The sequence below is a fragment of the Acanthochromis polyacanthus genome, chromosome 4 (assembly GCF_021347895.1).
Source record: "Acanthochromis polyacanthus isolate Apoly-LR-REF ecotype Palm Island chromosome 4, KAUST_Apoly_ChrSc, whole genome shotgun sequence".
Classification (NCBI taxonomy): Eukaryota; Metazoa; Chordata; class Actinopteri; family Pomacentridae; genus Acanthochromis; species Acanthochromis polyacanthus.
The window spans coordinates 22,506,286-22,578,374 of record NC_067116.1 but is presented as its reverse complement, the minus strand read 5'-3'; the positions used below and the strand labels follow the sequence as shown (position 1 = coordinate 22,578,374).

The following is a 72,089-nucleotide window of genomic DNA, read 5'->3' as shown; positions in this document are numbered from 1 at the left end:
AATTCATGACCCTAGTTGACTATATAACGTCTGCCGTCAGCTAAGATTTTCAGTGTTAACCATGTAAGGAGGAAGAGCAAACAAGGTAGGTCATTTGGCAATTTAATTAATCTTACTCATGAGAATAATACATTAGGATATGCTGAAGACTCAACTATTATGTCTGTAATACTAAACATGAAGTTGGTCATACTGAAAGGCAATTTAGTTTTGTCACTGTTGCTTACTTTTGTTAATTATATTGGTATTACAATCCAATGTGATGAAGCATAAAAGTTTTAGGTTCAAGTGTATACGTTCTCTTGAATTTGCGTGATTCTCCTGTCATCATGCATCATGCATTTCCAAATTGAAAGATAAAAACACACAGAGAGAAAGAAGGAAGTGAGAAAACACAAGTCCATACCAGTCTGTCCAAGATGTTATTGTTACATATATTTACATATTACAAGATGCCCTAAGTTTATAGAGTATAAGAACTTTCTGAAGTGGCTTAAATTTTGCTTTAAAAGCTTATTAAGTACATTACAGTCTTTTCTTTTCATTGCTATTTTTTGTCTTTCTCAACAGGCACATCATGTTTTGCCCTGATTGTGGAAATCAGGTGGAAAGGTCGTATAGATTCTGTCCTGAATGTGGCTTCAAGTTATTTCTCTTGACTAAAAATAAGTCCCAAGGTGAGCTTCTTAGCAAACTGTTTCTGATTATTTCTTAGGGTTGTTGAAGAAAGTACAAAAATCCATGTGAGATTATTGTTAATTGCATAATTTCTGTGTAGATTAATCATTGACTAATTTATTAAGAACCAATCCTATGTGTGAGAGTTATATCACTTTTTACATCAACATGCTGTTTTTCTTATTGACACTGATTTTGTGCTTTTGGCTTAAACGAAGGATGACTTAGCTATATTGTATCTGAAAGACCAGTTTTGTTAGACTAAAAGCTGTAATTGCTTGTCCTCTAGTCTTATCCCATTTGTATGTTAGACTAGCACTGACATATTTACACTCATTAGGTATATGTAGCTAAGATGTCACATAACATTTGTTTTGAAACAGATGTGACCACATCAGCACATCAACCGTCAGTCACAACTGAGGAGAAGAATCAAAAGAATCAAGACCAGGTTGAAAAAGATGTTGAAGAGACTCAAGAAAACATTGCCCAAACAAAGGTGAAGCAGAATAGAAACGGTTACTGTATTGGCACGATTGCCCTGTTTATTTAATCAGTAAGATTCTATTAATTTTTCTAGTAATATTTATAATGACAAAAAATAGCAAAAGAAAAAAAGGGTTTTTGTGGTGATCTTTCAGTCACAAAGACCTTCACTTCCTGTTGCTGAAAAGCAAGTTTTCTGTGTCTAGATTATGTCAGGCAGTAACTAAGCCCATAAAAACTGGGCAACAAGTTTCCCACAAGACAATCCAAGTTCAACCTGCAGGATGACCTACCTAAGACAATATGCTAACTTTTCCCTTTTACATAGTTGTGAGTTGTGAATGACTAAAAAAAATGCCGCAATTTTGTTTCTGTGAATCTAATAATTAACCAGTTTTTCAATGAGGTAATTTCTCCTACCAGAGAAACCTTACCTCCAAGAAATATTCATGAATTTGAAAATAATACTTTCTAAACTGACTGTACTTTTTTTTTTCAGGAGCAGACAGCTAGTGATGACTCAAAGTCAGCTGAAGATGGAGATAACACAACCAGCCCAGCCACAGTGGACACCAGAACCACAGCCTCATCCCTCCAGCAGACACTGCCAGATTGTAGTTTAGCTGCTACCTCAGAAGTCACAAAAATATGTAGAGAAGAAGACAGGTTGTCTGCTACAGCTCCTGAAAACAACTCTCAAACATGCAGTGAGGCAACTCCTGAATTGAACCTGTCTGTTTCCACAACACCACCCTCTCCTACGCCTCCCAGTGGCAAAGTGACAGAGCAACAGACAGAACCACCACCAGGTCAGAGTACAGAGAGCAGCCCAGATGCACTGCAAATTCCTGCTGGCAAGTCAAGTGACAGTTGTCCTCATTCTGGGCCATTGTCTAACTCTACATCATCAATAGCATCAACTACAGAAGCGGGCTCCAGTGCACCTGAATCATCTGAAGCAACAAGTCAAGAAGGCAACACAGCAAAACAGCTTGCCTATGAACCAGTTAAAGATAAGACCATATCTCATGAAACGCACAATCTCTCTGGGAGGTCAGATGATGATGAAAATCACAAAAATGCTGAACAGCAGGCAGTCGCACAAGCCAGAGATACAAAATGTTGTTACTCAGACAATCAAGACATCAAAGAAACTGAGAATTCTGCTGATCCATGTCCAGTACAAAAGGAACCAACCAAAAACACTGAGGTAGTTATGGTTGACATATGCAGATTTAAGTATCTCAAACTGAATTTTGCACAGAAATACAGCAATGACATTTTTAAAAAAATGTTCTATTGGCAGTGGTTCTGGTGAATTTTGTTAGTCTAGAGCCATAATGGTGTGGTCACAATCATGTCTAAGATTTAAGTGTGTCATATAGGACAATAAAATGTGACTCCCTTAACCAGAACAGTAAACAAGGCAATAAAAACAGGGCAACGGGTTTCTGGAGACATTCAAGGTTGAACTTGCAGGGTGACCTTTTTTCTTGTTAAGACAAAGTACTAACTCTTCTGTTTCAAATAGCAAATAGGTCATGAATGACTGAACAAACATAGCACAGCTTTGTGTTTCTGTGAATCTACTGACTAACCAGTTTTCCAGTGAGATCATTTCTGCTACCAGAGAAAACCTTACCTCCAAGAAATATCCATGAATTTGATAAAAATATTTTCTAAGCTAACTGTAGATTTTTTGCAGGGGGAGACGGTCAATGATGAGTCCAAGTCAGCTGGAGATGGAGATAACACAACCAGCCCAGCCACAGTGGATACCAGAACCACAGCCTCATCCCTCCAGCAGACACTGCCAGATTGTAGTTTAGCTGCTGCCTCACAACTCAGAAAGATATGTAGAGAGGAAGATAGGCTGTCTGCTACAGCTCCTGAAAACAACTCTCAAACATGTAGTGAGGCAACTTCTGAATTGGACATGTCTGTTTCCACAACACCACCCTCTCCTACGCCTCCCAGTGGCAAAGTGACAGAGCAACAGACAGAACCACCTCCAACTGAGGTAGTTATGGTTCACATCTGTAGAATTTAAAACCTCAAACTGAATTTTGCACAGAAATACTACAATAACATGTAACATTTCATTTTGGCAGCCTGAAGTTCTAATGGTATGATAACAATCAAATCTACAGATTAACTGTGTATTATAGGACAATAGAATGTATGTCCCATAACAAAAAAATGAACAAAGCCATAAACATAGGGCAACGGGTTTCTGTAGGCATTCAAAGTTCAACCTGCAGTTCAACCTGCAGGGTGACCTGTCTATCTTGTTAAGGCGAAGTGTTAACTTTTCAGCTTCAGATATGAATGACTGACAAAACATTGCACACAAATACGGATATTATATTGTAATTAAAAAAAATAACAATATAATAATACAATATAAATATTATAATTTTTTAACATAAAAAGAGGTTACTTCACTGGTAACCACTCGACCAGTGAGGTAAGTTGCACTTCCAGAGACGCCTTGCACTAAGATCTCCTTCAAGAAATACTAAATAACATCAGAAATCACATTCAGCAGTTTTATACAATGATTGTATAACAGCAGTTTGAAACCATACTGTTGTGGCAGCCACTGTGTATGAATGTTAATTATAGTGTAATTTGAATTAAAAGTCAGGCACATTTCAGTTTTATAAGTAGATGGTGAGAAATCACACATGATCTATAGTACATTACATAAGACAATGTCCTTATTATCTGCCCGGGGCTTTTGTTTCTTCTCAACTTTTACATTTTGTTCTTACAAAGGCTGCTGACACTAAATCAGATGAGAAAACAAGCCCAAACCTGAATGAGAGACAGGAACAGCAGTCAGACAACAGAGGTGTAGACATCTCCAGGTCACCGACCCCCTCCTGCCCTCCCAGTCAGAGTGATGAGGACGGTGGTCGTTTAGTGGCAGCACATTTCTTGGAGACATCTGCTGAACCTCAAACACCACAATAGTAAGTCTGACTATAAGAAACATAGTTATTTATATTGGTGTGATTTACACTTAATATTGTATTTACATTATTTTGTATAAAGTTAACAATTATTGTCAATTTTGTTTCTTTCCTTCAGTTCATCAGTCAGTGAATATATGAGTGTTTACTTCCATGCCATCCTTTCCAAAGACTTCACTTTTGATCCAGAGAAGGACTTTGTTGTTCTAAAATCTGAAGCATTGTTTGGAAGTTGGGATGTTCCTTGTAAAATGTTCCCCAGGTATGACTTAATAGTTCAACACAACTGTACCAAAAGAACTGTTTTGTAAAATTTTCTCATGGAGTCAAGGAAAGAATGCAATCAGACAGTTCTGTCTTTTCCCTTACATTATCATTAATACAGTCATCTTGACTATCATTCAGTGAGTAGTTCACTTTGAATTAAGGATTTTTCACTTCTCTGCATGCCATAAAAAAGTAATCTAATAATACCTGCTTGTGTTTCACAGACCTCTGGGGGACAAGCAATATCTTGTTGAACGACAAGTTATGTTACCCAAAAACAGAATTAATGAGAACATACCATACAAATATGCAGTTTACAAGCACAGTGGAAATAAATACAAGATCATCTTTGAGACCCTCTACCAGAGAAAAGATGAAAACCATTACATCAACAGATGTCTGTCAATCAAACAGGAGCTTTTAACAAGTGAAGGTATTGTAAAAGCATTTTGTTGTATCAATTTTACTTATGTTTATCCTGATTAACTACATCACATGTAATTTTTTCCATACTGGAGATCCATAAAGTTACAGTTAGGAGTGCCAGATTAGGCATTAATGATTAGAAGCCCTTTAAGGAGTGTCCTATTTAAAATTTTGACTTTCAAGGTCAGATCTTCCCTTTGGCAATGAATTGTCAGTGTTATCACTCCAAGATCTAAAGAGCCCCTTGAGACTCTCAACATAAAAGTTATAGCCTTTGAATCTTACTGTGAAGCATGATACTATAAATGCTCATGTTTGGGGTCGCTTCTCTGCATCAGGGACTGGACAGCTTTCAGTCATTGATTCAACTACAAATGTGGTTTCACATCAAAGAGTTTATGAAGATAATGTACGGAATCCCATCTGTCAGAAAGTCGAATTGGAACCGAAAGTGACCTTTTAACATGACAATAGTACTGAAGATAGTAAATAGTTGCAGACAATCGCACATGATGCCTACAAATTGAACAATACTAGCTTCTGAATATATACTTACTTTTTCTGCTAAAGAACATTGTATCTGTTGATTGATTTGTTGAATTTACGATCGACAGAGATAGTTTTCTTTGTTGTTATTTTCAACTTTGTTACTGTTATCAGTAGGTACTGTGTCAAAGAGGATGAAATGGTACGGCATCTCAACACAGGCAATACTCTTAATGTAATAATAAATTTAAAAAATGTATTAAACTCTGTAAAATTCATGTTGTTGGACTTTTAAGGTGACTGGCACCAGTATGACGATGTGATCCATCACAAACTGAAATCCACTTGGATATGGAATTCTGACGAAGATATTGTGTTAAAGAAAAGAGAACAAGCTGGCAGGGAAATGCTAAAAATAATCTTTGATCTTCTTACAACCTGGAACTCTCAAAATGTGGAAAACTTCTTCATCCTGCTACAACAGTTCTTTTATACATACAGCCATCCTGTTCTTCATGATGGTAAGGAAAGACCGTGGGGATTACAATACGGTATAAAACAGGTAAATATCAGGGGTTCTGGCTGCAGCAATACTAATTTACATTCAGAATCTTAAAATCCAAGAGGGATTGAGGTGAGAGACATTGCTTTTCATTATCAGTCATGATCTTCTCTCTTCACCTTTTTCAGGTGGAAAACCTGCTCAGACATTTTCTGGAGGAGAACATCAATCTTAAGCCTAGTGGAAAAACAGAGTCCTTCTTACCTCCTCTGCATGCAGGACTTGTCAGTTTGCTTATCTACAACAAGTATCTGAAGGACAACATGACAGATCAGCTCTCTAGTCTCTGCAATCTTCTTCGCCTCCCGAAAAAGCCACAACACCATTTTGTCTCCTTCTGGAAAGACTTTGCAAACTCTTTGGCAGACAAAAATTGGTAATTGGTTTATGTTCAAGCACAAAAGCAGTTTTCCCTCGAGGATCAAGAAAGTATTTCTGATTCTGATTCCGATCTGAAATTAATAATGATTGTAATTTGTAAATGAGTGAGGAAACAAGGACAACTTACCTAAAGCTACAGTTAACCAAAAATGGATACAGATAAACACTTGTAAAAGAGAAATAACAAACGCAGAAGAAAGAAAATTGTAATGTCACTCGATTCTATAAGTGGAACCATAATATGACTAAACTTTTCACAGACCCACTTCCACAGTAATACAATTCCGCTTTAAAGGCACATCTTTTGTGGTGGTGGTGGTGTAGTGCTGTTGTGACACATATAATTCCTTTAGCTTATACAATATGTGAGCTTCCAGTCAGTCTAACTAACCAATCTAATCACTGACTTGCCTACTGGTATAGGGTTGCTGATGCTGTTGAGATGCTTTGCCACAAGGCTAGAGAACACCATATTGAAAAGTGGGTCTTGGTCATTCCTCTGGTTCACCTACTGAGAGGAGAAAGCAAGCCATTTGAGCCAGTTCCACCTGTGTTGAACCCACAGTTTGACTCCTGGACAGGCCTAAGGGGAAACAAAGGAGCACATTTCCACAGTGGCAGTAATCCTACGTACGTGTTTTCTCCTATAAATATCATGTTGAAATTTAGTTAAATGTACTTTACCATAATCAGCTGTATCTTTAATTTAGGAGTCTGATCGGGATCATGAAAGAACATGCATACCTCGTGGACATTGATCGTCTTGTAGTGCACTCGTGGATGTCTCTGCTGCCTGTTGAAGAAGTAATGAAGTTAATTTCCAGCGTGCAGGTGGACCTCCTTGATGTTCTCCATTATTTACAGTTTGGAATCAGATCTGAAATAACCTACTACACCTACATGGTATGCATCTTTAAAACTTAATATTTTTCATTCTAACAATATCAATATCAGAACTGTTACCTGAATCTGAAGCCTCAATTTAGAAATAGATATTAGGACTACGCTTCCTATTTAGTTGTTTGTCCTGCAACTTTACTGCTTTGTTAACTGCTTATATAACAATATTTTTGGGCTGCAGCTGATTTCAGTGGACAATCTGGTCAACAATTGGCATTTGCCAAATGGTCAGAGACTGTGTCAGTGTCATGTTCACAACTGTTGCCAGTTGGCCAAATGTTATTGCTGGTATAATGCTTTTAACTAGTTTGTTTCTTCAAATGTCGTCTGTTATTTGGATAACAGGCTTTGAAAGATCTGGCATCTCATCTTATCAGAAAAGAGCACCATCGCAGTAAAAGGTGAGGGGAAAAAACAACTATGCCTGTCAGTGGTTTTTAATACAGTATGTTTTTAGTAAAGTTTGTGAATTTTATTTTCAGAATTGATACCAGTCTTTATGAATGCACAACAATAATACAAATATTTTCGCCTCGTAGTTTTGATGACAAATATGGAGAGTGTTGCCTGAAAACGGCAGTAATGCTTCTGGGTTCTGTCTGCCGTCACACAAAAGAGCCAGGTCACTATGATGTTCCTCTTCTCTTCCTCGATCTGGTTTGTCTGATTTCCAAAGCGTATGGCCAAACTGATTCCCAGGTGAGACATGCCGGTCAGTGTGTCAGACAGTCACCCTTGAGCCACAGTCAAGACATGAAATGCTTCAAACATTTTACAGAAGGAGCTTATTTTAATTTTTTGTTTGGCCTTATCTTGATGCTTTAATGCAGCGCTTCTCAAATAGTGGGAGGCGAGCGACTGGGAGAAAAAGGTCCGTCTATGCGGAAATAATTAGCTGAACTATTGCTTTAACGACGGCCTATTTTTCGCGGTGCACAAACTGCGCTGGCTGTTGTGCAAGTCCGTGCTTTCGTACTTGTCAAATACGGACTACCAAGAACGCAAGAACACATCGTTAATATGCAATTGGAACACCTGTGTTCTTGATCACGTCACCACCCCGGTTTATTTACTCTGATTATTGTTTTTTTACCAGGGGTGTTAAACATATGGTCTGACAGATGGTCCATTTCTGCCCGCGGACTGGTTTGCAAAGTTTAAAAATAACAGAGACGACATTAACTGTAAATTGAAAATTTGTAAAATTGTAAATTTTGTATAAGTTCTAGACAATGACAAATTGTTTTAATCATAAAGTAAAATACTACATTGTTCAGTTCCAGATGGCTGTAACTGTGTGACTGAATGTTTTGTGCCTTTATAAATAGACTGTGCAACAAGCCCTCAAACTCATACGACCACACAGGTCGTATGTAACGTGCCCCTGAATACGACCCATGAGAGCGTATTTACGTTAGCGCCCCTACGGGGGAAAGGAAGGCATTACGGGATTTAATTCGCGAAACGGCTTTTCCCTCACTTTTGCAAGACGGGTTTAGGGTTAGGGTTAGGGTTGGGGTTGGGTTAGGGTTAGGTCAAAGTTTGTTCATGGTGACATTTCACCTGAGACACCGGAGTGTCGATATTTACTCAACTGCTCGAGGTCGCTTAACTTCAAAACGTAACACTCGGTCGTAATACGGGCGTACAGACGACCTATGTGGTCGTTTTTTGTTTGAGGACAGTCTCGACTGTGATGCACGTGTAAATGACCAACTGAAGCACAATACTGTGCAATATTATTCGGCCCCCTTGCATTAATACTTTGTAGCGCCACCTTTTGCTGCAATTACAGCTGCAAGTCGCTTGGGGTATGTCTATCAGTTTTGCACATCGAGACACTGAAATTCTTGCCCATTCTTCCTTGCAAAACAGCTCGAGCTCAGTGAGGTTGGATGGAGAGCGTTTGTGAACAGCAGTCTTCAGCTCTGCCCACAGATTCTCGATTGGATTCAGGTCTGGACTTTGACTTGGCCATTCTAACACCTGGATACGTTTATTTGTGAACCATTCCATTGTAGATTTGGCTTTATGTTTTGGATCACTGTCCTGTTGGAAGATAAATCTCCGTCCCAGTCTCAGGTCTTTTGCAGACTCCAACAGGTTTTCTTCCAGAATGGTCCTGTATTTGGCTCCATTCATCTTCCCATCAATTTTAACCATCTTCCCTGTCCCTGCTGAAGAAAAGCAGGCCCAAACCATGAGGCTGCCACCACCATGTTTGACAGTGGGGATGGTGTGTTCAGGGTGATGAGCTGTGTTGCTTTTTCGCCAAACATATTGTTTTGCATTGTGGCCAAAAAGTTCGGTTTTGGTTTCATCTGACCAGAGCACCTTCTTCCACATGTTTGGTGTGTCTCCCAGGTGGCTTGTGGCAAACTTCAAACGAGACTTTTTATGGATATCTTTGAGAAATGTCTTTCTTCTTGCCACTCTTCCATAAAGGCCAGATTTGTGCAGTGTACGACTGATTGTTGTCCTATGGACAGACTCTCCCACCTCAGCTGTAGATCTCTGCAGTTCATCCAGAGTGATCATGGGCCTCTTGGCTGCATCTCTGATCAGTCTTCTCCTTGTTCCAGGTGAAAGTTTAGAGGGACGGCCGGGTCTCGGTAGATTTGCAGTGGTCTGATACTTCAATATGATTGCTTGCACAGTGCTCCTTGAGATGTTTAAAGCTTGGGAAATGTTTTTGTATCCAAATCCGGCTTTAAACTTCTCCACAACAGTATCTGGGACCTGCCTGGTGTGTTCCTTGGTCTTCATGATGCTCTCTGCACTTTAAACAGAACCCTGAGACTATCACAGAGCAGGTGCATTTATACGGAGACTTGATTACACACAGGTGGATTCTATTTATCATCATCAGTCATTTAGGACAACACTGGATCATTCAGAGATCCTCACTGAACTTCTGGAGTGAGTTTGCTGCACTGAAAGTAAAGGGGCCCAATAATATTGCACACCCCACTTTTCAGTTTTTTATTTGTTAAAAAAGTATAAAATATCCAATAAATTTCATTCCACTTCACGATTGTGTCCCAATTGTTGATTCTTGACGAAAAATTAAAATTTTATATCTTTATGTTTGAAGCCTGAAATGTGGCGAAAGGTTGAAAAGTTCAAGGGAGCCGAATACTTTCACAAGGCACTGTGTGTGTATATATATATATATATATATATATAAACTTTGTATTATATAGACAAAGTTATTGGGGGGTCGCGGAAATGTTTTGTCCTCCGAAGGGGGGCCTGGCAGAAAAAAATTGAGAACCACTGCTTTAACACAAGAAGTGCTATTTTAGGTTACATTTGACAACATTAAGATTTATTTTCATTTGATTTCATAACCTTTCAAAGCCTTAGTAACTTTTAGGTGCTATTACAGACAAGAGAGGGAATTCATGAAGAATCCTTCTGGGAGGCATTGGAACCAATGAGAGACTGGCGAAGAAATACCTTCAGAAACAAACTGCTTAATCAGTGGAAAACAGAGTTTTTCTCCTCCATTGAAATTGAGGTAACGTAGTATTCTCTGTTGCGACTTGACATAAATATTGTTATTTTCCTCTTAAGTGCAGCTGCTATTTGATGTTGTATGCAGTACTTTAAATGTGATTAAATTGTGTTTTAAATCCTGTCTTTTTCAGGTATGGAGCAAGTTACTCTCAGCATCCTTCAGTCATGATAAGCACACTTCTACTTGGAGAACCACATTCAGGAATGATTTTGAAGGAAAGCTAAAAATGGTGAGAATGGATTTTTCTTGACGTGATGTTTTTCATTTTTGATATGTACACATGACAAACAAATGGAAGGATCTTTTCCTGTATACTAGGAACCACCAGTTGCTCAAATTGGAATATACTCAAACAAAATGGAAGAACTGAGAGAGACAAGTCCATTGTTATGCAGAACAATGGAGAAATGTGCATTGGGAGCAGTTGAAGGTATTTGCCAGGTATGTTTTCCAAACATGATTAAGCACAGATGAAGCAGTTCACGACTGCCTTATGACGTTTTTGTGTTTATACAAAGATAATTGCAACTCCTCCTAAGAAGCAGTGACAAATAATCTAAACAATTTAAACAGTTTTCCCCTCATAGATGTAGGGGACTCTATTTGCAGAAATAAAATGAAGTGTTCATATTTATAGGTATGTTTCATTAACACATAATTGTGTCCAACTATGAATCACTGTATTCTTCATAATTTAGAAAGAGCCTTTTATGTGTGCATAGGGAGCAGGTTTTCTTCCGATGAGCCCACCGTTTTGTACTGCTATGTTTCTATAGTAGTCCAGATGAACAAACCAAACCCTGGATTTAGAGAGGACCTTTTGTGTTTTTATGTTGGATTTTGGTCACTGTAGTTTCTGTAACATGCGTGGAAAGGGAGGAATGTTCATTTGGTTACAATTTGCAACCTCACCATTAGATGTCACTGGTCCTTTAAAGGTCCGGTGTGTAGGATTCGGTGACATCTAGTGGGGGAGGTCGCAGATTACAACCAACATAAAACCACTGGCCTCACCCTCCCTTCTCAAAGGCAAAACATTCAGTGGTGGCAAAAAATGCAAAAAGATATTAGATCCATTTCTTCACATTGGACTTTTAAGGCTTATTATCAGTTCATTACACCAGTATCAATGACAAATACTGTATGTTCAAGTTTGTCTCAGACCCATTAACATGAAGTTTTTCTTTGGCTTAAAATTTACCATAGTGTATCTTGACAGTGGGGCTCCTACATTTAATAATGGCATTACTAATTTTCATGCATGATTTTATTTTATGATATTTTTTGTCTGTTTAGGATAAATCTGGTAAAGCTCTGTCAACTCTGTTGGCAAAACATGACATCACAAAGTTTGGGAAGCTGATGTCTGTTGTTGTGCTGAAATCCTGGCCTACAGATGCCAATGGTGATTACATAGACGGGGAAGACATGACATTTCAGTTCCTTATAAACTGGAGCATGGCCAAAGTTGTCTTCCAGATGGCAGGTAAATGCTTATATGTGACACATTATAACAAGAATGAGTGTGTGTGAATCTGCTCTTTATGAATGCCTCATGTGCGATTATTCTTAAAATGAAGTGTGTGTGTGTACTTCAATTCAACATGTTGTAGGTCACATTAGGGTTCCTTTTAAAATAATAATAATTTTAAACATTTGTAATGTCATCTAAAATGATGTAAGTGGAACTGTGTGTGTGTGTGGAAAGGACAGAAAATTTAGTGAAGGAAAGTGAAGGCGGACTGGCGGTGAGTATTTTTGTTTTGTGTTAAGTTCAAGTTGGTGTGTTTCAGCATTATCATACTGACTTTTTTGTCATAAACAGTTTATTCTGTATATCTGTGGAACTATATTTCTGTACACAACCAATAGTGAAGTGTTTTGTTGTTGATGTTTGCACTCTTGTTTTACAGGTGCTAAAGGACTAATCGACAAATTGTCAGATGAAGCGCAACTCAGGATCACTTTGGCATCTTCAGCATTCAAGTCAGTGTCAGAGAAGTTTCTCAGCGGAGGAATCCAAATTGAGACTCTGAACCAAATTCTCCACAGAGAACGTGAATTTGTTGATTTGCTCAAGATTGGTAAATATTCCCAGGAATATTTGTCTACTTCTTCTGCTTTCTCCTCAGCTTCCTCTTCCTTTTATTTCTCTTTTTTCTCTTTATTCTGTTTCTTATTTCTCCAGATTTTGTATGTGCTCTTTTCAGCTGAAGTTGTTTTTCAACTTCCAGAATGCACATATTCTACAGTAGGAAAGGTTTGTTTGCTTGTTAATTTAGTTGACTCTGCCACAGTTGTAACATCAATTTTCGATTTTTGACTGGTGTGATTGATCCTTTCCAGCAGTGATTTTCAATCAGATTGTCATGAAAACAGTGTGTAGCTTTGGCCCATCATCACTTCAAAATGTCTAATTTTTTATTGTCCACCAGGAATAAGGTCCCCTGTAGACTGTAGGTTGTATTTAGATTTTTGATGTCCAAAGAAGTAAGAAGAGTAAACATAAACACAAAGGTTCGAGAAAAATGAAAAATCCATTCAAATTTAGCAGCAATTGAAACTGTGTGAGTTAATGCTTTACAGTTCCAATGGGCACAATACTGTTTTGAGCTTTAAATTGTTTCTGCTTTTATATTTATTGAAATGTTTATGTTCCTCTAGATGGCCTCTGTGATGATGGACGTTGTAAAGATGCCAAAAACATGAAAAGATTACTGGGACGAAGAAATGAGGAAGCAGAAGCGGTCCAAACTGAAAAAGAGATGGTCAAAGGTCTTCTACTAATCTGCCAGGAGCTTCCAGAACATCTCCGAGGTAGGCAGTGTGCATATGCTTAAGGTTCAAATTTTTCTAGAAACTTGCCTTAAAATGAAGATGATTTGCTGTGGGGCATGTCATCATAAGCTACATTGTAATTCCTTGTAGAAATCTAATTCTTTATATACATCACTTTACCACTTTATTGGCTTATGATCCATAGGATAAGAATCAAAACGTGAAAGACTCAAAAGGGATAATTCAAATTGTCTGATTTGGTATAAAACATTTAACCAGGTATGTACTGAAAGAGCTAAGTAAGACCTATAACACAAAATGCTTCTACAGGCTGTTGGGAAATGTTTGCATAGTTACATGTTTTGATCATTTATGAAGAATTAAATACACTGATAAAGCAAGGCTCAAGGAATCCCAATGCATTGTTCTTCTGCAACCTCAGAAGGAGTTTAGCTGGTCTTAAAGGGCTTGAGCATGCAGTTTCTAGTACTGCTTAACAATGAACAGCATCTCTGAAAGAGGGGGTCTTGGTTCATGATACTTTGGAATTGACAAACATATTTATAATAACATCTTTTCAATCCACAGTTGACTTTGAGGGCTTGGACCAAAAATATAATCAGGACATTGAGACAATGAATCTGAATGAATTTATGGAGGTTCACACTCTTGATGGACAGACCTCTCCCACTACTGGGAAGGTCACTTATTTCAACCTTTGTGATACAACTCGTCAGATGGCATCAGAACTGCATGCTGTTAAAGGCAACACCATCTTTGCAATGTGCTGGGCGAATCAAATAGAGGAGCTGTCAAAAGACCAGTCTGATAAAGATGACGCTGAACACATCAGTGCAAATGAAGAAATCTACACTCTTGACTCGGTCTACAGCAACATATTCCAGAGCTGCTATGAGAAGTACAAAGGGCTTTATGACAGTCTGAAGACTGGGGAGCTGTTACTGGAGGAAATAGACAGCCTCTTTGAAGGCTATAAAGGAAGGTATGATGACCTGAAGAAAGATTTAGACATCATGTGCAGAATAGATTCATCTGATAACAGAAGATGGATCAGCGAAAGGATTAAGCAGATTCATCAGTACCAGGATCTTCATCTAGCCCTGCAGTCTTCCAGAATCATCATGGCTATCAAGAACACCATGTGTCCAGAAGGAGACTTCAGAGTGCTGGAGAAATTACTGCAAATGGTACGTTTACCAACTGCTTATTGTTCTGTTGGAGGAGCAGATTTGGTCTTAAAAGAAGTTATTTTAAAGAAACATTGGGTCTCTCTCGTAAGATATCAACAGATATCTTACTGTTAAATCTTTATGATGAATATAGAAAAATCTGTAGTTGTATTCAGCTGTGTATGGAATATGTCCCAGTCCCAGATGCACATGATATGGAGATATACCAGTATATACCTTTCAGCAAGTAATTATTTTCCCCTATACGGGGTGACCCAAAAGTTTGGAAACAAATGAAAAGTCTATAATCCAAATAATATAATATTATTTTGGGCTGCTCAGTGGAGTAGTGGTTAGCACTTTCACCTTGCAGTAAGAAGATCCCTGGTTCGAATCCCGGGGTGGGCCTGGGATCTTTCTGCATGGAGTTTGCATGTTCTCCCTGTGCACACGTGGGTTTTCTCCGGGTACTCCGGCTTCCTCCCACAGTCCAAAAATATGCTGAGGTTAATTGATGACTCTAAATTGCCCATAGGTGTGAATGTGAGTGTGATGGTTTGTCTGTATATGTCGCCCTGCGACAGACTGGCGACCTGTCCAGGGTGTCCCCTGCCTTCGCCCGAGTCAGCTGGGATAGGCTCCAGCACCCCCCGCGACCCTAATGAGGATATAGAGGATAATGTTATTTCAATAAATCAGTACCACAGATATATTCAGAAGAGTAACAGATTACTGTAAAACAAACATATTTCGACATGTTCATGTTTGTTTCCTATACAAAGTTGTGAACGTTTCCACCAACTGGTTACACTGGTATCTTCTGGAATGTATCTTCATTCATGCTTATGAAGGTTCCTCAAACTGGCCAGTAAATTTTATCTTATAGTACTTGTTTAAAAAAATTAAAACTGTCAGATACTTTACCATCAAGAGTTTTGAAATCTGACACTGATGGCCTGCATTTTGAAGTTATGCTCCAGCATACCTGGACCTTATGGTTCTATTAATTTTCTTCTGAGTTATTGCGCTCAGCAAATACTATGCTTTTAAGTTATTTTATTATGCTATAACAAAAATGGGTAAAATAAGAGTGAATTCATGCACCCCCAACTCAAATAGACACTGCAGTTAAACTTTGTTTCCAAACTTTTGGGTCACCCTGTACATATTTAGTGTTGTAGATTAGTTTGGTCTTGATAAAATACTAAAATAATCAGAAAATTAGAATGAAATTGAAATATTTAACTTTGACAGAACATCCAACTTCAACACATTGTTTAAAAGTGTGTGTGTTTTTTCAGAATGAAGCCAACTTCAAGTCAAACAGCCTGAATTACATTGATGATTCCTTCATATGTGCGAAAAATATTCTGGAAGACATTAGAGAGGATCGCCAGAATTGCCTTCAAGCACTCAGTCAAAGTGAAGAGTTTGTCCATTGGGTTACAAAAGAACTTGAAGGTACATTACAATCTGTTTTTGTAATCTAGATTAAATACAGCATTTCACCACAGCTAAAGAAAACTTGTAATTGCAGACATCAATGAGCTGAAAGTTTTTGTTGACCTGGCATCCATCTCCGCTGGAGAAAATGACATGGATGTGGATCGAGTGGCCTGTTTTCATGATGCTGTCCTTGGTTACTCGTCCATGCTCTATGGGCTGAAGCAAGACTGTAATTTTGAGGAGTTCAAGCATGCTTTGTCTAAACTGTGGAAAGCACTTGAAAATGACAAAAAGATACCAGAGAAGCTGGTGAGATTTCCTGTCACATCACATCATACCATAACTAACATTAACTGATGTTACTACTATAATTGAATCACAATCAGACAAAATAACTCTGTTGTCATAACTGGTCTAAAACTAATTATTTGAAAGAGAAATAAAGATTAATTCACCATCTAAATATTTGTACTATATAGTTATAAATTTATTAATGTACAACTACAGAAAGAAATGTTTTATTAGATTAAAATATAGTGAAATGGCAGTATAAACATACTGTTTCCAGCATGAGATATTTTGTAAGTGACTGTTTCCAAAATACCAATATGGTTACATGGCTCATCCTCACCTTCATCACTAGTGGAAGGGGTTACATACTTTACAGTTGTGTCTGTTATTAGTTGTGTCTGTTCAGGGATTATTTTAGGAAGCACAACACACAAAAACTTTAAGCCCCCTAAAAAGGTATAATGTGGGTAACTTTTGTAAACAGTAAAACTTGAACTTCCTCTGGTTGTTATCACTGTAGCTTGCAAAATTTCCAGTCAATTCACTGTTGATTTTTTTTGTACTGGGCATGTGTGAATGCAACAAAAACATGATAATTAAGTTGACTTACATTGGATGACTAATTTCAGCGAGATACAGCACGCCATCTGGAATGGTTAAAGACTGTGAGAGAAAACCAAGGATCCGTTGAATTTTCATCTCTATCCCTGGCTACCTCCATCAATGAGAGGGGCATGTATACCATCAAGGCCCAAAACCAGACAAGGGTATGTTGAATGAGTTACATGAAGTAAATGCTTAAATTGAAAAGAATTGAAGAGCTAGTGTCACACTGATAGGAACAAGCAGCTGTTTTAGGGTCTTTGGACTCAAGCATGCAACTATGATCATCATTTTGAGATTTTCCTTTGCAGCTCAGTTTAGAGAATTCCTTGATGCTGCAAATTCATAATGGACTTGACAAAACCATGACATGTACCTATGAGGATCTGAAGGAGTTGCAAAATAAGCTAATGCTGATGTCTGGAAGACAACAAAATCATAATGAAGTAGAACGCTTCGCTGAGGTAATGTATATTTAAATCTGTTCCTGTAACATTATGAAATGTTTAATAGAGTTCATGTATATGTTTTTACATACCCTATAATCTCACATCTTTTTTATATGTAGGTGTTTGACAACGTCCAAAGACTTGCCAAAGCATTTGTAGACCTTTATGCTGCTGGGAACCCACTCTTTAGGTGTTGGGAAGCTAGGATTTTTTGCAAAACTCAGAGTGACCCATGCATCATTATGGAAATCAACTTTTGCAAGACCCTGTATCACATACCTGTACATGGAAGTCTCATTGAACAGCTGACATCACTGTCCAAGAAGTTGGAGTTTTTTCTCTGTGATTGGCAAAGGTTTATGGACAAGCAAAGATCTGATCACTACTACTTAAATTACTTCACAGCAGAACAAATATTCTATCTTTGCAGTGTTTTAACTTCAACAAATATGAATACAGAAATAGAGGACAAAGCATTGATGATGCTGTCTTTCATCAAACCAAACTGCACAACATCTGATGTCAGGAGTACATGGAGAAGGTTTCACAATCAATATCAACCTGGCAAAAGGGAAAATGAAGACAGTGATTTGTCTACAGCCAGTGTTCAGCATTTTCTACCTGATGACCCAGCAGAAGAGGCAGATCAGAGCATTGATTTGAAAAAACTGGAAGACTTGTGGAATGACTACATGAAGAATGAAGGAATATTTTTCCATGACCTTTTGGACATAAGGAGTTTAGGGGGTCTGTTAGAACTGATGACTGTCACAGAAAACCCATGTCAGAATGAATTGGAAGAACCAATGCTGTCAGAGACAAAAGACAGTTCACTGAGAAGGAAGCTCCCCAAAGGCCTTTTGTCAAAACAGCCTAATCTCCTAATCTGCCCACACAATGATGTCTTAACTTCTTGCATCTCCTTGTACATGACCAGTGACTATGAACCACTGCCAAGTTACGACGAGGTTCTCTTGTGTACCCCTGCAACGTCTTGTGAGCAAGTAGAACTTTTCCTGAGGAGATGCCTGACACCAGGTGACACTGGCAAGAAGATTTACACGATGCTTTGGGCAGACCAACTTACCTATGATGTTAGCTGTGCAATGGAGAAATGTTTTCAGAAGCTGCAGTCCCTATTGCAATGTGATTACAGGCTGGTGATCTTTTGCAGCTCAGACAGGGAGCACACTTACATTCCTACTGCATTCAGTCAGTTCAAAAGAAACTTTGTGCCACAAGAGCCATTGGAACGCATCCAGAAGTACTTGTCCAGGCATTACACTGTCACATCAGATCACAAGAATGCTGTGTTCAAAGGTGGCCATTCTGTTGGTATTGTTGCTTCCAGTCGTGCGGGAGTAGGTGAGTCCTAAATATACAGTAGATTTTCTTTACTTACTTCTAATTTACTCTCTGTGCCAATGATATATAACAGAACTGGGCTGATAGCTTGCCCACAAAACCAACTTTAACCAACTTGCATAAAAGTTTCAGTTTAGTACTAAGAATCTGAAGATCATCTGTTTATCTAATTTTATTGAACATCCAAACAGTTTTTTCATATATTTAATTAGGAGGGCTATTAGGCAGATTTCTTAAAGCACTGGTGTGCTAAAGCAATTCTTGTAGTGACTGACACTTTTTTTTACAGCTTTGGTTCATGCAGTTGTTTATGCAATTGATAGATAGTTATTCATCCATTGCAGGGAAGTCATTGTATGTCCAAAGACTGTATGAGAAGTTGGAGGGAAGTGTTGAACAAGGAACTGCATTTATGAAGTGCATCCGACTAACAGAACACGAGGTTGATGACCACAAGATTCTCCAGTCTTTGTATGACACACCAAAACAAAAAGATGTCAAGGTGTTTCACTTTGATGTCACATCCTCGGTAGGCATTATATAAGGTGTAAATGCTGAAAATGCTTTAATTTCTCTAACCATGTTTTCACAGAATCTCTAAGTTGGCCAAGATGTTTTCTAATAATACAACTTCTGGTTTCCAGGTGCAAAAAGGTTTGAATGAATTCTTATTCAAGCTTTTCTTTCTGGGGTACCTGATGGATTCAGATGGACAGATGTATCACTGCAGTCACAAACACTTGTATGTTGTTGAGTTACTGGAATCCATAAAAGATCAGACCAAATATGCTGCCAGATCGGTAAGTGGACATTTGCCGTTTTGTACACTTAAATGAAATTATGCCACACAGCTCTGTTGGTTTAATTTTTTAATTGCTGATGTTGTTGTGTTCCTGTCCAGTAAAATGTTTAGATAAAACAGATAAGCAAGTACAGCATACAACTACATCCTATTAAAATCTTAGCATTTTGTTTTAGCTGTACACAGAATAAATATAATTGACTTGGTGTGGTTTATAGCAATTGTTGAGAGGATGGGCTTGACTGAATGATTCAAAATTTGTGTGTACAGGGACGAAAGGAAAACTTTGCCTTCTCAGATGTTTTCCCAAAGGTGTTTTGTCGTCCACCAAAAGAAGTTATGGCATTGGAGATGCGGAGAGAGGAACGTTCAAACATGGAGCATGATGACCCTCTCATGGATGATGAATGTTTCAGAAGTGAAGCTTATCAAAGACCATACCAGTACCTCACACGGTTTCACAACAATGACAATCTCGACAACTTCAATTACCAAGGTGTTGAAGGAACACATGCGGAGTGTCTTCAGATATTCTTGCTCTACTGTGGCATAATGGACCCATCGTGGGCGGAGCTACGTAACTTTGTCTGGTTTCTTAATCTTCAGTTGCAAGACTGCGAGAATTCAGTCTTTTGCAACTCTGAGTTTGTTGGAGACACTCTCCATGGGTTCAAAAACTTTGTGGTTAAGTTCATGATCTTGATGTCCAAAGACTTTGCAACCCCATCACTAAGCATCACTGACCAGAGCCCAGGGAGGCAACAAATTGACATCGGTGAGCTCAACGAAAAAGACTTGGCTCCATTCCTCATTAGGAAAAGATGGGAATCGAAGCCACATCCATACATCTTTTTCAATGATGACCACACATCCATGACATTCATTGGATTTCACTTGAGGCTCAATGACCGGAATGGAGTTGATGCCATAAATCCATTGACGAAAGAAGTGATACAGGAAAACATCATGACCCAAGAGCTGTACACTGGCTTAAAGCTTCAGAGAGTCCCTTTTAATATGGACTTTGATCAGCTTCCTCGAGCTGACAAGATTGAGCATCTCTGCAGTGTGCTTGGCATCAAGTGGCCAACAGATCCTGATGAAACATATGAACTGACCACAGACAATATCCTCAAAATGATGGCAATTCATATGAGGTTTAGATGTGGCATCCCAGTTATCATAATGGGAGAAACAGGATGTGGGAAGACGAGGCTCATAAAGTTTATGTGTGAATTGAGAAGATGTGGAGCGCCGGCAGAAAACTTGAAGCTGGTCAAGGTTCATGGAGGGACTACATCAGATATGATCTATGAGAAAGTGAAGGAAGCTGAAACTCTTGCAAGAACCAATACAGAAAAACACCAATTTGACTCTGTTCTATTCTTTGATGAGGCAAACACCACAGAAGCCATTAGCAGCATTAAGGAGATCCTTTGTGATAAGTCAGTGCAGGGACAAGAGCTTGGCTCTGAAACAGGGCTACAGGTTATTGCTGCATGCAACCCTTACAGAAAACATACAGACAAAATGATTGAGAGGTTGGAAGCATCTGGACTGGGTTACCGAGTCCGGGCTCAAGACGCTGAAGACAGACTTGGCTCCATCCCTCTCCGCCAGCTTGTGTATCGTGTTCATGTGTTACCACCCAGCATGATACCTCTTGTTTGGGATTTTGGGCAACTCAATGACTCAACAGAGCAAATGTACATTGAACAAATCGTCTTAAGACAGGCAAAGAGCAGCTTGATAAACAAGCGCTATATTCCAACCATAACGCAAGTGTTATCGTCATCACAAAGGTTCATGAGGGAGAAGAAAGATGAATGCAGCTTTGTCAGCTTGAGGGATGTAGAACGCTGCATGCAAGTATTTGTGTGGTTCCACAAAAATCACCACATGTTTGCTCATGATCTCCAACACTTTCTTCAGCAGTCTCAGAGGAAAAGAAAAAAGTCACAGTTTTCACCTGCAAGTGACAGAGTGATCTGGTCACTCTTGATGGCCACTGGAGTGTGCTATCAGTCCTGCTTGGAGAGCAAAGGCCAGTATCAGAGAACTATCAGCCAATTTTTTCCTCGTGAGTACAATCCACAGAGAATACAACAGGAAATCCAACTCATGCAGGACCTTCTACTCAGTGGTGTACCCATGGGTAAGACAATAGCCAGAAACGAGGCTTTAAAAGAGAACTTTTTCATGATGGTGATCTGTATTGAGCTAAGAATCCCCCTGTTTATTGTTGGAAAACCAGGGAGCTCCAAATCGCTTTCGAAAACACTAGTTGCAGATGCAATGCAGGGCCCTACATCACATTCAGACCTCTACAAGAGGCTAAAGCAGATACATCTGGTGTCTTTCCAGTGCAGCCCTCATTCAACTTCTGAAGGAATCATTAACACATTCAAGCAATGTGCACGCTTTCAAGAAAGCAAAAACTTGGATGAATACATCTCGGTAGTTGTTCTTGATGAGATTGGACTGGCTGAGGATTCCCCAAAAATGCCACTGAAAGCGTTGCACCCATTGCTGGAAGAAGGCTGTGTTGATGATGAGCCACAACCTCATAAAAGAGTTGGGTTCATTGGAATTTCCAACTGGGCTCTAGACCCTGCCAAGATGAATCGGGGAATTTTTGTATCCCGTGGTGATCTTAATCAGCAAGAGCTCATCAAAAGTGCCAAAGGGATTTGCTCATCTGACGACAAGGTTCTTGAAAAGATCAAGGACCTCTTTGAACCCTTTGCAAATGCATATATGACAGTATGCGAAGAAGCCAAAGGATTTTTCGGTCTGCGGGATTTCTACAGTCTGATAAAAATGGTATTTTCAATTACCAAAATGTCTAACGAGTGTCCTACTGCAGATCAAATCACTGGAGCAGTCCTGAGAAACTTCAGCGGAAAAGATGATGTGAATGTGATTGACATCTTCAGCAAAGAGCTCAGAGATGTTTTTGCCAACGCCACCATCACTACCATTGATATGGTTGAGCAAAGCATCTTTCCAGCTTCCCAAACGGAGGAAAGTCGCTACCTTTTAATCCTCACCAAAAACTATGCAGCTCTTCAGATTCTCCAGCAAATTTTCTACTCTCGTGAAATCCATCCAGAGGTGATCTTTGGGTCTAGTTTTCCAAAGGATCAGGAGTACACGCAGATTTGTAGGAACATCAATCGTATCAAGGTGTGCATGGAAACTGGACAGACAGTTGTGCTTCTGAACCTTCAGAATCTGTATGAAAGTCTGTATGATGCTCTCAATCAATACTATGTGACACTAGGTGGTCAAAAGTATGTTGATCTTGGATTAGGAACACATCGTGTGAAATGCAGAGTTCACCCAGACTTCAGGCTCATCGTCATTGAAGAAAAAGAAGTGGTCTACGAGCAGTTTCCAATCCCACTGATTAACAGAATGGAGAAACACTACCTTGACATCAGCACTGTCTTAAAAAGTGAACAGAAGGACATTGCCAAACAACTCAAGGAATGGGTCAATGATTTTGTCTCTTTGAGCAGTCAAGACTCCACAAAACAGAAGTATGTTCCAAATGATGTCTTCATTGGCTACCATTCGGACACATGCTCCTCTGTGGTCCTGCAAGTAACAGAGACTCGAAGCAATGACACAGATGCGCAGGTCAAACTTGGCAAAGCCAAAGACATTCTGCTCAGCTGTGCCACTCCTGACTCAGTTGTCCGTTTGGGTAAATCCAAACTGCCAGATGAGGAAAGAGAACATTTAATCAAAGAATATGTTAAAGAGACGATGCACAGCTCACTGGGAGACTACATTGTCTATCACACACATCAGTTGGACCAGTCAAGCTTCTTCCTTACTGAGGTAATTTTTTTTACTAAGTTATCAAATATTACATTGAAAAAACATCCCCTCTAGTATTGCATCATTATTACGGCTCGATATTGGACATATGCCCTGCATTTTTGTCGCCATATATTTTTCATTCTTAGTTTAACAGAAAAAAAAGTCAACCTTCATCACTTTCAAAAATTTTTGGTTTATGGTTTTGGTGCCTGGCTTCCAGAGTTAAGGACTCATCAGTTAGCACTGACAATCCATAGTCACAGAAAGATAACAGTTTATTCAGACATAGGACATGCATTTTGTTGTACTAGGCACAACCCAACATTTTCTTATTCAACAAGCTCTTGTTCATGCCATCCCTACCAACACTTGCATGTTTAAGTTAGCCCTAGATTGTCTACTTTGTTCTTCCTAAATCTTCTTATGGGAAGTGGAAATAGCAGACTGGCATTTTTCTGGTTTTATATTAAGTCCTATTTTAAATTAATAAAGGGCTGTTTAAAATTTCATGATGAACAAGCAAATGACAAAAGCAAAACTGAGATGCAAAAAGGTAATGAAAATAATGTCTACTGTACAAAAAAATCAAGCTGTTGTGGTATACATTATAAATTACACACAATCACACATAATGCAATAATTTGTAAATGGCCTTTTTTGCAACTGATAAAACTGAGCAATGTTTTTACATTTTATTGTTATTGTTTTCCTGTTTTTAAGGTTACTACATTTTCCAGACTACTGACTTCAGCTGACACTCAACAACTGCAGAATGTGATAGAGATTGATGCTATCAAGCTGTTGTCACTGCAACAGTTTGACACTGAGTACTCATTCCTCAAGAAAATCAGGTATATAAATACAGTATAACAAGTATTACACCGCTATGCAGGTGCTCATTTCAATCCATAACTTTGTCCTTCTCTTTCATTGAATTCTTCTGAGGATAATGATATAAATGGTCATGTCAGGAATCAGACTGATTAGATATATGGGACTAAATACAGTCATGTGATCATTCTCATATATACAAATATATATATGACTGTACATGTATTCATTGTCATGATTATGTCTCTGTCTTAGGGAATTTCTTGGCTCAACACGTGCAGACAAAGTGCTCATTATCCAAACCGAGTATGATGAAGACTTCCACAGAAGGAATATTCTGTCGTCAGCCAAGTGAGTTTAAATACTTTCTTTTACATAATTTGCTGACATTATTACTGCTGCAAATGAATGCGGTGTAGGTAATGTGATGATCGTAGTTGGTTTGTCTGTCTGCCTGTACACAACATTACTCAAAAGCGGATTAATGAATTTGGATGAAATTTTTAGGGAAAGTCAGAAATGACACAAAGACCAATTGATTAGATTTTGGCAGTGATGCAGATTATATTCTGGATCCACAATTTTTTTTAAAGATTTCTGTATCATTGTGAGATAGCGGCACCGGCGTAACAGTGACGACATAGCAGGACCGGCATAATAGTAACAATGATTGTGATCCTACTACAAATCGACCTCTGCAGACTTATTGTGACTTATCTGTCGGAAATGATACAAGGAATGAACAGCCTTGGTGGAGGTCTAGGCTCTCTGAGTGCTTTTCTTGTTGCAATTGTTCTGATTTGTTCTTTTTTTCTTTTACTTGTGCCTAATGTTTGGAATTCTTAGATATTCATGCATCAACGAAATCAAGAAGTGTGACACTACTGACAATGCAAGAACATTTGTGTACTTTGTCACCAAACTTCCTCGAATGGAGGGTGGGACCTCCTATGTCGGCTTTCAAGGCGGTTAGTATTTCTGTTATTCACACAGCTACGACTTATCAACTCTGTCACAACATGCTATAAAGCACAAAATGACACAAAGTGCAACACATGGTGCTGCACTCTAAGAGTAACAGTAAAAATGAACAGTTTCAGTAAACTGCAGTAAACTGCCCAAATATGGGCCGCTGAACGATCTGCATAAGCATTTTTTCAAAATTCACAGAAGCTGCAAACGCGATTATAGAAACACTATACAACCATGGAAAGCTTAGATTCTCATGAATCCGCCGGTATAAACCACTTTCAGATGTGATTGCCACAGTGGGTAATATAAACACATTTCTCCAACAAACAACAAAACATTTAAAGGGCAGAACTCACCTTTGGACACTCTTTTACTGGTCAAAGATGAAAATAATCCACAAAAACTGGCCAGAATCCAAGCTTAGGCATCCAGACAAAACTAGCAAGTATAATATTTTTTCCAAAACATGTCTTGAAATAAGTAAATAATCCACAAATAGCTCGGCTCCGTGCGCGCGCACGCGGTGCATGGTGGCGCTGCGTATTTCATATTCACTGTATTTCTGTCCATATTTTTATACAGCATACATCCACGTTGTTTTGCAGTTAAAATGGCGGCTGAACTCTATCCTTTTGGTTTACATCGCATTTCAACCAATCAAGTGACTCTGGTTTGCCTCCCAGGCCTAAACAGCCAACCGTCGCCGAGACTGATGGATCTGGACCTACCTCATTTCGTCAGTAAATTCTGAGCAAATCACGTCGGAGGAAACGTTTGACTGACAGGGCTTGTAGCCAATGAACCTGCTGAATAGCAGGATATAAATAGAACCTCTGCCAGCAGGGTTGTGTGACTTTTCACACCTCCGCTCCCGGGCTGCAGCTGCAGCCTGTCTGTGTCCCTCCCAGTCTCTGTGTCTGATCCACACTGGAGCTGCTCTGAAGCGCTTTTTTTTTAGTTCTTTATGACTTTTGGAGTGAAAATAATGTGAAAACGGGCTGAAAAACGAACATATACCATTTTTGCCCAGGGTATGCAGAGGGTGTACAGTGGGTGTCCAGAATTGACAGCACCTGGCCATAGCAGTACAAATACATGTGTGAAACACTCATTTCTTGTAGTATTGCTCTGAAATTTTGACCTGAACTATGCAAGACACCAGGCTGTTGCCTTTTTGTGTTTTCAAGCTCTCACAGTGCTGCCACACTAATTTTCTGGTGTTTTATTAGGGAAAAAATTTAGGCGAAAATAAAATTCATCCTAATTCAGTGTTTTCCAACATAAAATACTCTGTGCCAGTAGCACCTAGAGTAATTCTGACTGCACTGAGTGAAAATTCAGGTTGTCAGCTTTCAAAGGAGACCACAACAATGCATGTACTCCAAACAGTTCAAGAACAGCATTCAATTTACTTTCCATACATCTTCAGTAGAAATTTCAGGCGAAAATTGACTACAAATTTGGGTCTTTCTTAATCTGACTTTTTCAGGTCCTTGGAGGTCTGTTCACATTGATGATGTCAGAAGATCAAAGGAATTTGTTTTTGATGTTCACTGCTTGAAAAATCAACGCATAAGTGATCTTTTTGAAGATCCACCTGAGGGTAACATATCAAATCTTTTTTTGCTACAGAATATTATCTAAATAAAGCAAATAAATTCACATGTTCTCTCTCTTTTAAAGCCATGGAGACAGAGGACTACACTGGTTTGCCACAAAATGATGACTCTGCTGTAAGTGTTATTTATTATATCCATACATTTGGAACATGGAAAAATAAGAGGATTTGGACTTCTGGCCAATCCAGATAACCAACGTACAATACACCAGTCTCTAATAAATTAATAGAAATGTAAACATTATTTCTTTTACTTTTGTTGCCTGCTTGGGCAGTATTTTTTAATTAGAGATGACAGGTATATCTAGCATATCAAGCAAACATACCTAAGAATAAATCAAACATCAAGGGCCAGTGATGACAGCGATAATAGCTAGTTTGGTCAGTGTGACAAATCATGAGACAACAGTTCACAAATTTGGGAACGACATGAGAAACCCTAACTCATAACCCTAACCTTTATGATATGTAACTTAGATAATTGATGTTAAAATGATTTCACCACATTAATCTTGATGTCTTCTATTTTTGCATATTTCTCACACTTAAATGTTCCAGATCATCAAAATAAAATTTACATCGTTTTATTAGACAAAGATAAACCACAAAACACAAAATGCAGTTTTTAAATGATGATTTCTTAAAAACCTGTATCACCACTGTGAAAAAATAATTGCCCCCCCTAAACCTAATGGCTGGTTAGGCCACACTTGTCAGCAACAACTGCAGTTAAATGTTTGCAATCATTTGTGATCAGTCTTTTACATCTCCATGGAAGAATTCTGGAGCACTCTTCTCTGCAGAATAGCCACATTAGATGGTTTTTCAATCATGAACTGCTCTTTTAAGGTCTTGCCACAGGCGCTGAATTGTATTCAGTCCAGACTTTGACTTGGCCACTCCCAGACCTTTCTTGAGCCAATCAGAGGTGGATTTGTTTATGAACTTTAGGTCATTGTTTTGCTTCGTAAACCATTAATGCTTGAGGTTTAAGTCATGAACTGATAGGTGGATATTCTCCAGGAAGATTTTCTGATAGAGAGTAGAATTCATGGCTCCATCAATTTGTCGTCGAGGTCCTGTGGAAGAAAATCAGCCCCAAACCGTGACACTACCACCACAATGTTTCACTGCTGGTATGATTTTCTTCTTGTGGAATGCAGTATTAGCTTTACACCAGATGTAACGGGATGCATGTCCGCAAATTTCCACCTCTGACTCATCAGTCCACAGGATGTTATCCCAAAAGTCTTGGGTCTCATCCAGACATTTTCATGCAAATGCCAGATGAACCTTTATGGGGGTTTTTTGGTCAGCAGTAGTTTGCACCTTGCTACTCTCCAATGGATGCCATTTTTTCCCAGTGTCTTCCTTGTTGTGGAGTCATGTAGTCGGACCTTAACTGAGGCCAGTGAAGCCTGTAATTCTTTTGATGTTGGATTGGTTTCTTTTGTGACCTCCTTCATTAGATATTGACACGCTCTTGGACAAATTTTGGTTAGCTGGTCAATCCTGGAAAGGTTCACTACTGTTCCACATTTTTCCATTTGTGCATAGTATCTCTCACTGTGGTTCTCTGGAGTCCCAGAGCCTCAGCAATGACTTTGTAACTCTTTCCACACTGATGAATGTCAGTGACTTAATTTTAATAATAATAATAATGGATCAGATTTATATAGCGCTTTTTTGGGCACTCAAAGCGCTTCACAATGGATCCATTATTCATTCACTCACATATTCTCACTCTGGTGGTGGTAAGCTACATTTGTAGCCACAGTTGCCCTGGGGCAGATTGACAGACTAATTTTGCATCTGTTCTTCACTCACTTTAAAACGTAACATCATGTGCTGCTTTTTGAGATCCCTTAGCTATGTGTCATATGAATTTGGTCATTTGGTGGATTGGTAGCTGAAGGGGCAATTATTTTTCCAATAGAACAAGGTGGAGCTGGAAAGCATTTGTCCTTCAATACATGAAGTCATCATTTAAAACTACATTTTGTTTTTTCTTGGGTTATCTCTGTCTTACATTAAAGTAGTGTGATGATCTGAAGCATTTAAATATGTGAAAGATGCAAATATAGAAGATTTCTGTAAGGAGCCAAATACTTTTTCACAGCACTGTATATGAAGTCAGTATGAGAAGGTACCCTGACTCAGACATGAAAATTAAAAAGATCTATCCACAGAGGAGACTGTTCAGTGTTTTGGGATGTAAATTGTGACTTCAGCAGCGTTTTCACTACTTGTCATTTTTTATCAAAAATGATGCCCTTTTTGTTTTCATTCTAATTTAGATCCTATTCTGAGATATGCAAATCATCAGAAATCATTGGTAAATGGTAAAATGCCTCAAAAATTTTGAATTTAATTTTAGCCTACATTTATTCATCGACTGAACAAATTCTTACATCCCACAGTGGGAGGTGCTCCTCTAAGAATATTTTCTGTATTCAAATGCTGAACTGGTGTCGATCTATTCAATATATTGTTTCAGGTTTTAGGAGAAGTGTTTGGCACGACTGATTTGGTGAGAAGCTGTGTGCAGAGTGCAGTGAGCATGCTGAGGGATGCAGAGGACAGCGGAGAGTTCAGCACGAAGAGAGTTGAGAATCTGCTTACACTTCTGGATGAAAATCAGACACAAGGTTAGAAAAGGAGTCACTGATTTGGTTTCAGGCTGTTTTTTACACACCCATAGTGTAGGTCTGTAAAACATAACTAAAGTAATCTTAATGAAAAAAATTCTAGTAAGAGAAATTTGTTTTTAAGGTGCTTTTGTGAACATTCTGAGGAAGCGTCTCCGCTGGTTGTTAGAGGACTATGAGGCCAACGTCCCCAATCCAAGAAGTTGGGTTCTAAATGAGGCATCTAATGTCAATGCACTTCAAGAAGGGGGGACATTCCTGTAAGCTTCTCCTTTTTTTTTTTTTTTGAACCACCTACTGTACTGGTCTGCATAGCAATTTCTTTGCTGTATTTGTATGTCGTTTTTATTTGACATTAATTCATCACTTATTTATACATATTTTTCTGTACTGTAAAATACACTGCATAGCTTTCAACTCAGATGACGTTTCTATCATTTTTTAATAGCTGACAGCAAATGTCAAGTTGATTGTAAGAAATTTTCATGAATATTTCGTACAGACACACACTATGGAGGAAAATCCAAGCAGTTGTTACTCCACTTCTAGCCAACTTGGTCTCGGTCATTGACCGAGATTGCAATTTGGACCTGCTGCTGGATGATTGGGATGACATCAAGAACCTGTGGCTCAAGATATTTGGGAGCAAAGAGATGCTCAGTGTGCCCTACGTGAGGATGGACAGCAAGTGAGTATCCCTTGGCTGTATGATGACGATATCTATTCAGCTCAGATGATTTCCTTCAAGATTAATTTACATCACCTCAACTGGTTGAGGCAGATGACCGCATTGCCAAGCTAGGTTCAGCTGGAAGGTTCTTCCTATGAAAGGAGTTGTTTTCTTTCTACTGTTCTGTGCTTTCTCAAAGGAAATTTCCGGATTTGTAGGGTTTCTCTCTACAATGGTGACCTTACGATCTGAACTGCAGTGTGATGACTTATGTTCAGTATATAAATGAAATAGAATTACACTGAAATGAATTTAAATTTTGAATCTGAACTTTACAAGATGGTCTTAACCAAGTATCATTAACTCTGTTTCATAAAGTTTATCAAATGGTGCATTTCAGCTGTTTTTTGTCAGCTTCTGGATCTGAATAGTTTGTTTTCAAACTCATCAAATATGGATGGAAACTAAGATCAATTATGGCATCAATTAGTTTGGACTAAAAAAATCACCTTCCTAATATTTTCATCCTGACTCTCTTGCATTTCCAGGGTATTAATGGTACAAAGCCATATGACAGCTGGTAACACAATGTGCTGCCGCATGCCCTTCAGCTGGTGGATCAAAGACTTCCTGGATGGACTCATGATGCAGACATCCAGACATGAAAGTAAATATACTGTCAAGTAACATGTCATTTTTGTGCCCCTGAATTTTGCTGTACATTTCAAGTATTAACTTTGCAACTGAAAAAACATTTGTTTTTTTACTTTACCTCTGAATGACAAGATATTGCTGTTCTCAACTATTATTTCTTTTTTTATTACAGGTCATTCACTCACTCGTATCCATGAATTGTTCTTGAACACTCCACTTGGCAGCTACATGGCACAACATGTGAATGAAAAAATGAAGAAAGAATTTTTTGAAAGGTATCTGCAGGACTTTGTTTCCATGACCATGAAAGTAGCATCGGATGAAGAACTACAGGTAAGGATGAAAGAATGACTGCATACGTTAGTACCGTACGAATGCTTTTCCTGAACACATTTGCACTACCTTTGCTTGGAGTATCTACTGTGTTTTAGTCACATACAGTAATTCAGTTCAATGTAGCCGCAAGGGGACACAAGCCAGTGTCTTATTGTGCCGGTCCCAAGCCCGGATAAACACAGAGGGTTGTGGCAGGAAGGGCATCCGATGTAAAACTTTGGCCAAATCAAACATGCGAGTCAAATGTATGACTTCCATAACGGATCAGTCGAGGCCCGGGTTAACAACGACCGCCATCGGTGCTGTCGACCTACAGGGTGGAGGTGGACAATGGACTACTGTTGGTCGAAGAAGGAGGGGAGGAAGGTGTGTTCGTAGGAAGAGAGAGAAGAGGAACACCAAGAGTCTAGGACTGAGAGTAGGGACTTTGAATGTTGGAACTATGACAGGAAAAGATAGAGAGCTGGTTGACATGATGCAGAGGAGGAAGGTGGACATACTGTGTGTCCAGGAGACCAGGTGGAAAGGTAGTAAAGCTAGAAGTTTAGGAGCAGGGTTCAAGTTGTTCTATCATGGTGTAGATAGGAAGAGAAATGGAGTAGGAGTTATCGTGAAAGAGGAGTTTGTTAGGAATGTCCTGGAGGTAAAAAGAGTGTCAGATCGAGTGATGAGCCTGAAGCTAGAAATCGAAGGTGTGATGTTCAATGTTGTTAGTGGGTATGCTCCACAAGTAGGATGTGAGCTGGAAGAGAAGGAAAAATTCTGGTTGGACCTTGATGAAGTGATGCAGAGCATCCCTAGAAGTGAGAGAGTTGTCATTGGTGCAGACTTCAATGGACACGTTGGTGCAAGAAACAGATGATGAGGAAGTCATGGGCAGGTTTGGTATCCAGGAGAGGAACACAGAAGGACAGATGGTGGTTGACTTTGCAAAAAGGATGGAAATGGCTGTAGTGAATACTTTCTTCCAGAAGAGGCAGGAACATAGGGTGACCTATAAGAGTGGAGGTAGGAGCACACAGGTAGACTACATCTTGTGTAGACGGTGTAATCTGAAGGAGATCAGTGACTGCAAAGTAGTGGTAGGTGAGAGTGTAGCCAGACAGCGTATGGTGTGCAGATGGTGGTGTGTAGGATGACCCTGGTGGTGAAGAAGATGAAGAGGGCAAAGGCAGAGCAAAGGACCAAATGGTGGAAGCTGAAAAAGGAAGAGTGTTGTACGACTTTCAGGAAAGAGTTGAGGCAGGCTTTGGATGGGCAGGAGGTGCTTCCAGATGACTGGACAACTACAGCAAATGTGATCAGGGAGACAGGTCGGAGAGTACTTGGTGTGTCATCTGGAAGGAAAGGAGATAAGGAGACTTGGTGGTGGAATGAGGAGGTGCAGGAGTGGATCCAGAGAAAGAGGTTAGCTAAGAAGAAGTGGGACACTGACAGGACTGAAGAGAGTAGACAGGAGTAGGCATGGGCCGGTATGAGATTCTGACAGTATGATAACCTTAGGCAAAAATATCACGGTTTCACGGTATCATGATTGCAGCTCTAAAATGTTAGAGAGTAAACTAGCTGTTGTTATCCATCTTAGCAATAAAGATTGATGAAAGAAAAAAGTTGTGGATAACTTTTTTTTTTTTAACTAAGGCAGATATGGTAACTAGCATGCTAAGATAAATCCTTAGCAAGCTAGTTACCATATCTGCCTCAGTTAAAATATAAAAAAAAGTTACTAAAAGATAGAGATGAAGAAAAGATATGGTAGTTACCATATCTGCCTCGGTAACAAGCTCATTTCACTAATGTCAGACGCTAATACGCTCGTTCATTTCAAGACAGCATTAACTTTACCTTTAATTTAGCATACAGCGATGGGTGGTGCTCCCATCATATTCGATGTATTGCCTTCTCGGGCTGCCACTGTCCTCAAGCACATTTTGCACGTCGGGCGACCTTCTTCCTCCAAGCCGTGGCCGTCTGGCTTTTTACGGTAGCCGAAGTATTCCCAAACAGCCGACTTAGTCCGCTTGGACGGCGGAAAAAGTTCTGGGGGCTCGCCTCCTTCAGTCATCACATAGCCTGCAGAGCTGCCTGCTTGTCACTCACAACAAACGCAGGTGAGCGGGGGGAGGGGCGCTTTAGGCTGCAGTTTCACACAGCGTGAGGGACCTCTACTTTCTCCCTGATGAGACGTCACATTAAAAAAAACGCTCATACCGCAGGAACGGTATGACGGAAAATTTTAGTGGTTTTGAAACCGTGACTTTTTCATACCGTGGTATACCTTAAAACCGGTAACCGGCCCATGCCTAGACAGGAGTACAGGGAGATGCAGCATAAGGTGAAAGGAGAGGTGGCAAAGGCCAAACAAGGGGCTTACGATGACTTGTATGCTAGGTTGGCCAGGAAGGAGGGAGAGACTGACCTGTATAGGTTGGCAAGGCAGAGAGACAGATGGGAAGGACATGCAGCAGGTTAGGGTGATAAAGGATAAGGATGGAAGTGTGTTGACAGGTGCCAATAGTGTGATGGGAAGATGGAAAGAGTATTTTGAAGAGTTGATGAACGAGGAAAATGAGAGAGAACGAAGAGTAGAAGAGGTGAGTGTTGTGGACCAGGAAGTAGCAAAGATTAGTAAGGATGAAGTGAGAAGGGCATTGAAGAGGATGAAGAGTGGAAAAGCACTTGGTCCTGATGATATACCTGTGGAGGTATGGAAGTGTCTCGGAGAGGTAGCGGTACGTAGAGTTTCTGACTGGGTTGTTCAACAGGATCTTAGATAGTGAGAAGATGCCCAAGGAATGGAGGAGAAGTGTGCTGGTGCCCATCTTTAAGAACAAGGGAGACGTGCAGAGTTGTGGCAACTACAAAGGAATAAAGCTGATGAGCCACACGATGAAGCTATGGGAAAGAGTAGTTGAAGCTAGACTAAGGGCAGAGGTGAACATCTGTGAGCAGCAGTATGGTTTCATGCCAAGAAAGAGTACAACAGATGCAATATTTGCTTTGAGGATGTTGATAGAGAAGTACAGAGAAGGTCAGAAGGAGCTGCATTGTGTCTTTGTAGATCTGGAGAAAGCTTATGACAGGGTGCCCAGAGAGGAACTGTGGTTTTGTATGAGGAAGTCTGGAGTGGCAGAGAAGTATGTTAGAGTGGTGCAGGACATGTATGAGGACTGTAAGACAGTGGTGAGGTGTGCTGTAGGTGTGACAGAGGAGTTCAAGGTGGAGGTGGGACTACATCAGGGATCAGCTCTGAGCCCCTTCTTGTTTGCTACGGTGATGGACAGGATGACAGACGAGGTTAGACAGGAGTCTCCATGGACTATGATGTTTGCAGATGACATTGTGATCTGTAGTGAGAGCAGGGAACAGGTGGAGGAGAAGCTAGAGGCGTGGAGGTTTGTCCTGGAAAGGAGAGGAATGAAGGTTAGCCGCAGCAAGATGGAGTATCTGTGTGTGAATGAGAGGGACCCAAGTGGAAGAGTGAGGTTACAGGGAGAAGAGATCAAGAAGGTGGAGGATTTTAAGTACTTAGGGTCAACAGTCCAGAGCAATGGAGAGTGTGGAAAAGAGGTGAAGAAGCGTGTACAGGCAGGCTGGAACGGCTGGAGAAAAGTGTCAGGTGTGATGTGTGATAGAAGAGTTTCAGCTAAAATGAAAGGAAATGTTTACAAAACTATGGTGAGACCAGCCATGTTGTTTGGTCTGGAGACAGTGTCCCTGAGGAAAAGACAGGAGGCAGAGCTGGATGTAGCAGAACTGAAGATGCTGAGGTTCTCTTTGGGAGTGACCAGGATGGATAGGATCAGGAATGAGAACATCAGAGGGACAGCACATGTTAGAGGCTTTGGAGATAAAGTCAGAGAGGCCAGACTGAGATGGTTCGGACATGTCCAGAGGAGAGAGAGTGAATATATTGGTAGAAGGATGCTGAGTTTCCCACTGCCAGGCAGGAGGCCTAGAGGAAGACCAAAGAGGTTTATGGATGTGGTTAAAGAGGACGTGAAGGTAGTTGGTGTGAGAGAAGAGGATGTAGAAGACAGCGTTAGATGGAGGCAATTGATTCGCTGTGGCGACCCCTGAAGGGAAAAGCCGAAAGGAAAAGAAGAAGACAGTAATTCAATTCAATTTCCCACTGCATTAAAACTTAAATAAATTTTCAACACAAATTTTTGACAAAAGTTTTGACAAAAGCTATACATTGTAAGCTCTGCAAAGATGCATTTTTCCATCCCTTTAATCTGTACAACAGATATAAAGGTAAATATGCACCAAGTGCTCAATGTCATGAGTATTATTTTCCAAGATAATGTTTAAGAGGAATAAAGTGGAAGGATAATGAATTTCTTGTAAACAGACATTCATTGCTATTGTTGTTTGGTGCTACAGATATCAGTCGCAGATAATATATCTTTTTAATGTTTCTAAGTACTATCTCAAACTATGCACTAGTTCATGTGTCTGTAGTTTAAATCAAACACTGTATTAATCATCTTTTGCATTTACTCCTCAGATCTTGTGTCAGGCCTTGGCCAGCTGTGTTGATGAAGTATGGAAACGAAGTGATGAAGATGAGCTTTCTCTCCTGCACATCCACATTGCCTACCATTTCTACCAAAGCCGTCTACAGAACCTCTCACGGATGATTTCTCTTCATCCTGAAGTTGTTTCTCCTTTGCGAAGAAACCAGCAAATTAGACATTGTCCTGAGATGGTAAAAGCATTTCTAAATTTTAAATACAATTTCGTGGAAACTTCTTACTTCAGCTTACAAACTTGATTGGTTTTCATATAAAGTAAATACATGTTAAGGAGCCCCAAAACTGCAAGAATTAAGCAAAAACTACCAAACCAGAGAGGTATTTTTTACTCTAAAGCACAGTATTGATCACTGTCCAATTATGCCATCATTCAGTAGCATTAGTGTTTGGATATTTTTCACATTATTCACAGGATGTTTTAATTACATCTTGCTACAATACTGAATAACTTACAAACTCTTTTGCTGTCCTGAAGGTTTTGGACGTCCTTGCAGCCAAGGCATGTGTTGAATGTCTGGACTCTCCTCATCTGGACACTGATAACCTCTGCCACAGGTGGCTGAGGCAGGTGAAGAGGCTGCAAGCCTCTTTGGAGTTGATTTGCTCCCCCCACAACCCCAGACAATATGGAGAGCGATGCAAAGAAAGGCTACACGATGTCAGGTAAGATGGAAATGCACAGGAATATGCTGAACAATACAATTTTTCTCCAAAACTAATAAAATCTAATTTGATACTGGATGGTTAGTCCAGTCACAAACCAGTTTGGTAAATTAGGATCTCTGTGTTCCACATAGGAGTGAGGTTTGTCTTTCTGTATTTTAGAGTACTTTTGATCTGTGTTTATTAGAGTAAATTCTTTTTTCGGCTAGAATGCATGACTGATTGTGTTGTCTCCTCTTATAGGGACTATCATAATGCACTATATTCTTGTTTAGGCCAAGACACTGTAGCTTGCTTACTGTAAGTTTAAAACTTAGCTGCATGACTAACAAACCTTGCACAGTTTTTCATATTACCCTGGGGCTGGCTTCATTAACTTGCTACTTGTTTCATTTAGTTCAGTTGTCTTCAAAATCCTCCTGATTACTTTTCAAGGCCTTCCAAAACTTGACACCAGCAGATAGTAAATTTCTGTTTACACAAGTCTCCCTCAGGAAGTATAATCAACAGACTCTGTGATTATTTCAGTGATGCTTACTGCCCTAGTTGTTTTTTCTTTATCTTTTCAATGTTTTTTCGCTCGTCTTTCACAGAATGCAATATTTTCATACTGAAATAATTTTATGTTAAGATTTATACTTTGTCAAACCCTCTGTAACCCTGGTTTGGTAAGTAGTATATAGTATAACTACAGATTTACTCTTTGAGTATGTAGAGTGTGTTTTTTTTCTATTATTTTCTGACCAGATGTCTGAGTTCCCAAAACAAATAGCATTTGTGCTTCAAAAAAACAACATATTTTAGAAAGACATTCTTCGGCATATTAAATTTCAGGGAAAATTAGCAAGATATACACTGTTGCCTGGTTGTTTAAACTGTTGTCACCTCTGCTAACCAATGTCTTGAGGGAAACCCTACACAGATGTAAGGTGCTGTCCTAAATTACATTGAACCTACATGTATTAATACAACAAACTAAATCTGATGATGTCTGTAATATTTTATAGCAATGGCTGGAAGCGCATCTACATTCTGTCATTGTTTGTGGAACACATGCTGCTGGGTTTCCAAAATCAGCTCAGGTTACTGGTCCTGGATCACATTAAAACCTTAAGCAGGGTGAGTAGATGTTTAATGACAGATATGTTATACAAGCAATAGACATTTGCAGTGTGACCTACCCCATCAACTCTAAGGATAGTTTTGCTTGGTTCAGCCAAATAAAGAAAAGGTTTTAAAAATTTCCAGAATGGACAATTTTTATTGTTGTTTTATTATATTTATGATTTTTGATCCACTTCTAAGGTTCTGGAGAGAACTTCAGATGTGAAAGCTGTGGAGGCCTTTGTAGCTGTAGTTGAAGTTCTGAAGTCCTGTAAGCAGAAGGCAGTGGATCAGATGTTCAGGTAATGGCTTGTTTGGCCTTTATTTAACCTATTAGTTATTTGGAGTGATGAGTTGTGATGATTGTGAAGAATGCTCTTTAGCTGCTCTTAAGTTAATTTCACTGATCTTGTTCACATTTTTACAAAGGTTTGGACTTCAGTGTGGGGTGTGCATAAAGGACCCTCAGGAACCTGTAGAGCTGCCTTGCTATCACATCTACTGCTTAACATGCATCAAAGCATGCCTTGATGCAGGACAGATATCCTGTCCCAGCTGCAGGCATCAGTTACCAGATGGCTTTCAACCACTTGTCTCTGAAGACTTAAGGTTAGATACTTAAATTGTTAATACACCATTGAGCACCAGTGAAAATCCATGTTCACATTAAAGGACATGTACTGTGAGCAGCACAGTTGTTTTATCATATCATGATTTTGATTCTTGGCTTTTTCTGTCCTTTCCTGCACCCCAGTTGTTAAGTGCATTAGAGCTTTTTTGGTATTGTGCATTGCATAGTAGCTACTTTAAATGAGTTAACGGGGTGTGGGACTGCAATCACTGAATTTATATTGTGCCTGTCCTCCTCATCCAGCCATTTGAGCTTGTAGAAAAGACATTTCATCATCAGATCTGACCCTTTGAATTAGCAACCTAATCTTAGTTAGGATCCAAGTGGCTTGTGTGCTGAATTGTCACTGATTTGTTTTTGCTTTTGTTCTGTGAAACTCTACAGAGCATCTGTCAAGAAAGTTGCAGAACTGAGGCAGCGTTGCAATGGTTTCTTCATTGATCTGCTCTCCACTGTGTGCTTCAAGGACAATACACCACCAAGCCGAAATGTCATCACCCACTTGTTGTCCTACCTGAGGATTGAGACAGGTACAACCTACCTTAGAACTATTTGACAGCAAACATCAAACACAATTTATTTCCTTTTTTCATTGCCTTTTCTAATGAAACTGCATTTCTCCAACACTGCTTGCAAGCATAGGAACTATGGAACTATCTTGTCACTTAAGTCAGTCAAAAATAAGGCAACTGATAGCTTTCCGAAAAACACACTTTATTTCACTCAGCCTATAAGTTACTGTAGGTACTTTAGCTGAATGAATGCTGAGATGTGCCTGTTTTATGTATGGCAGAGATGCCAGTATTTGCTGAACTTTGAATTTTAAGGTGGAGTGGACTTAGTTCATGAAAAAGTTTAGATAGAATTTAGAAAGTTCAACTGCTACACATCTTTCCAGAAAGGGGTTGTGGGTTCTCCATCCACAGAATAAAATGTGTGAAGTTTTCATTGGAGCTACTCTTGAATTCAGGAATTGTCCCTTATTGTATTGTCTGCAAGTTTGTGGGTCTTGAGCTTCTCATAAATGACAATTTCATCCCTCATTTTATTGACATTTTTTGTTGTCATGTTTTGACCTTCCACTTTTGTAAATGTTGGCTTTTGTAGGATTATTTCTGAGAGTGGGTCAGTTTAGAAAGTTATAAATTAAATGTAAAGAATAAGTTAAGCCTTGTTTTGTTTTATAGAACATGAAAACATCTTTTACAGACTCTAAAAAGTCTGAAATCATTACTGAATGGCAGGACAAGCCCCATTTTTAACTTTGATTTGTCCCTGACTGCATGTGGCAGCTATGACGTTACTGCTCCTGGGTACATTCTTAACATATGCAAGTTCATCTCTAGAAATGAATAGTCAACTAAACTGTTCTTTTCACATTTTATATTAGTGCCACTCTTTCTTTTTCTTTGTTTATGCAGCAAACCTCTACAAGCTGTTTAAAGACACATGCACACACACACACACACACACACACACACACACACACACACACACACACACACACACACACACACACACACACACACGTTTGTTTTTCTATACCGGTGGGGACTTACCATTGACTCCCATTCATATCTAACTCCTAACCCTTACCCTAACCCTAACCTTAACCATCACCAAATCAATGCCTAACCCTAAACAAACGTTTTTGCACTTTTACATTTTTTATTAACAACAATATGGCCAAGAAAACGGTGTTGCCACCCGTGGGGACCTCATTTTAGGTCCCCACCGTAAGACAAGTCCCCACCTTTATAGCAAATAGTCAGGTCAAAGTCCCCACCGGTATAGCAGAAACAAGTACACACACACACACACACACACACACACACACACACACACACACACACACACACACAGTATATATGTATGCTACCTCAGTAGATTCTCACTGAAGACATCAAAACTATGAATGAACACATCTGGAATTATGTAGTGACCAAACAGTGTGAAATAGGTCAAAGCATGTTTTATATTTTAGATTATTCAAAATAGGCACCCTTTGCTTTGCACACTCTTGGCATCTCTCGGTAAGATCATGAGGTAGTCACCTGAAATGTCTGTGTGTGTGTGTGTGTGTGTATAATGGTGAAGACTATTAGTCTATGTTTTTGTTAATATTTCAGTATTTCTTTTTCAAATAATTTTTCAAACCAGAACATAAAGAGATTCACACCAAAGATCTGTCACCGTTTGATGAGTCTCCAGACAAGAACCCAGTTGTGCGATCTGTAATCCTAAAACTGCTTCTGAAGTTCAGGTATGTCAGTAAAATGTGTCACTGTATTATTTAGGTTATTTTATGTGATGATAGATGAGTATAGCTGTCTGGTGGATATGAACTGTCTCTCTCTGTCAGCTACAGTGCAGAAAGTTTCACAGCATTGCTGTTTTAGTAACATTAAAAGGTGTTATTGCAAAAAAAAAACTCTGAATAAATTAAAACACCTTTGCTTTTCTTTGCAAAACTCCTCTGTGCCAAGTTTATGGTGAACTTAACTGTGTTTCAGCTTTGATGAAGTCAAGGAATATTTGCAGCAGCATTTGTCATCTGTTGAAGACAGCAGATTTGTGGATGAAGCGGATAAAGCAGAGCTGTATGCCTTATACATCAACTGCTTGGAGGTAAAACAAGAACAGCACTGTTTAATTTACTATAGACATCTGATAGTGTTTAAATGGACTAATTAAAGACAGAAAGAAGATTTTGTTGAATTTTCTTGAACAGAAATGCTTTTTACCTTTTGCAGCAGATTCCAGTTCATGAAACACCACAAAACCTGCTGCTGTAAGAGTTTATAGAGTAACTCTTTATTTCTCAGAGGGAAAGTAGTTGTCCCTTTTAGTACTATTTGATCATTTACTTTTTACAGTGTATATAGTGGGGGTTAACAATCTGTAAATAAAATAGATGAGAATAAAACAATGAGAGTTAAGGCTGACCTAATGTGATTTCTATAATTTTGTTCTGGGGTGCAACTTTAACCAGTGGGATCAGGAACAGAGTAGGGCTATTTTGTGCTGGATGAGGTGCAAGCTTATGTGCAGTGTGTGACTAGTTTTGATCTACAGGATTTGTCTGATTTATGCTCATTACCTAAGTAATTTTTGTCAGTTACCCAGCAGTATCTGAACAGGGCAGAAGTTTGGATGGCAGCTGCATGTTACATGTTCTTCTTGTTTCTGATAGAGGACAGTTGAAGTGACGGTTAACTGTTGGTCTTTTCAGGACTCAATGTGGGAGAAAATGTCTCATGAGGGCAACAACGCTGAAGAGTTGCATTTTTCCAGTGATGAAACACAGTTCCTCTCCTTCTACTTGGCTGAAGTCACTTCTGGTCCAGCAGCAGTGTCTATTGAACATCTGCAGCACGTTGCCAGATTGCGTCTGAACCTCACCACAGCTGCACAGCTCATCAGTGATGGACTGTCTGGTGAGAATAGCATCAATCATTGCTGCTCACAGTTTGTAGTGGTTAGCAACAAAAAATATAAGTCTGTTGAACTCCATTGCTGTTGCAGACAACAATGTGCCAGATGGAGCAGAAGATTTTCTGAACATGGTGGTTAAACTCTGCGAGGACAGCGGGAATGACTGGTACCGCATTTACCTGATTCGCAAACTCAGCGAATGGAACGGTGTAGAGTGCATCCAGACACTGGTGAAACAACCAAAGTTTAGGTGGCTTTTCCCTGAAGAGATCCATCAGCAGGTACACCATCTTTCATAAACAAGTCTACCACCATAAATGTTTGAGTCATAAACAAGTAACATGTCATCATTACATGATGGAGCCAGTGGTTTCAATCTTCAGCAACACGTAGCATGCAGCTTTCATTTACGATACATCAGAATGAATCATGATGTAAAATTCAGCCCAGTTATGAGACGTTTCCTCAACTACAGACTCACCAGAACATATCAAATCCATTTTACAACATATGTACATGTATTACAACATGTTTTTCTCCTTTACCCCTATTCATGGTGTGAACAGAGTGAAGATGCCGGCCAGATGGACCAGTACCTTGTGTATGGAGAGGAATACAAGGCAGTTAGGGATGCAGTTGCCAAGGCAGTCATGGATGGTGATGTTGAGCAGATAGAAGAAGTCTGTGAGGTATTTTTTTGCCCCCGCAAGTTATGTTCCATGTACCATCTCTTTTATATCTAATCTAAATCTTATATAGGTATACAGGGTGAACAGAAAAACGGGAACTTTTTAACAATCCAATAAAACCAAGAGTGATGGAAGAAAAATATTTTATTCATAGTAATTGAAACCTTAAAACATGCCATTTAAGAAATAATGATTGAATTTTCTTTTTTTTTTTTTAAAATTACTTCCTGTAGATGGCATCCTCCTGTACGAATGCATTCTTGAAATCTGCCGTTGAGATTCCTCATTGACCGCTGCAACATCTCAGCTGGGATACTGTGAATTTCATCCTGAATTCTCTGTTTTAACTCATCCAGAGTTCTTGGTTGAGTTGTCGAGATGAAATTCACAGTATCCCAGCTGAGATGTTGCAATGGTCAATGAGGAATCTCAACAGCAGATTTCAAGAATGCATTCGTACAGGAGGACGCCATCTACAGGAAGTAATTTTTAAAAAATGAAAATTCAATCATTGTTTCGTAAAGAGCATGTTTTAAGGTTTCAATTACTATGAATAAAATATTTTTCTTCCATCATTCTTGGTTTTATTGGATTGTTAAAAGTTCCCTTTTCTTTGTGTCACCCTGTATTTTATAGGGAGCGTAGCTGCTCACTGGTCAGTTTGTGTTTGTGTTGATTGGTTTAGAAATGCGCTGCACCCCCAAGGAATCGGGCAGTGTTTATCCTCCTGGCGCTTTTCCGAGAGGTTACAACTCTGTACAGATCTTCTAACAGTGGTCTTCATCCTACTCCTGAGGTATGAATGATGCTGAAATGCACCTCTGTAGAAACTAAATTATAAATATTATACTGTACATCAGGTCTCTTTAGGAACTGAAACATTGCAGCAAAAAGTTGAACACCAGTGATTGGATCTTATTAATAAAAACATAGATTTGTGACTTGATTCACAAATTGAAATATGATAATTCATAAGGAGATATTCAGAACAGTTTTCACAAACTGAGTACTGCTGATGCACCTCATGATACTGATACTAATATGTAACACTGTTCATTTTAAGCAAATTAAAGACATATCTATTGGTTCACCTATTCAAGTTTAGATTATCACTCAAATGTAAATGCCTGTTAATGACCTGTTAATCATTTTGTTACAGGGATCAAATACTGTCAGATTAATTATGTCGTTATATCTGTTAAACTGCTAGTATTACATTTTAGAGTGAAAACTCACTATCTTTCTTCAAACTTGTGCCATGAGAACATCTGCCATAACGTTCAAATCTTTAAGTAAAACAATGCAGTAAATGCACATTGTTTTAATCTTTTTTTCTGCCCTTACAGTGATAGGACTATTGATCAGCAACCTTCAGCTGATGTTTTGTTGTCATATAATGGTGCTATGAAAACCCTTTTACCTCTGCTCATCATCTTCTGTATTCCCTGTAGCAATTCCAAGCATTTGGAGACCTCATCCAGGGCTCAAGGTATCTGCAACAAAGAGAAGTAAGAGAATTTGCCTCAGCCTTGGTTCACAACAGGTTGGGGGCACTGACAATCCAGCCTGGTCATACTATTATGGACAACACTATCATCGAACTGGTCATCCATCTAGCAGCTGTGCTGCTCACTGGAACTCATCCACTGCTGATGCCACTCAGGCAGCTTGGCCTGTCTCCTGAAAATATGCTGGTAAACATCCCACATATCTGCCATCATTTACACTCTTCAGGTCTCAGCTGCTCTCTTTCAGTCTTTTAGGGGTCTTCTAGTGTTAGGTTTGTTTTGAAACTACAACAGATATCAATTTTTATTTTTAAACAGAGTACAAGGATAAATCTCTTCTGTTTGAACTCACCACTGCTTCCAGCTCTGCTCCCATGACCACTTACTTTCTACGATGCATTAGAAAATCTGAATCTTTCTGCTGCAAGAAACAGTTATTAAAGTTCTTCATAACTTCAGTAGTGACTGTGATTACTTTCATCATCTTCATGCCACCTCTGAATTTTCTTTTGATTTAACCTAACAGAGGGCTTTTATACCCACAATGCCTGATGACATGTTAGCTGTTGTCCAGACTGCCATACAACAAGACGATGGGCAGCTCACTTGGTATGGTAAGTATTATTCATCCATACTTACTTGTAAAACACAATTGTAAATTGTGTTTTCTTTGCAATAGTTTTTTTTTTTTGGTTAATTTACAACATAAATAATCTGTTATTGTGTTCTAATTCTCTACATTCAGTCGATTGTATTGTCTGTAGCACATGAGTTTAAGTTTTGAGTAATCTATTCTGCATCATCATACTTGACACAAATTGAGTCACATAAACCATTTTACCAGTTTAGAATTTAGAATATCTTTCGACTCAGTAATTCAGGTGATTTAAGACTTTTATTTAATTGGTGGATTGTTTCCCACAGTGTGCCCAAATAATCATCCGTGCTTTGTTGATGAGGTAAGTTATTTTCTACGCTGTTCCAGTTAATAGATTGTCCACAGTAATTTCAGCATGAAGTGGTAAAAATACATCATGTATATTGTATTTACTATCTTCTTCTACAGTGTGGCCTGCCCATGCAGAAAGGCAAATGTCTGGAGTGTGGCGAGGAAGTTGGAGGCGAACAGCATGTGGCCTTGCCAGGTTTCAGACCAGTTCAGCTGCAGCAGTGAGTGTCATTCATTGCCAAGCACAGTCGCTTACTGAATAGCCTCTATAGTCAGTGTCAAACTGAGTTTGCTGTACTCTTGAATTTAGTGTACTAAATGTGTGCAGCACAATATAGGAAGGAATCATACTTTCACTTAGTTTTATAGTGTTGAAGTATCAATCCTCAGATTTTTTAAATATTCAAAGACACTGGATGATGAACTATCCAAGTCAAGAAATGAAATCAGCATTTTGTTGTATTACAAAAAATATCATTGTTTTTGTATAGTAAAGTAAAATTATTGTTGTCACTAATTTGGTCATCTACAAGCAAAACTAAAATGCTGATGAGTGTGTTTTTAATGCCATCTATGACCTCCTGTGCTGCTGACTTACTGATGTTGACCCGTTGGTTCAGGGATCGCACAAGACCTGGCCATATCTTAGGAGACCCTCAGCGGAGAAACAACCCAGATGCACTTGACACCAAAAACATGTCTTTGACTCCCTTCACTCTGGTCAGGCTGGTGACACATTTGGCCATGTTACTAGGAGCCTCAGAGAAGTCCCAGGTGAGCCATATGAAGGATTACTGTGACTTTATGAATATCAGCCATCTGAAAAATATCTTTATCAGCTGTTACTGTGCAGTAGCAATGTCTATGCAGTTGTCACTGCCAACATGTTTAGGTTTAGTTTAGACATCAAGTGATCCATGCAGAGAACAAACTCTAGTTTTGTTTCTTCTCTTGAATCTGACCTTGATGTATTTTCACAATCTCTGTTTGTTTAGTTTGTCCAGCAGATCGTCCAGCCACCTGTGCAGGATGTTTGTGTGTTTGTCAGCTTGCACATAATGAAGGACGTGGATCAGCTGACAGAGGCGCTGGGAAAAGGAGCTGACGATACTATTACAACTGTCCATTTGGTGCTCAGATCCCTGCAAGAGCTACTGCAGCACAGTCATTGTAGGCAAACCAGCAGTCACCAAATGAAAACACATAAAATATTCTAAATCTGTATAGAAACATACATGTAGGTGATTCTTATTGTAACATAGTATATGTTGTATTTTTATGTCCTTCATGTGTTTCTCTTTGTCCAGCTGATGTTGATCCTTACCTTGCAACCAAACAATCCAGAAACTCCTGGGAAACCACTGTTGCTACAGATATCATGACCCCCAAGTTAAAGGTGATTGCTTTACCTGTTACCTTCACCACGTTTTTTGTATAACAATGAAACTTTTATGATTGAAAAAGGTACAGCAGTGAATAGTTTGACATAATTATATTGTATGGCTATCTACTCATCCATCTACCTGAGAACACTATTTTGGAGTGAATTTAATTTGCTTAAATCCAATCATTGTTTAATTTCAAGAAATTTTAGGAAATTTCTCCTTTTTATTTTTCCATAATCTTTCATTTGTATTCCAGTGTCTTATTTTCCATTGCTGTTGTAAACTCTGAGAACACTAATGTCAATATTTCATGTCTAGGATCTTGATCAGCTCCTGCAGGAAGCAAAAGACGGCATCAGAACTGACTCCCGTGTGTCTTCCAACTTCATCATGAGGACAGTCTTCGGTGATGATTGTACTTTCCTCACGTCCCTGCAGCAGGACTCTCAGGTCCACAGCTCAGCAGTGTGGAGCTGCAGGGAGAGGCTCTCATTGCTCAGTCTCACACACATTGTGGAGCATAATGATCAAAAGGAGGAGCTGCCGCTGCTCTGGAGGTTCCTTCAGAAGGTGAATGTTTGGGAAATGTAACGCTTTGTGAAAAATGACTTTCAATTCAGCGTAACATCTGTTGAATTAGACAGACTGGCGACCTGTCCAGGGTGTCCCCTGCCTTCGCCCGAGTCAGCTGGGATAGGCTCCAGCACCCCCCGCGACCCTAATGAGGATAAAGCGGTGTATAGAGGATGGATGGATGGATGGATCTGTTGAATTAGATTTATTGTAGATATTCACTGAGATCATCCTGACCTTGGCCTTTGCATTTTGAACACTCCCTAAGGGTTTCCTTTTGTGCAGCCTAAAATTATGAATATATAACCTCAGGAGCAACAGTCATGTGATCTACTTTTTGGCCCCGTGACTCATAATACTGTCTAAAACAGTTTTGGAAATCATTTAACAGTACATTAATACTCATTTTTAATATTGCTTTTGTGAGCTAAACATTTTATTTATAGAGGGTCATAAACTGGCAGGAGCATATCTCAGGTGACATTGGGTGAGGGGTGGGATAAATCATGTGACAATGACACATAGAGACAGACAACCATTCAAACCTGCAGGAAATTTTGCATCACCAGTTAACCTTCATGTCTTTGAACTGTGAGAAGAATCCAAAGCACCAGCCACTAAGTTCAAATCTAAAACCTTCATGCTGTTGCAACAGTGCTGACTACAGCACCACAATGTTGTTAGTCTATATGAATAATTTTCAAAAAAGAAATCAAAACAGCACCTTTAAATTTTCAGTACAATGAAATTATTTTCATTTTTCACCTTGCCAGCTAATCATTAGTATTAATCAATAAACTAGAAAAGGCGAAAGATGTGATATATTGTGTTCATGACTATATACTGTATGCAGCCTGTCCTCATGAGGCATGGCTATTCACCATTTCATTTGTGTGTTTTTTGGTTTGCTTGTTTTTTTAGGAGAGAGAATTTCGCCAGATTAAGTTCCTTCCAGTAATTCTCATCCTGCAGAAACGTTTGGTGAGAAAGTACCAGAACGCATCTGAACAGATCGTGGGTTCCATCAGAGAGTTCATTGAGAAACAAACGGGTACAGCTGTGATATCACAGATCAATGAGTAGACATAAACTTTTTTTTCTTGATGCAGTAAATTACTTCTAAGGTACTAACTCTTGACAAAATTGACTTGTTTCAGAAATGAAGACATGGTATGAAAAACACATTGGCATTTTCCTGAAAACATGGAATCTGCTAAGAGTGTCTGTAACCAGCAGTAAGTGAAGTGTTTATCCTCCTTTTTGTGTGCATAGAGGTTGTAGCACCAGGTTTAGTCATAGTGTGTGCATTCTGCTGTTTGTTGTTTAAATTGTAGCTACACAACTCACAATAAGTTGAATTTTAATGAAATAAGTAATAGCTCCCTTTGATATTACTATTAATGAATGAGAAGAAGCATCATTTTCATTAGTGCAATATTTATTACCCCAACAATTTAGACAATAACAAAGATATCACCAAATAACCAAAATTGACAAAGTCAGTAGCAGGAGTTTCCACCATTTGCCGCAATGACAGCTTGACAGTAACGTCTCTGCTCCTAACTACCCACATGATGATATTCTGAGGCAATGCGTTCTACTCCTTCACAAGTGCTCCACGTGGGGGTGGGGTACGAGCATCCAATCGCTGCTTCAGCTGGTCCCAGACGTGCTCCATAGGGTTCAGGTCAGGGGACATTGCTGGCCATACCATATGAGGCACTCTGACTTCCTGAAGTCGAGCTGTGACAATTCTGGCACCATGTGGTGGAGCATTATCATCCATGAACAGAAAGTTCAGGGTGTGCTGGCAGAATTGGGAGATGATGATGGGTTCTATGATGTCTCTGAGGTAGGAACGTGCAGTGACTGAGACATCTACAATCACCAAATCTGTTTTGCACTGACTGGTGATGCCGGCCCAGACCGTTCCACCTCCTCCACCAAAGCCAACCCTGGGGACCATGTTGACCTCAGCGTATCGCTCACCTTGGCTTCTACAGCCATGCTGACAACCATCATTTCTATGCAAGGTGACCCGACACTCATCAGTGAACAGGACGGTAGACCACTGCTGCATTGTCCAGGTCACATGGTCTTGTGCCCAAAGGGTCATGGCGGTGTCTTAGTGTCAGTGGAGTCTCCTGCAACAGTCATCTGGCATTCAAGCCAAAGAGGCGGAGTCGGTTGCGAATGGTTTGTCTGGAAACCCCAGTACCCCTCACTTCTCGTAAACAAGCCTGCAGCTGTGTGGTAGTTGCATAACGGTGTCTGAGTGCATAGGTCCATAGGTACTGGTCATCATTGCGGTCCATCAGTCATGGGGCTCCACTCCAGGGTCTGTCACCAACACTGCCAGTAGTTCTGTGTCTTGCTGCAAGTCTGCTGATGACACTTTGAGATACACCAAGTTCACGAGCAACATCTGACTGCCTGGTACCGACCTGAAGGCACGCGATGGCCATGTGTCTAGCACCCTAATACAATTGCCTCCCTATCCCTAAAAACACTGAAGTGACACAAGTACCTTATGTATGAAATCCACTGAGGACCTCACAATATCCCTAACTTATTGTGAGTAGTGTAAATAATGTGTATCTTAATAATGTGTATAAAACCAAAGCAGTGCAGTTCTGCAATTGCTTTGTGTATCATGTTAGAGTTTAAATACAAATGCAAACTCCATCATTAGCTTTAATACTTGTCAGTCATTTCAGTTCTTCCAATCAATTAAACAGAATGTCTGGTTAACATTGAGTGTTTTTGCACATACCACGCAGGTCACTGGACTGTGGTGGAAAAACAGCTTTGATTTCAACTAGTAGTGGAAAAATAGAATGTGTTTCTTTATGTGTAGCAGTGATTGAATAAGTTAGCTGGATTAAATATTACATCTAATACATACTTGCATGTTGTTGGTTTGGGTAAAAAGGTATAATTTATCCATCCTTTCCTTAATGTAGGCGAGATGAAAATCCCAGATGAATTCTGCAGTGAGGATTTGGACCTGAGCAGCAACCTGCAGTACCTCCTGCCCCGGCGGCAGGGTCCAGGCCTGTGTGCCACGGCACTGGTCAGCTACCTGGTGGCGCTACACAATGAGCTGGTGCGCGCTGTGGACAATCACACTGGAGAGGACAGCAGGTACCAAACAAATGTGGAGATACTTTAATGTAGTTGTGCAAAATGCTGCTTTGTACCCTTGAAAACTGGTTTTACAGTTTAACAACCTGACAATAGTCAGGTGCTCATATGAAAAGAGTTTTTGCTTGCTTTAATTATTCCTCCTGTTCACACTGGCCGCTATAAAAACTCTTTATAATGTGCTTTCACTGTGTGTGATGGGGACAAAATCCACAGTCTTCTTTATATGCTGAAAATACAACTCAAGTGAGTATCATCCACTGTTAAAGTATATTTACAATGAAATTTGTTGTTGCTCTCCATTCACTGTATCTCAGCCTATAAGTCATCCAGGCAAAACTAAGGGACCAGTTCTTGAGTCATTGTTACTGTATTTTGCACCATTATGTTGTTGCTTTGGACAAACATGTTTGTCACAAAATATTTCAACTTTTAAACGGAAATTGAGTAGAGAGCTTTAAGATTTGTTTGGGTTGTGACCATTTTTTTCTAAAAATACCAGCTTCATATTTGCTTTGTGATGTCTGCAGCAAGTACAAGGTGAGTTTGGCTGAGCTCATGGAGCCGCATGTGATCCACTATGACGTGGAGAAGGACCTGCTCCCTCTGGTTTTATCCAACTGCCAGTACAGCTTAGAACGTGGCCATGAGACGATATCACAGTTTGACCTGGACAGAATCCAGCGGCAGATCCTCACCCGCTTCCTACAAGGAAAACCTGTCATAACCCGAACAGTAAGTCCAAATAGTCTGGTTTGGTAAAAATTCAGTTCTTGAATGGGACACCAAGGAAAACATTGAGTTTTCCACTATGTTTTGTTCTACTCAGAGTGTTACAGACTCTCCTACACTTGTGTTTTACTAATATTAAGTAAACCTCAATGGTTTTCATTATGTTGCTTAACAACAAAGTAAGAGATTTCTCCAAGAAGTCACACCATCTTATGTGACGCTTTTTGTCAGTATTGTATTGACTCTGTGTAATCTTACATATTTACAGTCTTTTTCTGTATTTCCCAGATTCAGAAAACTCACTGTGCTTTGTTTTAGGGAATTCCCACTCTGGTCAACACTCAAGAAAGGGACTATGAAACCGTTTTCAACACTCTTAAAGGAAAAGTACCTCAGGTAAAATAATAATCCTGGATTCTTACTGGAAGCTGTTTTTTTCTTTTTTGGTACAGTGGACAACAGAATTCTTTTTTTTTTAATCTCATAAAATACAACATTGTTATTAGATATCTGTACATGTACGTAACCAAACACATACACTTATGATGAGATATATCCAGTGGCAATCAGCAAGTCTAAGATACAATATTTTACCGTACACACTTATTCCCATACCTACAGCCGATTTAGAATCACCAGTTAAGTTACCATGGATGTATTTTTACTGTGTGAAGAAGCCAGAGAACCCGAAAGAAAACACACACAGGCACAGAGAGAACATGCAAACTCCATGTAGGAAGACCTCAAACGACCAGCAGATTCAAACCCATGACCTTCTCATGACTGCAGTGCTGCTCCAACCAAAAATATTCAATTTACAACAGTGTAAAACAGAAAAGCACCAATGAATGTGTGGCAGTTTTGCTTGTCAGGTTATTTTTGATTAATTTTCTATTATTCAAGAAATCAAATCATTGTTTCAGCTTTAATATTTCCTGAGTCAGTAGTTGTTCCTATGATATCCCCCAAGTACTACTGTTACCTGTAACATTTGATAGTTCTGTAGTATGAGGTAATGTGGGTTAATTTTCAATTACAGTAGGTTTTTGGCTCCACACTTCACTGACGTTTTGTTTCTCCTTCAGGTCCTCCTGTCCTCTCTGACCAGAAACGCAGTGTCCAGAGCACTAGACTCCTACAGCGAGGTGTGTGAGGCACTAAAGATCGTGGAGCTCCTCCTGGGTTTCCTGTCCATGACTGGTGGAGATCCCACCATGACACTGGTCACTTACCTGCAGGACACACTGAAGATGGCCCAAAACATTGATCGTAACATATTACACGTCAGTACATGCACAGGTTCTTTGTCTAAAGTGACTGTTTACCTTTTATGATAAGCAATATTTAAGAAATGAAATGTAAAGATGGGACAAACAGGATGTTTTTTACAAAGAGATGAGAAATTGACATGTTAGAGCAGCAGAATCAACAACACACTGAGAATGATAGTCAAAGTAAAAGCTGAATCTGCAGACAAAGATGCAGAATATTGAATGAAAAGAAGCGCAATATATACAATAAAATGGTATTAATAATGAATAAAGTGAACAATTTGTGCAAGTGAAGAAATAATAACAATTCTGTAATAATATATAAAAACAAATGAATAATAGATGACATTTTCCTAGAAGTAGTTTGTGTACTTTGTAGAGCATTAAATCATTAGTCCTTAACACACAGATGAGCTAAAAGGCTGATTACTACTCACTATTATTGACTTATTTATTGTCAGTCATCCAAATAAATACGTTTCAGATTTCTACTAAATGCTTATTATCTTAAAAATATCTTCAAAAATGTATATATTCTTTAATTTGTGGTTGGTATAGTATCCTTGTGTTCTTCAGTTTTTCTTTTATATTGTATATATCTTGTGTCATTAATTTATAGGTGTGTTCTCTTGATTTTTCTTACCACTGTCACTTTGCCGCTGTGACATTGCAAGTTTCCCCTTTTGTGACTAATAAAGGATATTCTATTCTATTTTAATTTTTAAAAAAAACCTAAAAACTGACTGAAAGTCTGTCGATGTAGGCTAATTTCTTGTTTGATGCTTTCAGACTGAAGGAACAGATGTGTAACTGTGGTTTGTGTTTCAGGCTCTGGGCAGATGCAGCCTCACACACTGTGTTTCTCTGTGGCAGCTCCTCTCCTCCCTCAAATCTGAAGCCATGCTGCGTCTAAAGCGGGTACGCTCTGTTGCAGAAATTTTGGGGTGGTGAAATGCCAAATAAAAGCACTGAATGTAGAAATATGTGTGCAGTAGCATCGCATAAAAATAGTTCAGTGTATATTCGAGTCGTATTTTCACTACAGACACTTTTACTCAGTGTATATATAATTTCAAATTATCTCATTCCATGTTTCTGTAAAAAGGAGCCCTTTTCAGGGCATCCAACTGAATACCAGATGCCACTGACAGAAGACGACAAGATCAAGCTTAAAGGCTTCATTTCTGAGGGAAATGTGGACCAGTGGCTGCTTGAGATGCACGAGTTCCTCCTGTTGGTTCTAGGCCGCCTGCGAGCTACAGACGACTACAGTCCATCCTGGAGGTAAACCTGTTACAGAGCTTCACTGTCTTTGTTTTATAGTACAATTGCTCCCCCTGTGGACTTAATGCAGTACTATTCATCCATCCATTAATCCGTTCGTCCATCCATCATCTATACACCACTTAATCATCATTAAGGTCGCGGGGTGCTGGAGTCTATCCTGACTGACTTAGTGTGAAGGCTGTGGACACCCTGGACAGGTCACCAGTCTGTCACAGGGCTACACATAGAGATAAACAATCACACTCACATCTACAGACTATTTAGAATCACCGATTAGCCTCAGCATGTTTTTGGACTGTGGGAGGAAGCTGTAGAAACCAGAGAAAACCCACGCATGTACAGAGAGAACATGCAAACTCCATTCAGAAAGATCCCAGGCCAGGGCACGAACTGGGAATCTTCCTGCTGTGAGGTGACAGTGCTGACCACTGAGTCACTGTGCAGCCCTTAATGTAGTACCTGTGAGAAGAAATGCAGCAGTCAGTATACACTCATTGTGCACACAAACTCACTATTTATTATTATAATGGAGATCCCAAAGATGCCAAAGCTGTCTGGCTGAATGTTGGACAAATAGATGACAGCAGTTGTTTCAAGTCAACACTTATTGGTGCCTACTGAAAGGTTAGTGTGAAATTTTAGCCTCATTTTATCTTGTAGCAGCCCTCCTCTCTCCTTGCTGTACTCATAGATAGGAATTGAGAAATCCTTATTTGTTGAGACATTAAGACTGATTTCTGAGTCACAGACAGAAGAAGAAACAAGATGATCTCATCATGCTGACCTCGTTCATTTCAGGAACAAGGAAGAGCTCCATTGATTTGTCTTTAATTTTTATGTCAGTGCTTTCTGTTGACTGGGATCTGCTGCTTGTGATCATCCTGGTCTGCACTGTAGAGAATATCTGACCATCTTAATAAAACATCAGGAAAGTGGAGAAATGGGAGGAAATGGGACTTTGTTCTACAGCAGTCTGACTAACATTGATCTGTTTCACATCAGAACCTAAATCAAGAATTTGCCCTGTTACAGTTCCTAATTGCTGCTCTCCTCTAAATGTGTTTAGTTCCTCTATTGTATGAAGAAATAGCAGAAATCTTCCTTCAATGTAAAACCTGGAAAACTATGGGCTGGTGCTAAATGTTGTTTATATAGTTGGTTGGTTGAAGTTTTTATTTTAAGTTATCCTATAAGCAAAGAGTGCGCTTTGCTATTGCGACAAGTAATGTGATAAAATTCACATAATCTCTTTCTTTGCAGCGTGAAAGAGTCGGTGGCTGCCTACATGGACCGTAAAGAAGTGGAGGTGTCACGTTACGTTGAAGAAAACTTCCCTGAAAACCTGCAGCTCTCCCAAATCGTGGAAACCTGGAAGTACGCCGTCACAGCCAAGCAGGACTGGGTGATGGAGGGCTGAACTGAGTCTATAGAGGTTTTAGTCTAAACGCTGTTATCATGAAACCTTTTAGAGCTGAAGGAAGATTTTACTTAATAATAATAATTCTGTAATCATGTTTGTCTTTTAGGCTCAGGAAAACCAACAAAGCACAGCATCATGAGTGAGCATTTATTACTTTTATCAATGTAGAAAACGTTTAGCTGAGTCATGTTTAGTATTAGAAATTCTGCTGATCGACTAAAAACAAGGTATTTGACTTTGATCAGCATTTCCTGTTTGTGTTTTTACTGTTACAACCACATTCTAATTATTTGGTTAAAAATATTAAAATCTGCACGGTGGTATGATAAAGTAGTACAGAGAAAAGTGGAACAGCACATTTTGCTTCTTTTTTTTTTTTAGTTTTTTTTCCGAACACTTCAAAGTTCTGTGTTTAGCTGCATTGCTGTTCTAGTTTGAAATAAGAGATGATGTTCATTTATCTTTGATTTATCAGATTTGTATGCTTTTTTTGTTAAGACATTTGAGATCAGTGACTCCAGAAACATGGAATAGAAGTCTTTGAGTTTATAAAGAATTTAGTTGTCAGTTTATCTTGGATCATAAACCAAAGGATGATTTCACTTTTTATTCTTATTTTTTGAAGTTTCAGTGTTTTTTTGTTGTTGTTGTTGTTTATTGATCTGAGTCTTATTTAGTAAAAAAAAAACCTCAGGATCTACTCAGAATAACATTTGTTTGACCTTGATAAGCATTTACTTTGTGATTGTTTTATATACATTTAAGGATATTACATTTATTTACAACCAAAATCTAATTATTTGGGTTAATGAATCAGCACGATGGTACAATAGTCTGGTACAGAGGAAAAAATTGAATAAATTAAATGTAATTTAATGTAAATTCTGCATTTTATTTTCATTTTTCTTCCAAATGACTTTGTTCGGTTAGTTGCATTGATGTGATCGACATGTTTGTAAAAACACAACTGTTGGTTTGAAATAAGAGATGGCATTTATTTAGTGTTGATTTTGTTTGTTTGTTGAATCTGGTCATGTAAGTGTCTGTGAGTTTAAAGAGAATTCAGTTGTCATTTTGGAAATCAAAAACAGGTAAGCACAGCAGAACAGATTTAACACAGGTGCTTGATGCATTTGTCAAGAGTGAGCTGCTCAGGAACATTTTTTTTCGTATATTAAAGATTAATCTGAGCCTGATTCAGTAGAAAATCTCAGGATTTACTTCGCACATATGTTGCTTGACTTTGACAAGGATTTACTGTGTGACTGTTTGTGTTCATTTAAAGACAATACTTCTGTTGTCTTGAGGTTTATTTTACTTTTTGCCACCACAATCTAATTATTAGGTGAGTGAATCTGCATGGTGGTACGGTAAACTAGTACAGGGGGAAAGTACTACTGCAAGTCTTGCTTTATTTTTTACATTTTTTATTCACTTTGAAGTATTTTGTTTAGTTGCACTGATGTGAAAGATATGTTTGCAAAAAAAAATCACTGCTGTGAATTAAGAGACGATGCCATTTAGCTTTGGAAACGTGGATGAAAGTGTGAGTTTGTTTCCGTTTATCTCTGATGATACATTAGAAACCAAAGGAGATTTAACTTGATTATTTTTGGTGTGGGGTTTTACAGATTTTTCTGACAATTATGTATGAAGAAGAATAAAACAATAAAACCTGCTTTTGTACTGGTTGATTCTGATGTAGCGTAAAACTAAAAAACAAGTTACCTGTTAGAATGTTTCACTGAATGTTTTTTTTTTCATCATTAAATTTGGGAAAGTTACAGTTGTGTAATTTGTACTGTTCAAGGAATCAATTTATATCTGTGTATATGATCTGAGATAGAGTTCTGTGACAATCGACATACGTCTGTCTTTCTGAAATATTACTCAAAAATGGAATAACGGATCAGAAGTGGCACAAGGACAAACTGATTAGATTTTGGCAGTGATGCAACTTATAGTCTGGATCCACAGATTTGCTCAAGATTTCTGTCATTGCCAGACACCGGCATGGCGTCGCTGTAGCTATGACAAGAAGTGAACACTACATCAGCTGCCTGCTGACGATCACATGATTGCGATTCTACTACAAATCCAGACTTATTGGGACTCATCCATTTGAATTGATCCAAGGAACAATTTAATTAAATTGTCAGAGTGTTTCCAAGTCCCATCAGTTCCCACTGCCCGCTACATATTTAGGTCACATGATTCGGTATCCATACACAATGTACACACGCATAACACACACCTGTGCACGGTCATTTTGTTTGTGGGACATCTACAGTTGTGTTCAAAATAATCACTGTTTTAGTTAGAATTTCAACTTCTCCACTGCAAGTAAGTTTCTAGAAGGTTTAGTAAAGGTATAGAAAACCAACAGGCATGACGTGCATGCTGCTGATTCTGTGAAACTGAATGATTAACTTAAAGGGGCGTGTTCAAAAACTAGCAGTGCTGAGTTCAATGAGTGAGGTCATTGATTATGTGGAAAAAAATAGGTGTTGAACAGGTGGCCCTTATTTAAGGATCAAGGCAACTGACGCTGCATATGCTGGCTGTGCATTTGTCCTCGAAGAACAGAGTAAATGTTTTGTTCAAGACACCGTTCAGAAGAAGACCTTTCTTTGATTAAGCAATTAATAAAAGAGGGGAAAACTTATAAAGAAGTGCAGAAAACGATAGACTGTTGAGTTAAAATGATATCAAACACTTTAAAATGGCAGCCAAAACCAGAAAGGCGTGGAAGAAAAAGAAAAACAACGAATGGATCGAAGAATAACCAAAATGGCAACGGCTCAGCCAATGACCAGCTCCAGGAGGAGCAAAGAAGATCTAAGGTTGCCGGTGAGTACTGTAACATTCAGATGACGTCTGTGAAACCAAGCTACCAGCAAGAAGCCCCCGCAAAGTCCCATTGTTGGAAGTGGTTGCAATTTGCCAAAGAACACATTGACTGACCTAAAAAGAAATGGCGTAATATTTTGTGGACTGATGAGTGTAAGATTTTTCTTTTTGGGTCTAAGGGCCACAGAGAGTTTGTCAGACATCCTGCAAACAATGAATTCAAGCCACAGTACACAGTGAAGACGGTGAAGCATGGTGGTGCAAGCATCAGCAAGGATCATGGATCAGTTTACTGGAAGAAGTCATGTTGCCGTATGCTGAAGAGAAAATGCCCTTGAAATGAAACACACCAGCAAGCGAGAAAAGTCATGGTTCCAGACAAACAGAATTCAAGTAATGGAGTGGCCAGCACAATCCCTAGACCTTAATCCCATAGAAAACTTGTGGGCTGACATAAAAAATGCTGTTCATGAGGCAAAACCAAGAAATGCAGAGGAACTGTGGAACGTAGTACAATTGTCCTGGGCTGCAATACCTGTTGACCGGTGCCAGAAGCTGGTCGACTCCGTGCACCACAGATGTGAACCAGTTATCAGAAACCGTGGTTATGCAACTAAATATTAGTTTATGATTCTCAGGAAAGTTTAATCTTCAAGCATTTTTGAGTTTATACAGTGCATTTTCAAGTTTGTAAAGAAAGATGTCAACACTGCTATTTTTGAACATTATATTCCTTGATTTGCTGTAAAATCTTATCAAATTCAATTACGTTTTACTTTTTTTTTTTGCAGTGAAATAGAATGTGCAGTGTCCCCAATGCATTTGTGTTCATTAAATACAATTTATTTGAAGAATTTTGAGGTTTACTCACCTTTTCAAATGCACTGCTATTATTATGAACATAACTGTAGATCTGTAAAGTCCTTAGGAATATGAACTTTAAAGACATAATTCAGAGCTTTATGAATTCCAGACCAGTATTGATGCAATCCGGGCCATTCCCTAATATATGAAAATGATTTGCTACTAAAGATCTGCATTTTCTCCAACATTCTGCATTTGTACTTCTGTATCTACCCTGGCATGGGGTCCTAAAAAATCTTATGTGTTTCCAACAGTGTTTCCTCCAGATCAATGAGTTGGTAGAAGTCCACTGAACCACACAAACTTTTTCCCAATTCTCATTTGAAATTTCAATTCCTGTTTCATGCTCCCATTTATTCTTGATATGTAAAGCATTCTCATTTTTTGCATTTAATATCTTATTATACAATTTAGAAATTTTCAATGAGGAATTGTAAGCTGATTTTAAAATGTTGAAAAAAAATGAATTCTATCAAGGACAGTTGTGAACTTTTACAGTGCTTGTTAAAATAGTCACGCGTTTGGCGGAACCTGAAGAAGTCTTTCTGCTCCAAAACAAACTTGGTTCGCAGGGACTGGAAGTTCTGTAATATCCTTTTGTGTGTGAAGGAAATGTGTGTTGTCAGTCCTTTTTGATCAGAAATCTGTGTCATAGACACACCACCTAAAGCTTTTTAACATGTTTCCTATTTCACAGATTTTAATTACTTTATGCCATTTTTAAGTGTATGGTCAAGCCGTGGATTAACACCTTCTAGCTGTTCTGCTAGTCTTTTGTCTGAAATTGCAGCTTGTAAAGGGAATTTAGAGGATATATTAAGTTCTATTGTCTTCTATTTGCCTTTGAAATTTGGATTACACCACTGCAATAAAGGAATAACTTGAGAAGCATAATAATAGTATTTCAAACAGGGAGGCATGGCTCCACCCTTTTCTTTATTTAATTGCAGGACAGTGTAGCGAATTCTTGTTTTTCCCTGCCATATAAAATGAGAAACCCAATTATCCCATTCCTTAAGTTGACTGTCACTCACTTCAATAAGTAATGTTCTGAACAAATACAATAATTGGGGAAGTCTGTTCATTTTCACTGCAATAATTCTTGAGTTCAAGTTTAGAAAGGGAAGAAGATTCCATCTGTGTATGTCTGATTTTATCGCTAGTTATAATGGATCGTAGTTTGCTTGTGACAGTTTAGATATATTTTTTGAGGGTATTATGCCTAAATATTTTAAAGTTTCAGCCTCCCAATCAAGTTGTACTTGTCTTTGAGAGATCTGGAGAAGTTACAATTCAGGGTCATCACTTGAGTTTTTGACATGTTGAGTTTGTAACCAGACAATTTTCCAAAGTTGTTTAGTAAGGACATCAGCTCCGTAAATGATTCCTTTGGGTCCTGAGGCCCATTTCTAATCTTAAATTGTGTTATATTTAATTTAATATTTTAATCTGTCACAAGGGTTTTACCATTTTTCGCAAAAGCAGTTGTACAAATGATGGTTCCTACAATCACATGTTCAAAACATTTTATGCACTTATACGTATGGTATTGACTATGTAAAAGTTTTTAAGACGACCTTCCCTCATCCTTTGACCAATTTGGAATGTTTGTATGTGTCTCTGACTACGTTTATATGCCATCAATAGGACAAGGTACGTTTTATCCGTTTGATTCCCGGCTATAAAACACACAAGCAGAAACAAAAAATCAAGCCGTTTTTTCGTTTTTTCTTTTTGAACAAAAAAACAAAAAAAACAGGAAACGGTTCGTTTTTTTCGTTTTTTCGTTTTCACCCCCAAAATGAAAATACGACTCCATATTCCGTTTCATTGGTGGGCGGGGCTTCGGAGCCTGCCGGTGCACAATAAAGCTCCTGCCCATCACAATAAAGCTCTTGCGCTGGCATTCATAGACAGACTGACTTTCATTGTATTGCCTGCCCCCACTGCACTTCCCCTAACTCTAAATCAAAGCAAGTCGTGTACACAGTAATGACAGTCATAACCAGTGGTGTAGTCCAGTTTTTTCTAGTGGGTATACTCCAACCTCATAAACCAAAGCCAGGTCAGGTTCTCATATATGTGCGCGTGCACTCACATGTCCGCGCGCGCGCACACACACACACACACACACACACACACACACACACACACACATACACACACACACACACACACGCAGCAGCAGCTCCTTTATTTCAAACTACCAATTAGATACTTATAGACATTATAGCGTCAGCAGCTCCTCCTCCTGCCATCAGGTAGAGCTGATGTTTCCTCTTCATCAGGTAGAGCTGATGTTTCCTCTTCATCAGGCTCCCTTTCCTAAATGTTAACCTTAGCTCCAGCTGTAGTGTTCCCTAAAGCGGCAGTATTCACAGGACAAGCAACAGGCTTATTAAAACACTGAAATAGTTTCATTTAGCTTTGCTTTCTTTTTCTTATTTTTTCTCCACTGACTGATGTTGGGTCATTAGAGGTTCTAGACTCATGTCCCTCTTCTTCTAAGCCAGGGGTATTCAGCTAAAATTCAGAGAGGTCCAGTCAGCAAAGGTCCAGAACATCATAATGTCTCACTTGAGTTACTGTGATATATGCTGATGTAACCTGGTAGTTTTATTAGAGTCTGCCTGTAATCAAAAACTGACCGTCAAATAAATTCAGTACGGTTCAAAAACATTTAGACATTTATTAATAAATAACTTATATGTAACTGTATATCTTAGAATAAAGTGCAGAACTTAAAAAAGCATGACTGAACAACCTGAATCAACTTCTGTACATCTTTTACAATACATAAATCTCATAAATGTAAACATGTGAACACTTTTACATTTTTGTCTGTCTCATATCACTCCCCTAATATCTCTGCTGCTTAATGGGAGAACTGAGCTGCTGCTTGTTTGAGCCGTTCTCAAAACATATTTTAATTATGTTCATAGTTGAGAAAGCTGCCTTACAGCTGTTTGCTGAGCCAAACGTGGTCAGCATGTGACCACAGTCTGTCCTCTAGAGATGTATAAGGCACAAAAGATACGACTCTCAGAGCCGATGCTTTGTAGTGAATCTGAAGAGCCGACTCCTAACGTATTTAATGGAGTATGAAGTTTAACACTGTCCTAGCAGAAAACATGTTACTGGATCCTAGATTAAAGAAGCTTGCCTTCAGTGACAACAGAGCTGTTGATGAGACACTTCAGAGAATATGAGCAGCAGCCTGACACCTCCACCATTAGAGGACCAAGAGGAGGAGGAACCTCAAACTTCTGCTGTGTGGAGCCTCTTTGATGGAAGAGCTACAGGAGATGATTCAGGAGAAATCCTACAGCTGATGTGGTGATGGAGGATCATATCTAGAGGAAGCCCTCATCCAACCAGCAGACGACCCACTGAGCTGGAGGCAGGACAAGGCCTCAGTCTGCCCCACCTGGTGAAGGTGATGGAGGAGAGACAACTTCTTCCATCTGAGAGAATCTTCTCAAAAACACGGCAGATATTCACTGAAAGAAGAAATGTATCAGCCCATCCAAGCTCAGCCATCTGATTTTTCTGAATGTCAGCCTGCTCTGAGGACATTTATACTGTTTGAATACTGAGTCTGGTTCTGTTTCTGTTCTGGTTCTGTGGGTTCATGTGCAGAGTTTTGTTCATTTATTTTTTGTGCAAAAAAGTTTGGTTGAAATAATAAACAAAAGCAAGAATACCTGTTTTTGTAACAGAGCAAATGTACAAAATGAGTCAATTATAAGGCTTCTCATAAAAACACTGAATGAAAAAGAGTTTGTCAAAACACAAATGATTCATATTTGCCAGGTTAGGCAAAAACATGAGACTACAAAGAATAATAAATTAGGAGCCATTTGGGAGCCAAAAGAACCGGCTTTTCTTTGGAAGCAGTGCCAAAAGCTCTCTGAAAAGAGCTGAACTTCCATCACTACTGTCCTCTGTGTCCCTCATCTCTCAGCTGCTTTTTGAAGGCAGAGCTGCGATGCGATTCAGCGACGTCATTGGCTGAGTAGCGTCACGTGGGATGCCTGAACTCGTACATAATTGGTCTGTGCGTTTCTGAGCCGATAGACCAATGATAAACACTGGAAAGCTGCACCGGTAAAATAGAAGCGACCTGTCAAATTTACACCCGTACAGACGGCGTCTGGGTCCGGATCCGGACCGCGGTCGGCCTTTCGTGAGCCCTGTTCTCAGCCAGACACCTTCCCCTGTCCCATACAGCTTCACCGCTTCCTGACACAGAGAAAAATGAACGTTATGTCAAAAAACATACTAATACATGTGTTTGCGCATTTTTAAGTGGTTATATGGAAATTCGGGAAGTTTTCTAGTGGGTATAAGGCGTATACCTGCGTGTTTACACTCCTGGGTATACGTATCTTTGCGCATTTTTAAGTGGGTATACAGAAATTTGGAAAATTTTCTAGTGGTGGGGTGTATACCTGCGTATCACGTAGACTACACCACTGATCATAGCTACATGGATGACGTTTGTAGCAAAAAAATTTAAAAAAAAACGCGTGAAAATCATTTTAATATTCAGAGTTAAGATGGATTAAATGCGCTGTCAAACAGCGCTGAGTGGAGCGGCTGACCGGACCAAGACGGCGGCCGTATTTCTCGCTGCGCAGCACCCCGAGCAGCGTTGACCTGACCTGGCTTTGGTTTATGAGGTTGGAGTATACCCACTAGATAAAACTAGACTACACCACTGGTTATGACTGTCATTACTGTGTACACGACTTGCTTTGATTTAGAGTTAGGGGAAGTGCAGTGGGGGCAGGCAATACAATGAAAGTCAGTCTGTCTATGAATGCCAGCGCAAGAGCTTTATTGTGATGGGCAGGAGCTTTATTGTGCACCGGCAGGCTCGAAGCCCCGCCCACAAATGAAACGGAATATGGAGTCGTATTTTCATTTTGGGGGTGAAAACGAAAAAACGAAAAAACGAACCGTTTCCTGTTTTTTTTGTTTTTTGTTCAAAACGAAAAAAACGAAAAAAACGAACCGTTTCTTGTTTTTTTTGTTTTTTGCTCAAAACGAAAAAACGAAAAAAACGGCTTGATTTTTTGTTTCTGCTTGTGTCTTTTATAGCCAGGAAACAAACGGATAAAACGTACCTTGTCCTCAATATTAGGGTTAAGGTCAATATTCCGGTTTCTGAAACATTTGGAATAACCCGTTTACATGTAAAAACAGACAGTTGCTCCTATTGTGTGATGCTGTGCTGACGCTATGTGGCGCTGTGGTGCCGCGTGTGGCAGAGTGCCAAGCGTGTGCGTTTCGCCATGTCTGTTTACCTCTCCTTGTGTATTTCCGGTATACAAGTAGTTACCGTACTCAAAAGACCAAGATTCCTTTCGGATGAAACATGCACAGAACGTAAACTAATGTTTCTTTCTATGGGGATATTCCAATGCGCGTTTATATGACGAGATATTCGGATTAGAAAAGGAGAAACCCAGGGGTCTTATTCGGGTTTTTAAAAACCGGAATATGAGCATATTCGGGTTTTTGCCTGTATTTACATGGTCGTACGCAATCGGGTTATTGCTAATATTCCGGTTAAGAAAGGGTTTTTGACTGCAAATAAACGTAGCCAACGTTTCACTCAACTTGTATGGGAAGTCTTTAAAATTAATGATAGAATTTCACTGCAGACATTACTGCCCTAAATCCATAATTCTTAGTTTCAATGTACATTAAAAACATCTGACCCCAAAATGCATGAAATAATAAAGTATCCGTGAAATCACATTAATGAATGATACAACTAGCAGTTCCTTAGTAAATTTATACAGTGACATCCATTTATTTTGTATCAGTAATAAAAGCAACATTTTGGGCAACAGCAATAAAATGGAGCAGAGAACCAATCTCCAACATGTTGGGTCTCTTTAGCTAAATTAATTTGGATCTAATAAAAAAATTGTTCAGAAACAATGACTCATTTCCAATGATTTAATAATAGTAGTTTCCAGAATATACCAATTTGATGATCTTTTAGTCAGATGTTCAAATCTAAAAAGGTTATATTGTTAAACTAATGAGAATGTCATTGATCAGGAGACAATGTCTGTAAGGTAAACATTCAGGATTTCAGCTGTTTACAGTAAACAGATTTCTAAGTAAATACGCAGTATTTACCCTCACATGAAGTGAACCATCACACGACCACAGCTGATTTTGTGACCTTTCAAAATAATCCCCCACTACTCATTAAATATTTGTGTCAAACTGCAAAAAATTGGAAACTGCTGTAAAAAGTTTGAAAATTGAATAGACAGCACTCCATGAGGACACAGACAAAATGTCATTATAAATATAGAAATATGTTTATTACAATAATTACAAAAGACAACTACAGTTTATTACAGTGTTGTATATACATATAACACACACAAAACACAATCCATTCACAAACACAAAAATGTGTGTACTAAATACAATTATTTAAAATAAAAATGGATCTGTTTAATTCAGTCAAATGTTGCTATATAAAATGTGCACAATAGAAGAAAAATGGAGGTAAAATGTGCAATATAGAATGAAATTGAGGTAGAATGAGTAAAATAGATGTCAAATGTGTCAAATATAGATATAAAGTGCAAAATGGAGGTAAAATGAGTAAAGTGGAGGCAAAATGTGCAACATGAAGGTGAAGTGTTCACTTTCTTACCGTAAGGCTCCTCCTCTGACACAGAGACAATCAGGTGATGATTGATGATGTCTGATCTGCAGGTTCTTGAGGAGTGTGCTCTGTTTTCAGCTCTCAGATTTACATGGATGCTTTGGGAGCTGCTTTCACTCGATCCTATCACCTGACACACTCACACTGCACAGGAAAACACAGCATGTGATTACACTGTGTAAATGTGTGAAGAATGTGTAAGTCAGTATATACAGTCTGCAGGCATGAGAGGTCAATGTGAAGGCATGAAGCCTGTCCAGGTTGGTCCTCTATTTATTCATTTTCTTGCTCTTTTTGTGGCCACTTTGCATCTCAACCCTTGATGTGAAGAACATTAACCGCAGTGATGCAGCAGCAGGTCTGTTCCTGAAACACACACTGACAGACATGTTAGTGAAACACTGAGTACAATTTCTGACTACCTTCAACAGTCTGGACCAACCTGTGCAGGAGTACGATGTGAGGTTTGACCATTCATACTCACTCTGCAGGAACATAAACAGAGCTTCACAGTTCAGTGTAAGATGGATTTGTAAAACAAAGAGTCAGGATGGAAACTTTCTGCCAATGTTGTTGTGAATTCAGTCAGAGTTTAACAAGTTAATGCAGCTACAAGTGTCAGTAGCCCCACCCCAGCCTCGGCATCAGCTCCTGCCTGGCTCCCTCACTCTCTCCCTCTCGCTCAGCCTTGCTCGCCCTCACTCTCTCTGTCTTCCCAGCATGCAGTGTGCCTGATTACAGGGATAGGAGACACACGAGAGGATCGGGGAATCCCCTCATTCCATTCAAGCCCAGTTTGTTCATCCACATGCTGCCAGAGCAGAAACATTCACACCCTGTGTCCCTTCAGATCCCTGATCTTTCCCCTGCCACCTGACCAGAATGCATCAGTAACACACTCGTTCCCTGATCCTGCCCACAGTCAGCCTGTAACTGCTGCTGGTTCCTGATCTGTCTCCTGCTTGTCTTTCCCGATCCTGACTGCCCCTTTAGTTCAGTTCACATTTCCATGAGTATCTCTGTTTTGTCAGTCCAGCTTTGTTTATTCATGTTAGTTTTCCTCAGACCTCTCTTCTGTTGTTGGAGTTTTTTCTTGGGTTTTTGTAGTTTTGCTTCTTTTTTGAATTAAGTTTGCTTTGCCCCTGTTCAGTTCTCTCCTCCATTCCAAACTGGCTTGTGTTTGCATTCTTGTGTTTAAAAAAATCCTTCTCAGTATTTGTGACCTGTCTCCGACTGCTTTTCTGACTGCAGTTTGGTTTGAGCATAGGCCATGACGTCCAGGCTAAATCTGCTCAGCAGTGGAGCTGTCCTTCCACTGCTGAGAGGTTTTATCCTGTAACTGTGACTCAAAATGAGAAGATGGCAACAGAATCTGCACTGTGGTAGCAAGCGGGCTATTTAGTCCACTGGCAACAGAAACTATTTCATGAATGTTTTAAAAAATGTTCAGGTGCGTAAATATATTAGGAGACAAGAAAGGATCGCAATGATGCCGAATGCCTCGCACAGTTGTTGGTCTTTATTATTTTTCTCTCATATCTCTGGCTGCCAAAATACAGACTTCACTACGTGGCGATGATGTATGAGCCGTTCATTTTGGCAACAGGTGAGCGAATCGAAAACCACCTGCCATTCCAGTGTTAAGCATTCTTTCTGTGGGTTGGGTGATCAGTGATGAGGGAGGCGTTGCCATGCATGTGTCATCTGTTTTGGCTGCATGTCAACAAGTGCAATATGATTTCCCATTCTGGTATCATTTCTCAGGGTCGGGTGTTTGCTCTCCCTTGAGTAGTTTCATGTCACCAATGACAATCTTTGTCAGCGATGGGATCACACCAGTAGAAGGCACGTTTTCCACGTAAACGGGACGTGAAAGATTCTCAGAGAAGTGAGGCATTAAATAACAGAATAGTGGCAACACAACATTCAAAAACATGTTTCCAAAGTGATCTTATCATGGCTTCGGTTTCACTCGGCCACAGCCCCTTCGTGATAAACTTCTCGAAACACACCACAAACAGAAGCCCAGGTTTCCCCGAGGACTCTGAACAGCCTCTCCAGCAGTATGACAAGGAGTGGTTGGCCACCTATCTTCACATGCGTCAGCAATGAGAAGACAAATTCTGGAAAAGTGCTGGTTGCTGTCCAGCGATCCCCAACGACTCTGAACAGCCTCTCCAGCAGTATGACAAGGAGTGGTTGCGCACGTATCTTCACATGCGTAAGCAAGAAGAAGACAATTTCTGGAATACTGCCATTGTTTGCTGTGAATTGCTGTATCACAAGCTGAATCAGCGGAATCAGCGGCACTGTGCCATTTCTACCAATTTGCAGTCGGTAGTTTGAGTCCATGGTTGTGGAGAAATTGCCTTTTTCCTTCTGTTGCCAAAATGCTGAGAGTCTCTGAGTCAGTTTTCTGTTTCATTCACCCGTAATGGTTCAAATGTTACGGGTTAAGCAGGGCAAACCATGCACAGGGACTGGTGCCTTTCGCATTGTCCGGGGTGCAAGCTTCTGAGTCGGTTATTTCAATCCTCTCTTCTCTGGAAATGGGAGTGGCAAATCAGTCTTGCAGCCAATAGAACTGCCATGCAACTCCTATCTCAGGAATATTCGTTTTGGGTGGGTTTAGACCCGCCTTTGTCACGAATGAAGGAGGTAGAACCCAGGCGCAGAAACCAACTGGCAGGCACAGGTGCAAGTAGTGAAAAAAGGAGTTTATTTGACAAAATCCAAAACTCTGTAACAGGAACAACACAAGGGGCACGTACTCACTACTGAAAATCCTCTCCAAGAGACGGACTCACAACAGGAAGGAGACAGAGGCGGCAAGTCCAAAAACTCAGTCTTTAAAAGGAGTTGAATCCACAAACAAAAAACCAATAACGTCAAAAGCGTTAGAATCCAACAGCGGTGATACTCAAAAGTCCAGAGGCAGGGAAAACGGAAGGAGTGAGGGAAAAGCCATATGTTGAAGGGTCTGAACTGTGATGCTCCCACACACACTGAGGGGAGCAGAGGACTTTTAACAGAAAGGGGAAGGCAGGTGAATCGTGTTGGCTGATTACTCCACAGCTGAGTCTCGTGCTGCAATTGTCTGTCCTTCAGTAGGTAATCAGCTGAGAGAGGGGGAGACAGGGACAAACACCAGGCAGGAGCTGAAACAGCATCCTGACAGGGGCAGAAACAAAAAACCAGTCAGGAGCCGGACGGCTTCCTGACAGCCTTATCCGACAGAAGCCTGCCTGTGTTAAGGGGGAATTGTAAAACGTGAAACATTCAAGGACCTTCAGCCAAGAAAAAAATGTGATGATTTTTTCTCTTTCTAATAAATGGTGACCTCAGGGACATTATCCATTAAATGACTTCACTAAAAATAATTTAAATAGTCATTTCTGGTTGGGTTTACATTGTACAGTCTTTTAAACAGTTCATGCAGCCACACTGCACAGTCCAAACGGTGTTTCATTGTTCTTACACTGTCACACTGAAACTCACAATAAAACAACCAGTTTCTATGTACGATGTGGCGTGTCAGAGCGTCTTCTTCACGAGAAACCTGTTGTATAAGGAATCGGTGGATGTTATTTAATGAGTGGCTGTTTCATAACGCCGTGTGTCACATGGCACATTAAATCATGCGGCAAAGTGGCAAAACAAGTCCTACCAGGAAGTCCTCCTTTTAGTGAGAATACTACAGGTTTAGCAGCGCTATAAACCAAGTCTGAACATCAGGCTTTTTCTACCTTTCAGCAACAACTCCACTCCATTAACATTGTTTTTGTGGTTTATTTGATGGAGATACACACACATGGAATCACATGGAAGCATCTTTGTCATTACCTTTGCTGTACAGTGTCACGTCTATTACAAACTGAAATATCCATAAAAATCGGGATGCCCGCACAGCTCAACGGGTTAAGCAGGGTGAACCATGCACAGGGGCTGGTCCCCGTTGCAGCGTCCGGGGTTTTCCATTCCCGCTCATGGCAGTTTGCTGCATGTCTATCCCCCACTCTTCTCCCCCTAACCCGATCAACATAAAGCTGAATAAAGGCAAACAAAAAAAAACCTTGAAATGTCCATTCAAATCAAAGCTTATTGTGATGAAGTCCAGCTCTGTCACATCTCATATTAATGACACTCACCGATACTACTGCTGTGCAATCTTCAGTCTCTGATGGATCCAGGCCTTCATCAGAGTGTGATATTTACTGTGCAGTAGTGGTTTTTCTCTAATGCTTCTTCTCAAGGTGACGTTATGTCCATCATGCGTTAAACCATAAACATCAGCAGGAAATCAGGAACTGTTCATTCTAGAAATATGTATTGTACAGAGACACACAGAGTAGCTCCTGTGAGCACTTGGAAAAATCTTGTACATGTCAGTTAAAGTTGTTTTTTTTTTTAGTTCAAACATCAAATCATAAAATTCAACTTTCAAGAATGAGTTTTGATGAGCCTCCTTTGTTTTCTTTGTCTGACCCCAGTTGGCTACACAACGTCTGCCGTCAGCTAAGATTTTCAGTATTGACCATGTGACAAGGACAGCAAACAAGGTCGGTTATTTGGCATTTTAATCCATCTTTCTCATTAGAATCATGCAGTAGGATATGCTGCAGACTCAACCATCATGTCTGTAATACTAAACATGAAGTTGGTCACGCTGAAAGGTCATTCTGTATTATTATTGGTGCTTATTTTGATCAATTATATTGGTATTACAATCAAATATGGTAAAGCATACTAGTTTTAGGCTCAACTGTGTAATCTGCATGATTCTGCTATCATCATGCTGTATTTTCTAGTTGAAAGATAAACATAGACGGGGAGGAAGAAGGAAGTGAGAAAATGAGAAAACATGAGTCCATACCTTCTTTCTGCTACCAGATAAACTTCCCTCCAAGAAATATTTATAAATTTGAAAATAATATTTTAACTGTAGATTTTTTGCAGGGGCAAACGTCCAGTGATGACTCAAAATGAGCTAGAGATGGAGATAACACAGCCAGCCCAGCCACAGTGGACACCTGAACCACCACCAGGTCTGAGTACAGAGGGCAGCCCAGATGTGCTGCAAAGTGACCTTTTCCCAGGATAATAGTCCTAAGTAAATCTAAATCTAATGTCTTTAAGTCACTGTTGTCTTAAAGCGTTGTGTCTAAGTAGACAGTTGGTACGATGTCTCAAAAACAAAGCCAGCAATTTCGATCTGATGTACAGACTTTTTCACATAACAGTCGTGTACCTAATGTGTGTACTGTACTTTACCGAGATACATATCCATTTGGTGGTATTTATTTAACTTGTTTATTTAACAGAGACGTGCCAGGATAAAACACATAAAAAGTTTATTCAAAGAATACACAATCAAACAAAACAGATAATCAGTCATTGGTCTTTATTATTTTCTTTCTTATCTCTGGCTGCCAAGTGCAGACTTTGCTACATGATTATTTTCCTCATAAACGGGGCATGCAAGATTGTCAGACGATTCTCGTGTTGTCACAAAATTCATAGAGTATTCACAACATGAATATAAAAAAAAATCACATTTTGCAATCTTATCATTGTGGCTTCTTCTTCACACCTCTGTTACAGCCCCTTTATGGTGATCCTTTCGAAACACCACAAACAGAAGCCCACCCCGCCCTGAGGACTCCGCGGAATCTCTCCAGCAGTAGGAGCGGTTGTTCACCTGTCTTCACCTTCACACACGTAAGGAAGTGAAAGATAATTTTAAGAAAACTGGCGACATTTGCCGGGCATATCTGTATCACAAACTCAATCAGCGGAATCAGTGACAAGGTGATTTCCGTGCCGTTTCTGCGAATCTCCAGCTCGAATCTGTTTACTTCCAGATTCATGGTTTTAGACGGATGGGTGGACGCAGACGGATGGACGGACGGAGTTTCTGTTTCTCAGACAGACCGAGTTTCTGTCGGTTTCTCCGACGGATGGAGTTTCTGTAAGTTTCTCTGAGCTGGGTAATTATTGAATTATCTTCGCCTGTAATGCTGTAAGCCTCTCTGAGCTGATAGTTATTACAGTTTTTCTGTAGTTTTTGTCGATTGCTTACAGTTTCTCAGATTTCACAGGAGAGAGTAATTTGTGATGCAGACAGTCTTGGTTTTTATGGAACTTGAAGCAATCGAGATTGCTTAGTCTCGATGAAGCAATCTCGATTGCTTAATCGAAAAACTGTAAGCTATCTCTGCCAGCATTACAGGCAGAAATAATTTACTACCCTCAGAGAGGCTTAAAGCATTACAGGCGAAGATAATTTAATCATTACCCAGCTCAGAGAAACTTACAATTATGAATTTGGAAGTAAACAGATTCGAGCTCCAGATTCGCAGAAACAGCACGGAAATCACCTTGTCACTGAATCCGCTGATTGAGTTTGTGATACAGATATTCAGGGAAAACATCAGTTTGCCAGAAATTATTTTCTTCTTGCTCGTGAATGTGAAGATTGGTGGACAACCACTGCTTGTTATACTTCTGGAGACACTGCTCACAGTCCTTGGGGACAGCTGGACAGCCAATGGCAGTTTTACAGAAATTATATTTTTGTTGCTTGTGGATGTGAATGTAGGTGGCCAACCACTCCTTGTTATGCTGCTGGAGAAGCTGCTCATAGTCCTCGGGAATATCTGGGCTTCTGTTTTTGGTGCGTTTCGAGAAGTTTTGCACGAAGGGGCTATCATAGCGGAGATATGAAAGAAAATAATAAAATAACATATAAAATTATTATAATTATTATTATAAATGATCGTTAATATAAAAATAAAGAGCAACAGAAAAGAGGTCCGAGGAAAAATAATGTGAATAACCAAAGCTGGACTGACATAACAGAGATACAGCCGGCAGCGATACCGACTCCAACAATGACGAGAGTGAATCCAGCATGTTTGATGTTGAAATTGCCCAGCTGTTCAATTCGGATACAGAAGACGAGGATTTTGATGGACTTGTGACAAAAGATTGATCAAAATTTGAGTGTATTTTTTAAATACGTAGTAGAATAAAGTTCAATCAAACTCAGTTTTGCTTCCGTTTCCTTGTTTTAGCATATATGGCTTAAATACAGAAATAAACCCCGTAATCGAGACTGCGCCTTACAAAGGCAAAACCAGCTATCATCATTAGATTCATCAGTAGAAAGCAGAGGAATGATTTGT

The 72,089-nt window shown here is 39.4% G+C and overlaps 1 protein-coding gene and 1 long non-coding RNA gene across 2 annotated transcripts; both read left to right on the top strand.

Moving 5' to 3' along the window:
- The first annotated feature begins 17,120 nt into the window (after positions 1-17,120).
- LOC110971129 (E3 ubiquitin-protein ligase rnf213-alpha-like) lies at positions 17,121-56,169 on the top strand. Its single transcript, XM_051947648.1, has 22 exons — positions 17,121-17,153; positions 17,558-18,803; positions 19,148-19,332; positions 19,448-19,603; positions 19,885-23,451; positions 24,154-24,284; positions 24,520-24,615; positions 24,966-24,972; positions 44,797-44,900; positions 45,300-45,453; positions 45,675-45,849; positions 45,987-46,075; positions 46,383-46,634; positions 47,559-47,688; positions 47,795-47,872; positions 49,601-49,781; positions 50,312-50,516; positions 50,832-50,909; positions 51,599-51,796; positions 52,613-52,702; positions 52,890-53,068; positions 54,332-56,169. The coding sequence occupies exons 1-22, from the start codon at positions 17,121-17,123 to the stop codon at positions 54,486-54,488; spliced, it is 7,491 nt and encodes a 2,496-aa protein (XP_051803608.1). The 3' UTR covers positions 54,489-56,169.
- LOC127533639 (uncharacterized) lies at positions 37,369-38,057 on the top strand. The gene is made up of 3 exons (XR_007941405.1): positions 37,369-37,482; positions 37,669-37,769; positions 37,897-38,057. It is a non-coding gene; the product is annotated as an uncharacterized LOC127533639 (long non-coding RNA).
- Positions 56,170-72,089: the final 15,920 nt, after the last annotated feature.

Coding starts and splice junctions, on each gene's coding strand:
- LOC110971129 (XM_051947648.1), top strand. CDS start 17,121: ATGTATACCATCAAGGCCCAAAACCAGACAAGG. Junction 44,901..45,299: donor AGACCAGTTCAGCTGCAGCA/GTGAGTGTCATT, acceptor CCGTTGGTTCAG/GGATCGCACAAGACCTGGCC. Junction 47,689..47,794: donor GTTCATTGAGAAACAAACGG/GTACAGCTGTGA, acceptor GACTTGTTTCAG/AAATGAAGACATGGTATGAA.